Source organism: Melanostigma gelatinosum, assembly GCF_949748355.1.
Source record: "Melanostigma gelatinosum genome assembly, chromosome: 7".
Taxonomy (NCBI): domain Eukaryota; kingdom Metazoa; phylum Chordata; class Actinopteri; order Perciformes; family Zoarcidae; genus Melanostigma; species Melanostigma gelatinosum.
In genome coordinates this window covers 17,793,614-17,865,702 of record NC_136640.1, presented here as the reverse complement: position 1 = coordinate 17,865,702, position 72,089 = coordinate 17,793,614, and the positions used below count along the sequence as shown (strand labels likewise).

The window sequence follows — 72,089 nt, the reverse complement described above, 5'->3', positions numbered from 1 at the left end:
TGTCTTCCCACAAGCCATAAAAACTGCAGTTATTAAACCACTCCTAAAGAAGGTTAGTTTAGACTCTGCAACGATGAAAAATTATAGGCCAATATCAAACCTCCCATTTTTGAGTAAAATAATTGAAAAAGCGGTTTTCCAACAGCTGACCAACTTCTTGACCGTAAATAACTGCTTTGATGTTTTCCAGTCAGGCTTTCAACAGCACCACATCACTGAAACTGCTCTTGTTAAGGTTTTCAACGACATCCACTTAAACATAGACAATGGCAGAAGTTCAGTCTTAGTCTTACTAGATCTCAGTGCTGCATTCGACACGGTCGACCATGCCATACTCCTAGAAAGACTAAAAATATGGGTGGGACTCTCTGGCACAGCACTTAACTGGTTTGAATCCTACTTGAAGGGCCGAGAATACTTTGTGTCTGTGGCTCATTACACATCGGAGCTGACTAAAATGACATGTGGTGTTCCCCAAGGTTCAATACTGGGGCCTCTTCTGTTCAACATTACATGCTTCCACTAGCTCAGATTATGGAAAACAACAAAGTGTGTTATCATAATTATGCAGACGACACACAAATCTACATATCTATGTCACCAGGGGACTATAATCCCATACAAGGGCTGGGTAACTGCATTGAACAAATCAACAACTGGATGTGCCAGAATTTTCTTCAATTAAACAAAGACAAAACAGAAGTAATTGTTTTCGGTACCAAGGACGAACAATTGAAAATCACCGCTCAGCTTCAGTCACTGATGTTAAAACCCACAAACCAAGCCAGAAATCTAGGTGTAGTTATGGATTCAGATCTCAACCTGAACAGCCATATCAAGACAATTACAAAATCAGCCTACTATCACCTGAAGAATATATCAAGGATTAGAGGACTTATGTCTCAACAGGATTTGGAAAAACTTGTCCACGCATTTATCTTCAGCAGACTGGACTACTGTAACGGTGTGTTTACAGGTCTCTGTAAAAAGTCCGTCAGAAAGCTGCAGCTGATTCAGAACGCTGCAGCTCGAGTCCTCACTAAGACCAGGAGGGTGGATCACATCACTCCAGTTCTGAGGTCTTTGCACTGGCTTCCTGTCCAACAAAGAATTGACTTTAAAATCCTGCTGTTGGTTTACAAAGCACTGAATGGTTTAGGGCCAAAATACATCTCTGATCTGCTGCTACCTTATGAACCATCCCGACCCCTCAGGTCGTCTGGGACCGGTCTACTATCTGTTCCCAGAGTCAGAACTAAACATGGAGAAGCAGCGTTCAGTTTTTCTGCTCCACATATCTGGAACAAAGTCCCAGAAAGCTGCAGGTCTGCTGAGACCCTCAGCTCATTTAAATCAAGATTGAAGACTTTTCTGTTTGCTGCTGCCTTTAATTGAACCACATTCAATTCATATATTAATCAATTTCCTGCATTTCTGCATTTTACTACTGGATTTTATTGCTTGCACTGTTTTTTAATGTTTTAATGAATGTTCTTAATTGTTTTTAAATCTCCTTTTCTTTTGCCTTATGTTGTGATGCTTTTAATGGTTTTATGTGAAGTACTTTGAATTACCTTGTTGTTGAAATGTGCGATACAAATAAACTTGCCTTGCCTTGCCTTGCCTTCAGTACCACAGTTATTTAACAAATGTGCGTACTTTTGTCCTTATATGTATTCTGTGGGTTGTTGCTTGTGGTTTTGTGGCTGAACTGCTTGTAGCCTTGATTCATCTCCCTCACTGCTCCTCAAAGCTGCAGTACACTTACTGTGACTATGCTGCCATAGTACGAACTACTTGTGTTGACCTCACTCACTATTTCAATATGGTTTCCATCGTGTACTTTTTAAATTTTTTTTCCCACTTTAATTTTGATTTGCCTGTCGTACTTATATATCTTAGTTTTTGTGAAATTGTCCTCAAATAATGACAAACAAAAAATGGGCAGCACTTGTTTGAGTCACTTAATGGTGGTAACAGGTTATTACCTTCCATCATTTATCCGCGTTGTCTTGACCAGGTTAGGCGTCGTATTAACTCTTGAAGCTAGCCATGGTATAATGATTGGGACCATCCTCGGTCCAAGTTTTTTAAATCCTGTGGTGTACTGTTTAAGGACGAAAGAAATTAAATGTAAGATTTTTAACATATTCAAAAAAGTTGAGATTTCTTCGTAGATTCTCATGAACTGTGATTTTACAATAAAAGTTGTATCCTTTTATGGACAAAGTGCTAAAATGCTAAAATATATTCATACATTTTCTAAACTGTTTGCCTGTTAACTGTTTTATGTCAGTAAACTGTATGCCATTGTAGGTGTTCACAAAACGTGAACTGATGTTTGAAATGTATTTAAACTAACATTAGCATAACATGTCACTCACACTATATTTGAGCACAGCCATTCACAAGTCAATCCTTACAGCTGCTGATGAAAAGAAAAGAAAACAACTAAAGAATATTTAGTTGCCTGTCTAGTTAGAAGTGGCGGTTAATATCATAGCTAGGATAAAAATGATCATCCCAGTCTGGACCTGAAGTTGTACGATGTTGATAAATGATTTATCATGGCATGTTTAAGCGATGTATATCATGATGTTTTTAATTTTGAAATACTGAATAAATATTTAAGTCTATAATAATATATGATACGTTTTGGCAAATGCAGTCTATTATGTATCAGTAACATTTGTGTAAAAAATGCAATCAATTTGATATTGCCATAAAACATTGAAATGACCCACAATTACCCTACAATTAAAACAACCAGTTACATTAAAGGGACAATATGAATATATATTTAATATGAAGTTTAGTTTTTATGCTTTGAATTCATTTTAATACTACAAACTCCTTTCAGTAAAACTTTACTGAAGTGAATTTATGACTGCATCTTTTACCAAACTACTTTTGGAAAGACCTACATTCATAATGTTATGGCCCAATCAAGATATTCTAGTTAATTAAGTATCTCTTTTCGCTTGTAGGTCAAACTTTGAGAAAGTGGTGTTCATTACTCAAGTTTACTGAATTGAAGAGCTGTATGTGGATTCCGGAGCTATTACCAAATCGAACTATTTTCTGCAAGTGGCATCGACTTGAGTGAGATATTTTAGTTCCATTTCCACGGCTAATAAAGTTTAGTTTTTTTAATCTTTATTTATAAAGTAGAACTTTGAGGCAAACCAGTATTTGACTTTCACAAACTCACTTGTCTGTCACGTTGGACATTTTGCAGAACAAATCAGTAGCTGTTTACTGCGTTGTGTAACCAAATCCTTCGAGGTTCACTACCAGAGCTAAGTACGGAGGGTACATCACTCCAGAGGGCTGAGAGTGACACATCTTTCCTATCAACACTTCGTCAACATAGAAGTCATTAACCTAATGAGCAAAGTTAAAGAAAGAAACAGTAACCAAGCATCGGTAGCCATGACGCAATGTTAGTAACAAAGTTCAGTGGGAGAAGAAATCCTCTGATGGGTGACGACATGCTCACAGCCAAGTAATCAGATGCTGGTTAGGAGTTAATTTGTATAGTTTTCCCAAAGTTTCTGAGTCACAAAACAAATAAACCGCCTTTTAGCATTAGATTTATTAAAAACTGGCTTGCATTAGCCACACATCTTTCTATAAAATAATATGCAATATATGATAGTTAAAAAGCAGACATAAACATACATACGAACAACATATGAAATGAGTCATACAAGGACTTTTTTAAATGTAACTATAGTTGGCAGAGTATTTAAAATACTTTGAATAAACGTTCTTATTCAACATGTGAAGTTTGACACCATATCAGCTTTGTGCTACACCCAGTATTTTGCACATGTATCTATAGTTCGAGGATTAACTTTAATTTATCTATTTGATGAATTCATTTTGTTATCATTGATATTTTGTGATGTAATATAAAAACATATTTGTCACCACACAAGTACAAATACAGTGGATTTCTATGAGAGTAAGGGTGCATTGTACAGTAGTCATTTGGTGAACCTTAAGGGAAATTAGCACAAAATGAGTAAAATTGTTTGTGTAGCAGTATTGTATCAACATCAATCATACTTTAAATCATTTTATGTGGTTTAATTAGATAGAACTGCAGCCTTGATTGGCTGTTCGTGTAGATGGGGTCAAGGACCCATTCTTATTTTTAACTAATTTCTTAAACTAAGTTATTGTCGTACTTCTCTCTTGATTGTATTGGCCAGTAGTTAACTGTGATTATGCAAAACCTTTTAAAAGCATGTTATACACGGTTGCGGTACATTGTACAGAAATATACAGTAAAACTTTGGGAATTCATTATTATTGCAGTTTTGCAATAAAACAAAGGAGAATTAATTGATAAAATGATCAATCAATGATTACTTGAGGATTCATTCACTGCAAATCAGTGTACAGTCACTGCAAAGTATTTTAGCTTGTTCAAATCAGGCACATTCATTGATATTTAGCAAGATTACATTATCTGCTTCTTCTGCATTAATAAATATGACAATGTCCCAATAAAACGTTCATGGAGACAATGGAATATCATAAGTTAGAAATTAACTGTGTAGAATATTTGTAAGGTATCTACATGGTCATGAAATTAAGGTGTGCTATATTGAATTTGACCACAGTGTGGAGACAAAGTATAGTTCAGCATGGCTCTGTAAGAATGATTATCAAAAGACTGATTCGATTCTTTTTTACTTTTGAGGATTTATTTTAATCCGCAGCACTCTTAAAGATTGTATTCATCATAGTTGTCTCCATTGGCATGAAGTAGGCAGGTGTGCTACTCTCTTAGGCCATTGAAAGACTCAAATATTGTTAATACGCAACATCAACAAATTCAGCTTCATTTCAGTTAACTTCAACTTGCTGAGGTGGCTCCAGCTGATTGTTTTTGCCTTTACTATAGTATTGACAAAAATAGACAGGATATTGGGGAGAGAAAGTGGCCGACAAGCAGCAAAGGGCCGGGGGTTGGACCCCAACCCCCGCTGCTTTGTCAAGGCAATGCAAGGCAAGTTTATTTGTACAGCACATTTCAACAACAAGGTAATTCAAAGTGCTTCACATAAAACCATTAAAAGCATCAAACAAAAGGCAAACGAAAAGGAGATTTTATTTATTAAGAACATTCATTGAAACAATAAAAACAGTCATTAAAACATAAAAAAACAGTGTCAGAAATAAAATACAGTAGTAAAATGCAGAAATGCAGGAAATTGATTAATATATTCATTAAATCTGGTTCAATTAAAGGCAGCAGCAAACAGAAAAGTCTTCAATCTTGATTTAATTAAAGGAGCTGAGGGTCTCAGTAGACCTGCAGCTTTCTGGGACTTTGTTCCAGATATGTGGAGCAGAAAAACTGAACGACTCATTTAATAATTTTAATAACTCTACAATTTAAAGCAGTCTGCAGGCATTACTTTAATGGGCATGATCAGAATCACATTTATTGGCCTATTACGTCTAAACATTTGACTCCGGTTTCCAGTTTCTCTACACACAGTGTCAAAAAGAAATGTGCAGGAAGATACATATACACATCCATTGCCAAAACAAGGACAGTCAGGCTAAACAAAGACAGGCTAACATAAACACATCACTGTTGTGTACAGTTATTATGCACTTATAATTATAATGTAATAGGGTTCTTTAGATGATATAATTAGTAGCTGATCTAAACCTATTTCTATCAAAATGATTCTTTCTCTTCATTGAGATCAAGTGCTACAATGTAAAACAGCAAAGATTCTGTTGTGTTTGTTTTCAGGTTTATCTGGAGCCACATATCATATACTTTCTTTGAGTTTACTAAAACCAGATTTTTGTTTTGCTGGTGTTAGTTCACTCCAGCTTTGGTGTGCTTTATAGACATACCTGGCTCCTTACTAGCTTTATGTGGTTCAGGGCTGGCCTCCCCTCTGCACTGACCTCAAAAGACATAAGAGGACAGCATATCACACAAAATGTAACGGATCCATACAGTGTTGAATCAACGGAGAGCAGATTCAAAAAGATTCAGTGTGTACCGATGGCGCCCTCTGCTGTTTTTGTATTGCGAATGCATACAATACTACAGTTACGTGTTCAGTGCAACTTTGGCAAGGCTTGAATGGAAGGATATGACATTCCTCTATGTTTTAATTACAAACGGATAACTCTGGGACTTCAATTTGACTGCTTAACTAGCACAATGTAAGTCTGTGTGTGAGTCATCATGGCATAACGTGGTCCTGGAGACACAGAAGCAGTTTTAAGGTACTTTTGCCAGGTGTTTGCATTTGTCGACAGATGTTTTTTCACGGTAATAATGTCCCAACCGTCCAAGATGGTCTCTATTTTTCTTTTTCTGTTCTACAAACAGCACTCTTCTCCTACTTAGGTCATGTACTGTATTTGAATCACAGTTTTAAATTCCTAATCCAATAAGTTTCACCTGCTCAAATCAAACAAGTCTCATGTAACTCAAAATTCAGGTGGTCTTGTTTATTTCATATGCCTCAGTGTCTCACAAACTTTGGTTAGGCAACCTTTTGAGAGGAGAAAACACAACGTGTAGTAACAAAATATCACCACATGGCCACAGCAAACTTTGATGAGACGCTAGAATCATGGCTTTACCTTTTAACATATTAGATTAAGTTAAACTATTTGGCATTTGCAAAAGAATGCAATTAAATCATAACTGTATATCAGCTGTTAGCTGCTATTGGTATATATTTGGACTGTTTCATATAATATATACATTACATTACTGACAAACACTGGTGAATTATTTATAAAAGTGTTTGTATACTGCTGGAGGACAAAAAATAACAAGGTCATAGAGGTGACTTGAAATTGCTTTTCATGCATAGTAGTAGAATAATAATAATAATGCAATGATGAGTTATGCACTAATAATGTGGCAGTAATTATTTAGCATTACTTTGTACAATCATCAGTCAAAAGTGAATGACTGTTAAACACAACTGTACTGTAGTTTTCATATGCGTTACAACTCTTCACAAACTTGAACTTTACATGAAAATAAAGCCAAATTTACAGGGTTTTTGATGGGAAGATTCAATTTAGTAACAACAAATTTATTTATAAGGTAGCAAGACAAATAAAACAGTCACTGTCAGAACTGAAATACATTTTAGCTTTCTGCATTCTTAAAATGGAAGGATTTTATTCCTAAAAAAGTGCACTACTTTTTCTTTAATTTCTTTTGTTTTCAGTCCATAGATGATTGGATTCAGTGTCGGTGGGAAAATTAAAGCCGATACCCCCATGAACCTCCTTAAATGTGGTGATATGTTCTTTATTCTGTACGAAATGATGGTGAAAAGACCCAGACACTCCAAGAGGAGAAAAACTGTCAGATGTGTCGCACACGTCTGCAGAGCTTTGGCTTTTGTGTCGGATCTTTTGGATCTGAAGCATGCAACAAGGATCTGTAGATATGTGTACAAAATCATCCCGTTACAAAACACTTGTGAAATAGCGAGCATAAGAAGCCCATAAATGTTATTGATGGTTGTGTTGGCACAGACCAGAGTCAGCAAAGATGGATTATCACAGTAAGGGTGTGTCAATTCAGATCGACAGCGGGGTAAACGCAAAAGCAGAAAAAAGAGCACAACTACCAGAACTAAACAACTCATCCACACAACTGTGATTATTCTCATAATGTGAGCATAAGTCATAACAGTGTTATATTTCAAAGGGCAACATATGGCAATGTATCTATCATATGCCATAGCACTCAGAATGATCACTGTACCTGTTGCATAGATGTGGATAAAGAATGCTTGGGCAACACAAAATGAGTATTGCATTGTCTTTCTGTCTGTCAGGATTCCATTGATCATATGTAGGAAGAATGCTGAGGAGCCTATAAGGTCGTTGATGGGAAGGTTCAGCAGAATTAGGTACATTGGCGTATGCAGAGATTTGCTCAGTACAATAGTGAGGATTAGAATGAGGTTGCAGAAAAGTATGATCATGTAGCTGAGAGTTGCAAAAAGAAATGCAGGAAAGACATTTTCAGAGGAGATGTTAAAGTGATGTAGCACCACAACAGATGATGTGTTGTACAGGTTTTCCATCTTGATGCTCTTCCGTCCTAGAACATTGAAAATATGCTAAATATTTCCTCATTAGGTAGCCTAGCTATTCATACACAATATCAATTTAGCAAGATTATGAGAGACTTAATAAGACAAGAAATGTGTACAGAGATAAGTTGTAAAAATATTGTTGTCGTATGACTAAGGACAGAATTTACCAAATTAAATCCTGAATACGTCCACGCCACGTCACTTTCAGTCCACATTCATCATATGTTATATATGCTACTGTACATAAATAACAATTGATAGTTTTAGGGTTTCACTGCTTTGCACATAAAAATCCAGGAACAAAATACACAGAGAGGGTATACAGAAAACTACATGAACATGTAGTGGATCATCCCTACCTAGTACTGGCAACAATGACCAACTGGTAAGATGTTCAGAGGAAGAAGCCGCTTTATATGAGTGATTCCTTCTGAACACAAGGCAGCTCTCTGGAGTCTTCTGGTTTACCATGACGTTTATCTTTAGAGTGTTATGGCAATGACTTAAGCAGTGGCTCACAAGGGTCTTTGGAAGAACATCATATTTATTAGTTACCCTACTATCACCCACACATTAATATAAAGGAAAAAAATACATTTTAATATTAACAAAGCTAATTTAAGTGACTTGAATAATTTGTGTTTTTTGATTTCTTATATAGATCATGTTTTTGATCCCCTAGTTTTCCATAGGATGGCAGCGAAACGATCCGTACAGTTCTGGTAAACAACAAAGCTGACCTTGGTTTCCACCCAGCGTGGCCCTTTATGGGGAACCGGGTTTTAAAATATAAAGTGACATTTCTAAACTACTCTTTATTTATTGTAAGAAATGGCTGCACATAAGACAAGACAGTGCTTTCTCTGACAATGAAAAACACAAGACACAAGTTTCAAACTTACAGCATTCAGATGGAATGACTTTTTTAATTTATTACAAGCTTTCACATTATAAGAACAGTGAGCAAAAGACAAATAAGAAACAAAAAGAAAACAAATATGAGGTCGTGAGAATATCAGTGTTGGGAACTAAAGGAGCGGGTTTGGGTTATCAGCATTTAAGAAACTGAATTCTTGACATCAATAGAATTATTGATGTATGTAACAATTATTAATGATTATTAATATAAACGGGGCACCACCCTGCGAACAGGGACCAATAACCAAACGATAAAACTAAGTCTCATAATTAGTAGTCACTCATAATGTCAATAGTCTGCGTATGACTATACATTCAGTGACAGTGAAGGTTTTTAAGTTCGAGCACCGGCTACTACATACAGTCTTATCAAATACATATGCACAAGTAATCACAGACGACTGCTCCTGAAAGTATAACAGAGTTTATTGAATCAAAATAATAAATGATCAAATCAATTAATATTGCAACCAACAAACATTATCATACAATTTTATATGCCTAAACTAAAGAATGAATAAAATGGATGAGGGTGTATGTCTGTGTGTGTATGTGTATGTGTGTGTGTGTGGGTCTGTGGGTGAACAGGAAGGAGTCTTACAGCTACGCTAAAGACTACAAAGATGGCGGCGTCGAGTGACGCTGGCCAAAGGGGAGGGGCCTTAAGAACTACAGCTAGAAACTACAAAGATGGCGGAGTCGAGGGACCCGGACAAAATGGCAGAATGGGGCTGCTGTGCGTAATTCACGTTTGCCTGGGCAGCACGTGATGTGAGGCGCTCGTTTGAACGAGGTTCCCCAGGGGTAGAATTCGGAGCTGTGTGTGTGTGTGTTTCGTGAAAGGAGGAAAGAGAAAAAAGGTGGGGGCTCATGAATCAGACTTCTGCGCGCGGTGCGCGTTGTAGTGAGCCTGAGTTGGCTGGCTCTATCACGCATAAATATACCGCTGTCGTCTTGAGAACTGCCGGTCACTTATGCCGTGATAAACCACGCACCTCAGCTCACTCACCGAGTCGAGTTAATGAAAAGAGAACTTCCACACGGAGTGGAAGACAATGAATGAAATTAATCCCAAAGAAACAGTCATAGTTGATACACAAATACAGCGGCGCTTCTCTGCGCCGTAATGATTGCGTAATACCTCAATATCACGCGACAGTCTTAAACACACAAAAACACGGGAATATCAACATATAAATGAATGGCCTGAATTAAACTTAAGTTAATTTAAGCTAAGCTATGCCCAAATGCCAAGAATCTTACTTGTAGATGCTTCGTTGCAACGTGGAAGTGTTTGTGGCAAAGCTGTCCGTTTTCCTCGTCGGGAAGGGGGACAGGGGGGAGCTTGCGGGTCGGCGCGGCTTTGCAGCGGGCGCTGTGTGTCGCGCGGCGGTGAGCTGGCGCGGCTTCGGTCCGTTAGCGTGGCTCTGGAGCAAACGCAGGTCCGGTCTGTACTCGCTGCAGGGAGAACAGTTAACTTCGGATGAGACGACGTGTCTGCGCGTCTTGCCGGGAATCCTCGGTCACGAGAGGAGCGAGGCTTCGTCGGGCTCCTCTGTGCCGGTTTGTGTGCACCAAAAGAAAAAGAAACAAAAAGCGCTGAACTGATCGCTGAAGCAGATTCGTTATCGCGGGCTGTTTCATCCAGCGAAACGGCTTGTCAGGGTTTGAGTAGGGTTGAAGGGCCGTTGCTTCCTCGTGGCCTCGTGCGCGCTGGAGGGGGGAGGAGAGGCCGATGTGTCTTCATGCGTCCAGGACGAAGGTCCGGGCGAAGAGAGCGGTTGTGTGCCTCCTAACTCAACCGAGGTCGAAGGGGGAAAGCTGGTTCTTCTGTGGCCTGGACGGGGGTGTCCGGGCGAAGAGCCTTGTGTGCCTCCTGTTACCCCGGAGGGAGAGTTGGAAAAGCTGGATTCTCTGTGGCCTGGACAGGGGGGGGGTCCGGGCGAAGAGAGCGGTTGTGTGCCTCCTAACTCAACCGAGGTCGAAGGGGGAAAAGCTGGATTCTCTGTGGCCTGGACGGGGGGGGGGGTCCGGGCGAAGAGAGCGGTTGTGTGCCTCCTAACTCAACCGAGGTCGAAGGGGGAAAAGCTGGATTCTCTGTGGCCTGGACGGGGGGGGGGGTCCGGGCGAAGAGAGCGGTTGTGTGCCTCCTAACTCAACCGAGGTCGAAGGGGGAAAGCCTAGAAGTGTGAACTAAAAACAGTTTTATAGAACATCGGCTGAACCACAGGGGTCCTGGGGTCTCTTGGCTCTCGGCCAATGAGATTGCCGCGGTTACCATGGTTATTTGGGGGGGGGGGAATTCACACCTGAGTGTGAAATCCCTTTGCTCTCCTCAAACTACAAGTCAGGATGAGACCTTTGCTTGAAAAAGCGAAGGCCCGATTGTCTTTGTCCACAGCACATGTTTAAGCCACATGGTCAGAGCCCAACATCCCCCCTTTGTTCTGAAGAGCGAGGTGTTGGCTTCGGTCTTTAGAGCAAACCAAGGGCTGGCATGTGCATCCATGTGGTGGGGAAACCTGAAGAGGTGAGACAGTCCAAGTGTTCCTGAGACCAAAAGCAGTGGTTAAAACAGGCAGTGTTCATTGTTCATAGAGTTCAAGGTTCATAGTGGTCAAGTTCATGGTGTTCAAGTTCAGAGTTCATTGGCATCTGGGCAGATGACTAAGGTGGCATCTGGGCAGATGACTTTAACTACTTCTACCTACATCTACTATCATACACAATTCAAATCATTGGTGAGCAAAACATTATTCCCAAATAATTCAATCGCTATTATGATGTTGTGATAATCTAGCATTGCGGCACAGTGTCAAAGAAAGTAACAACCCAAATAGAACCAAAACACAAAAGAGAGAGAAGGAAAGAATAGAAAGACAAGAAGCGGGTGAGGGGCAAACAGTGGTTACTGGTTCAACTCCTAGACAGGACTGGAGTCCGTCGGCGGAGCAGTCGTAGGTTGGCTACGTGGTGTTACGAATAGGAGGGAATCCAGTTAGTCTGTCGCTTCTGGATCTATTGGTACATGATATGTGCGTCTATCTCTCTCTGATCGGTAGATTTAGAGCGAGTCCTGTGTCTAAGTTTTAGAATCTATCGATATTGGAGTTGCGTTGCCAAGACTATAGGCCAGAGGTACCTGTGAGGGTTGCATAACAGTAGTGGTAGCAGATTTACAGATTTCGTTAGCATGGCTAGTGTGACTAGCTAGGCTGGTCTCTCGCTGCTCCAGCTGTTGACAGCTGAGCCTTCTCGGATGAGGTCCTGGGTTAAATCTGACTGCTACGGCAGAGGTTATGTCTTCTTTGGTTACTTCTGGTAGAGTCTATAAAGCATGCAAAGGGTTCTCTATGAGAGTGGAGCATCAGTTTACAGTCACAATGGTTTGTCAGGTCATGCAACTGTTCTGGTTGAAGTGGGATGTGTTAGCGGTTAGTGCACGTCTACAGGGTGAGTTGGAGCATGCAGTTAAACGTTAGTAGTCAATAGTAAGCTACCATTCTGCCGGTTGGTTTCGGCACTGGCGAGATTAGAGTGTACTTCCTGTGAAGTACATCTCTCTAAGTTTCTGTTGTCAGAGAGCCCACCCCCCTCGCGCTGTTCAAGTGGCGAGGGCAGATATCCCACGTTACCGTCAGCACTCAGGGAAACGTCGCGAGCAGTTTCACTCTGGAGTGTGTCATGGCGGGCTGGTGATATCTCCCTCCCCCCACCCTCCTAATTAGAGATGGAGACAGGTCCGGCGCACAGGTCAAGTTCAGTTACCTACGGCACTGGCGACTTGACAGGCCCGGCCGATGACTCGGCTGAAAGAAGGCGGTGGCTTCGTGGAACAAGCTGGAGGTGGCTCATGCTGACAGAGCAGGAGAACAAGGCTTAGTTGACGAAAGATCTTACGAGCTAGGGTGCTCGAAGGGCCTCTAAGGTTGTGGCACCCTAGAGGTGTATGCGAAAAGGTGGGGGAACACATGAGGCTCGTTTCTGACCCGGAGTCGGGTAGAGCAAGAGTGTTATGACCCCCCAGTAGGACTGAAGAATATGTATAGATATATACATAACGGGCATTGCCTTTGCAAACAAGGTCGCCCAAGAAGGTTGAAGAACGAGGTGCGAAATGGGAGTGGTCGTTTCCGGAAGTGTGCTGAGTTATCTTCCCCCCCCCTACCACGTCGACTTGGCAGCAGGGGGAAAGGTCACCTGGCTTAGTCAGGTGGGCTGCGAGTCAGCGTTACCTGATGGGTTGCCCTTGAGGGCGTCTTTCACCCCCCTGGTTCCGTTGGTCTTTCGACCGCCAGGGTCGTTTGTTCCTCGGGGGTGACCAGGGCTCGCTAGGCCAAGTCCTCTCGTCGTCTTCCGACGCTAGGTCGGAGTCGCTCGACTGTTGGATGCCTAAGACTATGGCGGTGTCTTCGTACCGATTTGTCGGCCGTCCGCGTGTCTCCCATGCAAGTTGCGCGTATTTCCTAATCTCTGGCATGGTGAGGTTACTCGTTCTGCAGTGCATAGTAACATCGGATCTCACGTTGTCGTGGAGATTGTGCAGGAATAGCGACTTGAAGGCATGGTCTTCTTCTAGACCTGGGGCGTTACGTCCTTGGAAGTACGCAGATCTCAAACGCCTGAAGTAGTCTCTCGGAGACTCTAGCCTTTCCTGGGAAATGGCAAAGGTGCCGAGGGTGGCAGAAGCTGGGTCGGTGTACAGGGAGTACTCCTCCCTAAGGGCGTGACAAAGGGATGAAGAGCAGTCGCGGATGCTCGGCTGGAGCGTTTCCACGAAAGCGTGGACACTTCGCGCTGTGGTTTTCCACACTAGCTTTAGCTTTTCGCGCGATGAGGGGCGCGATAGGTCGAGGAGGCAGCGATCGATCTCCCTTAGGTAGTCATCGATGCTCGAGTCGTGATTATCGGGATCGAAGCGCTCTACGTCTTTTACCAGAGACTCAATCTGTCGAGTACGCAGGCCTCCAAGGTTGATGGGGCCTGAGCCGTCCGAGTCGTCTGAGTCTCCATACTCGCGATGGTGGTAACGACTATCATCCTCCCTCCCTGAGGGGGATGGGGTCAGTTCTTGCCGCACGCGTGAACTGCGTGGAGGATTGCGTTCGCCTGAGGTGGTTTTGAAGCCACCTGGGCCGACTAGGACCTGGTGTTGGTCCTCTCTCCTCCTGGTTGGGGATGTCGCTTTCAAGAAATGCAAGGTGGTTCGGGTCTCGGGGAATGAGGGAGCCGAGACCAAGAAATGACTGGGCTGAAAGGCTCGATAGGGGGTAGCAGTACCTACCGGGGTTGCTGGAACACTTTGAAGCGCTTTCAGTTTGTCATCACTCTCTAATGCTTTAGAGAGTTCTAGGTTGACCTCTCTGAGGTCACTGCGCAGGCTACTATTTTCTGACTGTAGGGCTCTACAGTCACGTGACAACTCCTGAACCTCTGTTCGGAGTGTCCAGATCTCGCGTTGCTGCTCGTCGCTCTGTGCCCGGGTTCGGGCAGCTTGCAGCTGCATTTTCTGATGGTAGATGAGCAGTATTTCGCCGATTACGTCCTGAATCAGGCGCTCTCTGTTACCTGCTGGGTTATTTACATAAGCCACCAGCTGCTCTAATTGCTCGTCGCATAGGACAGCAGTGTATTTTGCAAAGTACTCTCTTTCCTTTGCTGTGAGTCCAAGGACATCAGCCACTGCATCTCGTAATGCGGAGTCTTCTGAAGCTACAGCTCCAGGAATGGGGGATTTCTCGTCGCTCATTCTCTCTAATGAGCACGACTCCCAGTAGTTGTTAATTCCCTAGTGTTAGAACGGAAACTGTTAGTGTTTACGGTTCTCAGTGAAATGTCTAGTTCTGTAACTTAGGATTTCTACTGTTAGGTGTTAATTACTGTTAGTGTTACGGTTCATGCAGGCGCACAGTGAAATGTCTAGCTCTGTGACTTACGTTTCTACTGTTGCTGCTCTGAGGTATCACTACTGCTTTGCAGCCAGAGGTGCGAAAATGCTAATGTGGTTTAGCACTTTGGGCCTGTGACAGCTGTGTGTAACTTATTTGGAGGGATTTAAGAAAACAAGCAAGGTATTACAAATAAAACGATCAAATCTACTACACAGCTGGCTGTTAGTTTAAGAAATGAAACGAATAATTAAACCTGGAAACGAAATAAAATTTCGAGAAGGGAATTAAAGATTAAGATTAAAAATCTGGATTTAAAATCAAAAATTTAATTACAATAAGACAAGATTTTGAAGATCAAAGCCTACCTATTTTGGGAAATAAGTTTCAGGAATTTGGATCATTCAAAAGAAGAAAAAAAATAATTTTTCGGAAAAAATATTTTTTTGGAAAATTAATTATTCAAAAATAATTATGGATTACTGTGCATATATACTGTAACAAAACTGGAATAACGTACCCTCACACGGGGCACCATTATGTTGGGAACTAAAGGAGCGGGTTTGGGTTATCAGCATTTAAGAAACTGAATTCTTGACATCAATAGAATTATTGATGTATGTAACAATTATTAATGATTATTAATATAAACGGGGCACCACCCTGCGAACAGGGACCAATAACCAAACGATAAAACTAAGTCTCATAATTAGTAGTCACTCATAATGTCAATAGTCTGCGTATGACTATACATTCAGTGACAGTGAAGGTTTTTAAGTTCGAGCACCGGCTACTACATACAGTCTTATCAAATACATATGCACAAGTAATCACAGACGACTGCTCCTGAAAGTATAACAGAGTTTATTGAATCAAAATAATAAATGATCAAATCAATTAATATTGCAACCAACAAACATTATCATACAATTTTATATGCCTAAACTAAAGAATGAATAAAATGGATGAGGGTGTATGTCTGTGTGTGTATGTGTATGTGTGTGTGTGTGGGTCTGTGGGTGAACAGGAAGGAGTCTTACAGCTACGCTAAAGACTACAAAGATGGCGGCGTCGAGTGACGCTGGCCAAAGGGGAGGGGCCTTAAGAACTACAGCTAGAAACTACAAAGATGGCGGAGTCGAGGGACCCGGACAAAATGGCAGAATGGGGCTGCTGTGCGTAATTCACGTTTGCCTGGGCAGCACGTGATGTGAGGCGCTCGTTTGAACGAGGTTCCCCAGGGGTAGAATTCGGAGCTGTGTGTGTGTGTGTTTCGTGAAAGGAGGAAAGAGAAAAAAGGTGGGGGCTCATGAATCAGACTTCTGCGCGCGGTGCGCGTTGTAGTGAGCCTGAGTTGGCTGGCTCTATCACGCATAAATATACCGCTGTCGTCTTGAGAACTGCCGGTCACTTATGCCGTGATAAACCACGCACCTCAGCTCACTCACCGAGTCGAGTTAATGAAAAGAGAACTTCCACACGGAGTGGAAGACAATGAATGAAATTAATCCCAAAGAAACAGTCATAGTTGATACACAAATACAGCGGCGCTTCTCTGCGCCGTAATGATTGCGTAATACCTCAATATCACGCGACAGTCTTAAACACACAAAAACACGGGAATATCAACATATAAATGAATGGCCTGAATTAAACTTAAGTTAATTTAAGCTAAGCTATGCCCAAATGCCAAGAATCTTACTTGTAGATGCTTCGTTGCAACGTGGAAGTGTTTGTGGCAAAGCTGTCCGTTTTCCTCGTCGGGAAGGGGGACAGGGGGGAGCTTGCGGGTCGGCGCGGCTTTGCAGCGGGCGCTGTGTGTCGCGCGGCGGTGAGCTGGCGCGGCTTCGGTCCGTTAGCGTGGCTCTGGAGCAAACGCAGGTCCGGTCTGTACTCGCTGCAGGGAGAACAGTTAACTTCGGATGAGACGACGTGTCTGCGCGTCTTGCCGGGAATCCTCGGTCACGAGAGGAGCGAGGCTTCGTCGGGCTCCTCTGTGCCGGTTTGTGTGCACCAAAAGAAAAAGAAACAAAAAGCGCTGAACTGATCGCTGAAGCAGATTCGTTATCGCGGGCTGTTTCATCCAGCGAAACGGCTTGTCAGGGTTTGAGTAGGGTTGAAGGGCCGTTGCTTCCTCGTGGCCTCGTGCGCGCTGGAGGGGGGAGGAGAGGCCGATGTGTCTTCATGCGTCCAGGACGAAGGTCCGGGCGAAGAGAGCGGTTGTGTGCCTCCTAACTCAACCGAGGTCGAAGGGGGAAAGCTGGTTCTTCTGTGGCCTGGACGGGGGTGTCCGGGCGAAGAGCCTTGTGTGCCTCCTGTTACCCCGGAGGGAGAGTTGGAAAAGCTGGATTCTCTGTGGCCTGGACAGGGGGGGGGTCCGGGCGAAGAGAGCGGTTGTGTGCCTCCTAACTCAACCGAGGTCGAAGGGGGAAAAGCTGGATTCTCTGTGGCCTGGACGGGGGGGGGGGTCCGGGCGAAGAGAGCGGTTGTGTGCCTCCTAACTCAACCGAGGTCGAAGGGGGAAAAGCTGGATTCTCTGTGGCCTGGACGGGGGGGGGGGTCCGGGCGAAGAGAGCGGTTGTGTGCCTCCTAACTCAACCGAGGTCGAAGGGGGAAAGCCTAGAAGTGTGAACTAAAAACAGTTTTATAGAACATCGGCTGAACCACAGGGGTCCTGGGGTCTCTTGGCTCTCGGCCAATGAGATTGCCGCGGTTACCATGGTTATTTGGGGGGGGGGGAATTCACACCTGAGTGTGAAATCCCTTTGCTCTCCTCAAACTACAAGTCAGGATGAGACCTTTGCTTGAAAAAGCGAAGGCCCGATTGTCTTTGTCCACAGCACATGTTTAAGCCACATGGTCAGAGCCCAACATCAGTATAGATTTAAATTAGTGCTGGGCAAGTTAACGTGTTAATTTCGCGTTAACGCATTCATTAAATAAGTTTTTTTGTTTTGTTGTTTTTAACTGAAAGACAAGAGACAATACATATACATAACAACAAGAGGATGACAAGAACAGTGGGATAAAAGCCAGCAAACATCCTACAGTCAGACTGTCTCATGTTTGTCGTTTTGAATTAGAGATATGATGTCCCTTCAGGGTTGCCGTAGAGAAAAGGCGACTTCCGCTGCTCTTCCTGGAGACTACTGTACATCGCTGCGGTAAAGTCAGCAGACACTCCGATCTCCGTGGTCAACTCAGCAGACACTTACATGTTCGTGCACCTATGCTGAAATCCACGGTCGTGTCGTTGTTCTTGTAACAATCAGTGGTAGGCAAGTGTAAAAAATAATGATTATCCAAAAACAATGTGTCTTTGTATGTGATGTTAAACACAATCTCACTTCAGGGTTTAACTCAATTACACAAGATAAATGTATCATCAGAGAAGACACAGTTGTGAAGAGTGTGATGAACGCAGATGACCCCCACCCCCATTGACGTAACCAGGGTTATCTCTGCTTGGGCTGTTTAACATTAAGCCTGCACTACAAACGGGAGGTGGGGTTTAAAGGAAGAGGGGCTTCGGAGGCAGAGAAATCTCATGAAAGACACTGTTCTATTGCATGATGGGAAGTGGAGGATGCAGTGTTTTTAGAGCATGTCCCTTACGAAGTAATTAAAGTCTGACTTGTCTTTTTTTTCTTCTTTTTTTTAAACTGTCTCTTGTGAGTCTTTGAACTTTATAGAAGCAAAATAAAATAGATATATATCCTTTTAAAATACATCAGATGAACAGCATCCTGATACGCCTATATGTCTTCCTGCCCAGTGTGTCACAGCACTACAGAGATCCAGCAAATTTACAATCTATAATTGTTTCCACATCTTATTTCATACATTGACATTACTACAGCACAATAATGATTTTATGTCAAATGAGAAATGTGTTCCAGAATGAAACTCTCAACCTGCGATTGTGGCCCTTTTATTTCCTCCGTGTTGAGGAAAAACACATTTAATTTCTTTGAGAAACACTGCAGATTTTCTATATTCCTTTTTATCAATTCTATCATTTGGAGACTATGAGGAGATTCACTGCAGAGACAAAAAATAGAACTGCAGAAAAGAATTAAAGGATGATTTCAGGAAAGAGTAAGTGAAGGAGTTAAACAGTGTTTGTTTCTTGACAATTGATGGTGATTAATTGTATTTGTTCATGCAAACAGCTGTGGAATTAAATACAATTTTGTCAACACAGTGCAAGTTGTTAATATATACTTTTATTGCAATGTCAAGGAAAACATGACCACAATCAGAATCATATTGTTTTAATTTCCACATCAGTAGTCCACCTTACAGTCTACATACATACAATGTACTCAGTGTTGAGACATGCACACAGTTTACACACTTGCTACTGAATTATTTGAAATGGAGCAGAATATTTATTTTTGCATTTCAATACATTTTCACTGCATGTATTTGGTCAGTGCAAGTGCATTCGTACCTGCAGTGAGATACGTTTGCTTTTAGTTTTTGCAACATTGTAACTTTCAGTCAAACATATTACATTATGTACATCTGTCAGCAGTTTTTAAATTATCTGTGATTCACTCGATTGTGCTCAGCGGATGTCATTTTCCTTACCCTTTATTAAAACAGTTTACAGTCTACAGTTTCAACCTTCAGATGAGCAATGATCCAGGCTGTTAATCTGTAACCTGTGAAGTGCTGATGAACACTTACGAACATTCACATGGACAATAAATAGAGAAACGCACAACATATGCATAAGACAAATAATCAACAGGCACGGAGATGTGTAACTTCTCCGTAGTGCTGTAATACACGGCATGTTGTTGCTAGTGGAGCCTTCATTTAAAGGGTATTCTGAAATCATTGTTTGTTTAGGCGACATAATATATAACGCAAGTTTACATTGTGGACGACTCCTCTAATTACAATAGAAAACTGGTTACAACTTAGACAAACAAATATTTATTTTTAGGAACATCACTAGGCTCCGCTTCAGTTCCGTTGTTTTCAGTCCATAAATAATCGGGTCCAAGAAAGGGGGAAACAATAAGACTGATATACCAAGAACCCTTCTAATGTACGGCGATGCACTCTGAATGCGATGAGTAATGAGTGTAAAGGAAGTATTAATTTGTAAGATTAGGAAAACAACTAAATGTGTACCACATGTCTGAAAGGCTTTTTTCCGGGCATCGGGGTGATTAGTCATAACACATGTACGCAAAATCTGTGCATATGTGTAGGCTATTATTGACAGTGGTCCGCCCTGGAGTAAGACGATCGTAAACAACCCATAGTAGTTGTTTATTCTGGTGTCCTCACAGATCAGTTTAGACAATGATGGATTGTTACAGTACAAATCCACTATATTTGTCCTGCAAATTTTGAACCGTGTAAGCAACAAAATCAGAGTGACCATCATTGAGAAATTTATAAACCATATTAAAAAAATAATTATGATGACTTTTTTTGGACTCATGATAGCATTATACCTCAAAGGACAACATATAGCGATGTACCTGTCGTATGCCATGGCACTCAAGATCAGCAAGTTTCCTGTGCCATAGAAATGCATCAGAAAAGCCTGAGTGATGCATGCAGAATGGGAAATCACTCTGTTCTGTGTCACAATGCTGTAAAGAAGATGAGGGAAAAAAGCTGTGGCTCCCAACATGTCACTAATGGGCAAGTTGAACAGGAGCATAAACATGGGCTTGTGTAGATTTTTACTGACAGCAATAGTTGACAGTACACACAAGTTGCAAAAGACAATAATAAGATAGGTGAGTGTGGCCAATAAAAACACTGGATAAATATGAGTAGCACTTATGCCCAATGGTACCAGTGTGAGTAAGTCCATATAAGATGCATTTTTAGACATCGTTATACCGGCTTTATGATGCTGTTGCCTTCAAAATTGAAAAAAGCGTACTCTCACCTGAAAGAAATGTTTTTCTTAACAAGCAATTTTGAAATAAGGGCTATGCATTGATTCAAATGTGCTGCTGGTTGTATACTTGTTGCAGTACATTCTATGATCCTCACCTGTACTGCGCTATAAGGCACAATATAAAAGACTCTGTTATTTATTGCCACTACTTCAAAAACAAAGATGACTCATGGGGTTAGAACAGAATACGTCAGGTGATGCAATTGTTGAAAACAAACTGACATCATGACAGAAGGAAAAGTTCAAACAACGTAGTTGTCTGTGCAACATAATTAATCCTAACACTTTTTTAATCAGCTGTCCCCTGCCTTATGTAAGATATGCCTACATGTTCTATATATTTGGAATTTATATTTCTTGTCCTGTGTTTTTTGATTCTGACCATCTGGATTCGTCCAGTGACTGCTGTGAAAGGACAGCTGACAACATGGGAAAGACCGAGTGACAGCTTGGAGAGACAGCTGACTGGAGGGAACAGACCCCAATGGGGCTGTCATGGGCTAGCTACCCATGGCAGCAGTCCCCAACGCTGATTCAGTTAGTTGGAGACACCCGCTAAATGCTACGACAAGTAAACAAAGGAACATACCCCTAGAGCCTGCGAGAGCGGCGGCGCAAGATGGCTCACATACTGACAACAAGGTAACAGACCTAGGAACGGAAACGACTACGCACAAAGAGAGCACGACACATGCAACAACCACAACAGCAGCAGGACACAAGCTTCAGGTGTGCATTTGTGGTTGGGAGAAAGTAACATCAGCATTAGGCCTGAAGATCCACCAAGGGAGGAAAAAAGTGTTTGAGAGAGCAGAGACATGGGCCTCGCATTGACCAGTACTTCTTACGAAGCAACCAGTCAAATCAGTCGAATGAAGCACAGCGACGGGACACAAACCAAAGTTCGCAGAGCATCAGCACCCCTGTCACTGAGGAGGCAAATACAAGCACAGAAATGTCGGTGGAATGGCCCACCCAACCACAGAGACCTCCAATGGAGAAAAAGATCAAAGGGCACAAACCTGGTGTGAAGTGGCCCAAAGCTGTTGAAAAAAAAGAGTGAGAAACCATCAACAATGATCTATCCAAAATTTTGGAGCAGCAAGTGGGCACTACAACTAGAAAGCTAGAAAAGATGGGCGACATTATTTTTAACTAATTTCTTAAACTAAGTTCTTGTCGTACTTCTCTCTTGATTGTATTGGCCAGTAGTTAACTGTGATTATGCAAAACCTTTTAAAAGCATGTTATACACGGTTGCGGTACATTGTACATAAATATACAGTAAAACTTTGGGAATTCATTATTATTGCAGTTTTGCAATAAAACAAAGGAGAATTAATTGATAAAATGATCAATCAATGATTACTTGAGGATTCATTTAATGCAAATCAGTGTACAGTCACTGCAAAGTATTTTAGCTTGTTCAAATCAGGCACATTCATTGATATTTAGCAAGATTACATTATCTGCTTCTTCTGCATTAATAAATATGACAATGTCCCAATAAAACGTTCATGGAGACAATGGAATATCATAAGTTAGAAATTAACTGTGTAGAATATTTGTAAGGTATCTACATGGTCATGAAATTAAGGTGTGCTATATTGCATTTGACCACAGTGTGGAGACAAAGTATAGTTCAGCATGGCTCTGTAAGAATGATTATCAAAAGACTGATTCGATTCTTTTTTACTTTTGAGGATTTATTTTAATCCGCAGCACTCTTAAAGATTGTATTCATCATAGTTGTCTCCATTGGCATGAAGTAGGCAGGTGTGCTACTCTCTTAGGACATTGAAAGACTCAAATATTGTGAATACGCAACATCAACAAATTCAGCTTCATTTCAGTTAACTTCAACTTGCTGAGGTGGCTCCAGCTGATTGTTTTTGCCTTTACTATAGTATTGACAAAAATAGACAGGATATTGGGGAGAGAAAGTGGCCGACAAGCAGCAAAGGGCCGGGGGTTGGACCCCAACCCACGCTGCTTTGTCAAGGCAATGCAAGGCAAGTTTATTTGTACAGCACATTTCAACAACAAGGTAATTCAAAGTGCTTCACATAAAACCATTAAAAGCATCAAACAAAAGGCAAACGAAAAGGAGATTTTATTTATTAAGAACATTCATTGAAACAATAAAAACAGTCATTAAAACATACAAAAACAGTGTCAGAAATAAAATACAGTAGTAAAATGCAGAAATGCAGGAAATTGATTAATATATTCATTAAATCTGGTTCAATTAAAGGCAGCAGCAAACAGAAAAGTCTTCAATCTTGATTTAATTAAAGGAGCTGAGGGTCTCAGTAGACCTGCAGCTTTCTGGGACTTTGTTCCAGATATGTGGAGCAGAAAAACTGAACGACTCATTTAATAATTTTAATAACTCTACAATTTAAAGCAGTCTGCAGGCATTACTTTAATGGGCATGATCAGAATCACATTTATTGGCCTATTACGTCTAAACATTTGACTCCGGTTTCCAGTTTCTCTACACACAGTGTCAAAAAGAAATGTGCAGGAAGATACATATACACATCCATTGCCAAAACAAGGACAGTCAGGCTAAACAAAGACAGGCTAACATAAACACATCACTGTTGTGTACAGTTATTATGCACTTATAATTATAATGTAATAGGGTTCTTTAGATGATATAATTAGCAGCTGATCTAAACCTATTTCTATCAAAATGATTCTTTCTCTTCATTGAGATCAAGTGCTACAATGTAAAACAGCAAAGATTCTGTTGTGTTTGTTTTCAGGTTTATCTGGAGCCACATATCATATACTTTCTTTGAGTTTACTAAAACCAGATTTTTGTTTTGCTGGTGTTAGTTCACTCCAGCTTTGGTGTGCTTTATAGACATACCTGGCTCCTTACTAGCTTTATGTGGTTCAGGGCTGGCCTCCCCTCTGCACTGACCTCAAAAGACATACGAGGACAGCATATCACACAAAATGTAACGGATCCATACAGTGTTGAATCAACGGAGAGCAGATTCAAAAAGATTCAGTGTGTACCGATGGTGCCCTCTGCTGTTTTTGTATTGCGAATGCATACAATACTACAGTTACGTGTTCAGTGCAACTTTGGCAAGGCTTGAATGGAAGGATATGACATTCCTCTATGTTTTAATTACAAACGGATAACCCTGGGACTTCAATTTGACTGCTTAACTAGCACAATGTAAGTCTGTGTGTGAGTCATCATGGCATAACGTGGTCCTGGAGACACAGAAGCAGTTTTAAGGTACTTTTGCCAGGTGTTTGCATTTGTCGACAGATGTTTTTTCACGGTAATAATGTCCCAACCGTCCAAGATGGTCTCTATTTTTCTTTTTCTGTTCTACAAACAGCACTCTTCTCCTACTTAGGTCATGTACTGTATTTGAATCACAGTTTTAAATTCCTAATCCAATAAGTTTCACCTGCTCAAATCAAACAAGTCTCATGTAACTCAAAATTCAGGTGGTCTTGTTTATTTCATATGCCTCAGTGTCTCACAAACTTTGGTTAGGCAACCTTTTGAGAGGAGAAAACACAACGTGTAGTAACAAAATATCACCACATGGTCACAGCAAACTTTGATGAGACGCTAGAATCATGGCTTTACCTTTTAACATATTAGATTAAGTTAAACTATTTGGCATTTGCAAAAGAATGCAATTAAATCATAACTGTATATCAGCTGTTAGCTGCTATTGGTATATATTTGGACTGTTTCATATAATATATACATTACATTACTGACAAACACTGGTGAATTATTTATAAAAGTGTTTGTATACTGCTGGAGGACAAAAAATAACAAGGTCATAGAGGTGACTTGAAATTGCTTTTCATGCATAGTAGTAGAATAATAATAATAATGCAATGATGAGTTATGCACTAATAATGTGGCAGTAATTATTTAGCATTACTTTGTACAATCATCAGTCAAAAGTGAATGACTGTTAAACACAACTGTACTGTAGTTTTCATATGCGTTACAATTCTTCACAAACTTGAACTTTACATGAAAATAAAGCCAAATTTACAGGGTTTTGATGGGAAGATTCAATTTAGTAACAACAAATTTATTTATAAGGTAGCAAGACAAATAAAACAGTCGCTGTCAGAACTGAAATACATTTTAGCTTTCTGCATTCTTAAAATGGAAGGATTTTATTCCTAAAAAAGTGCACTACTTTTTCTTTAATTTCTTTTGTTTTCAGTCCATAGATGATTGGATTCAGTGTCGGTGGGAAAATTAAAGCCGATACCCCCATGAACCTCCTTAAATGTGGTGATATGTTCTTTATTCTGTACGAAATGATGGTGAAAAGACCCAGACACTCCAAGAGGAGAAAAACTGTCAGATGTGTCGCACACGTCTGCAGAGCTTTGGCTTTTGTGTCGGATCTTTTGGATCTGAAGCATGCAACAAGGATCTGTAGATATGTGTACAAAATCATCCCGTTACAAAACACTTGTGTAATAGCGACCATAAGAAGCCCATAAATGTTATTGATGGTTGTGTTGGCACAGACCAGAGTCAGCAAAGATGGATTATCACAGTAAGGGTGTGTCAATTCAGATCGACAGCGGGGTAAACGCAAAAGCAGAAAAAAGAGCACAATTACCAGAACTAAACAACTCATCCACACAACTGTGATTATTCTCATAATGTGACCATAAGTCATAACAGTGTTATATTTCAAAGGGCAACATATGGCAATGTATCTATCATATGCCATAGCACTCAGAATGATCACTGTACCTGTTGCATAGATGTGGATAAAGAATGCTTGGGCAACACAAAATGAGTATTGCATTGTCTTTCTGTCTGTCAGGATTCCATTGATCATGTGTAGGAAGAATGCTGAGGAGCCTATAAGGTCGTTGATGGGAAGGTTCAGCAGAATTAGGTACATTGGCTTATGCAGAGATTTGCTCAGTACAATAGTGAGGATTAGAATGAGGTTGCAGAAAAGTATGATCATGTAGCTGAGAGTTGCAAAAAGAAATGCAGGAAAGACATTTTCAGAGGAGATGTTAAAGCGATGTAGCACCACAACAGATGATGTGTTGTACAGGTTTTCCATCTTGATGCTCTTCCGTCCTAGAACATTGAAAAGATGCTAAATATTTCCTCATTAGGTAGCCTAGCTATTCATACACAATATCAATTTAGCAAGATTATGAGAGACTTAATAAGACAAGAAATGTGTACAGAGATAATGTTGTAAAAAGATTGTTGTCGTATGACTAAGGACAGAATTTACCAAATTAAATCCTGAATACGTCCACGCCACGTCACTTTCAGTCCACATTCATCATATGTTATATATGCTACTGTACATAAATAACAATTTATAGTTTTAGGGTTTCACTGCTTTGCACATACAAATCCAGGAACAAAATACACAGAGAGGGTATACAGAAAACTACATGAACATGTAGTGGATCATCCCTACCTAGTACTGGCAACAATGACCAACTGGTAAGATGTTCAGAGGAAGAAGCCGCTTTATATGAGTGATTCCTTCTGAACACAAGGCAGCTCTCTGGAGTCTTCTGGTTTACCATGACGTTTATCTTTAGAGTGTTATGGCAATGACTTAAGCAGTGGCTCACAAGGGTCTTTGGAAGAACATCATATTTATTAGTTACCCTACTATCACCCACACATTAATATAAAGGAAAAAAATACATTTTAATATTAACAAAGCTAATTTAAGTGACTTGAATAATTTGTGTTTTTTGATTTCTGATATAGATCATGTTTTTGATCCCCTAGTTTTCCATAGGATGGCAGAGAAACGATCCGTACAGTTCTGGTAAACAACAAAGCTGACCTTGGTTTCCACCCAGCGTGGCCCTTTATGGGGAACCGGGTTTTAAAATATAAAGTGACATTTCTAAACTACTCTTTATTTATTGTAAGAAATGGCTGCACATAAGACAAGACAGTGCTTTCTCTGACAATGAAAAACACAAGACACAAGTTTCAAACTTACAGCATTCAGATGGAATGACTTTTTTTATTTATTACAAGCTTTCACATTATAAGAACAGTGAGCAAAAGACAAATAAGAAACAAAAAGCAAACAAATATGAGGTCGTGAGAATATCAGTATAGATTTAAATTAGTGCTGGGCAAGTTAACGTGTTAATTTCGCGTTAACGCATTCATTAAATAAGTTTTTTTGTTTTGTTGTTTTTAACTGAAAGACAAGAGACAATACATATACATAACAACAAGAGGATGACAAGAACAGTGGGATAAAAGCCAGCAAACATCCTACAGTCAGACTGTCTCATGTTTGTCGTTTTGAATTAGAGATATGATGTCCCTTCAGGGTTGCCGTAGAGAAAAGGCGACTTCCGCTGCTCTTCCTGGAGACTACTGTACATCGCTGCGGTAAAGTCAGCAGACACTCCGATCTCCGTGGTCAACTCAGCAGACACTTACATGTTCGTGCACCTATGCTGAAATCCACGGTCGTGTCGTTGTTCTTGTAACAATCAGTGGTAGGCAAGTGTAAAAAATAATGATTATCCAAAAACAATGTGTCTTTGTATGTGATGTTAAACACAATCTCACTTCAGGGTTTAACTCAATTACACAAGATAAATGTATCATCAGAGAAGACACAGTTGTGAAGAGTGTGATGAACGCAGATGACCCCCACCCCCATTGACGTAACCAGGGTTATCTCTGCTTGGGCTGTTTAACATTAAGCCTGCACTACAAACGGGAGGTGGGGTTTAAAGGAAGAGGGGCTTCGGAGGCAGAGAAATCTCATGAAAGACACTGTTCTATTGCATGATGGGAAGTGGAGGATGCAGTGTTTTTAGAGCATGTCCCTTACGAAGTAATTAAAGTCTGACTAGTCTTTTTTTTCTTCTTTTTTTTAAACTGTCTCTTGTGAGTCTTTGAACTTTATAGAAGCAAAATAAAATAGATATATATCCTTTTAAAATACATCAGATGAACAGCATCCTGATACGCCTATATGTCTTCCTGCCCAGTGTGTCACAGCACTACAGAGATCCAGCAAATTTACAATCTATAATTGTTTCCACATCTTATTTCATACATTGACATTACTACAGCACAATAATGATTTTATGTCAAATGAGAAATGTGTTCCAGAATGAAACTCTCAACCTGCGATTGTGGCCCTTTTATTTCCTCCGTGTTGAGGAAAAACACATTTAATTTCTTTGAGAAACTGCAGATTTTCTATATTCCTTTTTATCAATTCTATCATTTGGAGACTATGAGGAGATTCACTGCAGAGACAAAAAATAGAACTGCAGAAAAGAATTAAAGGATGATTTCAGGAAAGAGTAAGTGAAGGAGTTAAACAGTGTTTGTTTCTTGACAATTGATGGTGATTAATTGTATTTGTTCATGCAAACAGCTGTGGAATTAAATACAATTTTGTCAACACGGTGCAAGTTGTTAATATATACTTTTATTGCAATGTCAAGGAAAACATGACCACAATCAGAATCATATTGTTTTAATTTCCTCATCAGTAGTCCACCTTACAGTCTACATACATACAATGTACTCAGTGTTGAGACATGCACACAGTTTACACACTTGCTACTGAATTATTTGAAATGGAGCAGAATATTTATTTTTGCATTTCAATACATTTTCACTGCATGTATTTGGTCAGTGCAAGTGCATTCGTACCTGCAGTGAGATACGTTTGCTTTTAGTTTTTGCAACTTTGTAACTTTCAGTCAAACATATTACATTATGTACATCTGTCAGCAGTTTTTAAATTATCTGTGATTCACTCGATTGTGCTCAGCGGATGTCATTTTCCTTACCCTTTATTAAAACAGTTTACAGTCTACAGTTTCAACCTTCAGATGAGCAATGATCCAGGCTGTTAATCTGTAACCTGTGAAGTGCTGATGAACACTTACGAACATTCACATGGACAATAAATAGAGAAACGCACAACATATGCATAAGACAAATAATCAACAGGCACGGAGATGTGTAACTTCTCCGTAGTGCTGTAATACACGGCATGTTGTTGCTGGTGGAGCCTTCATTTAAAGGGTATTCTGAAATCATTGTTTGTTTCGGCAACATAATATATAATGCAAGTTTACATTGTGGACGACTCCTCTAATTACAATAGAAAACTGGTTACAACTTAGACAAACAAATATTTCTTTTTAGGGACATCACTAGGCTCCGCTTAAGTTCCGTTGTTTTCAGTCCATAAATAATCGGGTCCAAGAAAGGGGGAAACAATAAGACTGATATACCAAGAACCCTTCTAATGTACGGCGATGCACTCTGAATGCGATGAGTAATGAGTGTGAAGGTAGTATTAATTTGTAAGATTAGGAAAACAACTAAATGTGTACCACATGTCTGAAAGGCTTTTTTCCGGGCATCGGGGTGATTAGTCATGACACATGTACGCAAAATCTGTGCATATGTGTAGGCTATTATTGACAGTGGTCCGCCCTGGATTAAGACGATAGTAAACAACCCATAGTAGTTGTTTATTCTGGTGTCCTCACAGATCAGTTTAGTCAATGATGGATTGTTACAGTACAAATCCACTATATTTGTCCTGCAAATTTTGAACCGTGTAAGCAACAAAATCAGAGTGACCATCATTGAGAAATTTATAAACCATATTAAAAAAATAATTATGATGACTTTTTTTGGACTCATGATAGCATTATACCTCAAAGGACAACATATAGCGATGTACCTGTCGTATGCCATGGCACTCAAGATCAGCAAGTTTCCTGTGCCATAAAAATGAATCAGAAAAGCCTGAGTGATGCATGCAGAATGGGAAATCACTCTGTTCTGTATCACAATGCTGTAAAGAAGATGAGGGAAAAAAGCTGTGGCTCCCAACATGTCACTAATGGGCAAGTTGAACAGGAGCATAAACATGGGCTTGTGTAGATTTTTACTTACAGCAATAGTTGACAGTACACACAAGTTGCAAAAGACAATAATAAGATAGGTGAGTGTGGCCAATAAAAACACTGGATAAATATGAGTAGCACTTATGCCCAATGGTACCAGTGTGAGTAAGTCCATATAAGATGCATTTTTAGACATCGTTATACCGGCTTTATGATGCTGTTGCCTTCAAAATTGAAAAAAAGCATACTCTCACCTGAAAGAAATGTTTTTCTTAACAAGCTATTTTGAAATAAGGGCTATGCATTGATTCAAATGTGCTGCTGGTTGTATACTTGTTGCAGTACATTCTATGATCCTCACCTGTACTGCGCTATAAGGCACAATATAAAAGACTCTGTTATTTATTGCCACTACTTCAAAAACAAAGATGACTCATGGGGTTGGAACAGAATACGTCAGGTGATGCATTTGTTGAAAACAAACTGACATCATGACAGAACGAAAAGTTCAAACAACGTAGTTGTCTGTGCAACATAATTAATCTTAACACTTTTTTTAATCAGCTGTCCCCTGCCTTATGTAAGATATGCCTACATGTTCTATATATTTGGAATTTATATTTGTTGTCCTGTGTTTTTTGATTCTGACCATCTGGATTCGTCCAGTGACTGCTGTGAAAGGACAGCTGACAACATGGGAAAGACCGAGTGACAGCTTGGAGAGACAGCTGACTGGAGGGAACAGACCCCAATGGGGCTGTCATGGGCTAGCTACCCATGGCAGCAGTCCCCAACGCTGATTCAGTTAGTTGGAGACACCTACTAAATGCTACGACAAGTAAACAAAGGAACATACCCCTAGAGTCTGCGAGAGCGGGGGCGCAAGATGGCTCACATACTGACAACACGGTAACAGACCTAGGAACGGAAACGACTACGCACAAAGAGAGCACGACACATGCAACAACCACAACAGCAGCAGGACACAAGCTTCAGGTGTGCATTTGTGGTTGGGAGAAAGTAACATCAGCATTAGGCCTGAAGATCCACCAAGGGAGGAAAAAAGTGTTTGAGAGAGCAGAGACATGGGCCTCGCATTGACCAGTACTTCTTACGACGCAACCAGTCAAATCAGTCGAATGAAGCACAGCGACGGGACACAAACCAAAGTTCGCAGAGCATCAGCACCCCTGTCACTGAGGAGGCAAATACAAGCACAGAAATGTCGGTGGAATGGCCCACCCAACCACAGAGACCTCCAATGGAGAAAAATATCAAAGGGCACAAACCTGGTGTGAAGTGGCCCAAAGCTGTTGAAAAAAAACCAGTTTGAAACCATCAACAATGATCTATCCAAAATTTTGGAGCAGCAAGTGGGCACTACAACTAGAAAGCTAGAAAAGATGGGCGACATTATCTGTAACTATGGAGAGGAGCGCTTTGGGGTTAACAAAGTGAGAAGCAGGAAAACAGTACCAGCACCAGCCAAGTCCAGGAGACAACAAGAAATGGACAAGCTAGTCAGAGAAAGGAGACAGATGAAAAAGCTGTGGAAGAAAGCCTCTGACACAGAGAGAGAAGGCCTTGAACAACTCCAAGCGGACATCAAGAGACGACTGGCAACTTTGCAAAGATCAGAGAACTTGAGGAAACTCCGAAGAAAGAGGGAAAAAACAAGAACACTGTTCTACAAAGATCCTTTCAAGTTCGTCAAAGACCTCTTCGCAAAGGAAAAAAGCGGAACTTTGAAAACATCTAAGCAGGAACTAGAAGAACATCTAGAAAAGGTCCACCATGACAGGAGAAAGCATGAGCAGATGATCATCCCATTTGACATCCCACCAATTAAACCTCCAGCTGTCAACCTGGACACTAGCCCTCCAAAATGGAGCGAAGTAGAGAACGCAGTCCGGCGGGCAAGAGCAGCATCTGCTCCTGGGCCTAATGGAGTACCATACAAGCTCTACAAGAATGCACCGGACGTCCTACGCTTTCTTTGGAGGCTCATGAGGATAGTGTGGCAGAAACAAATAATACCCAAGGCATGGAGAAGGGCTGGAGGTGTGCTAATACCAAAAGAGAAAGATGCATCAGACATTGGTCAATTTCGGCCAATCAGCCTTCTGAACGTGGAGGGGAAAATCTTTTTCAGCATAATATCACAGAGGCTGTCCACTTACCAAGAAAGGAACAAGTACATTGATACATCTGTACAGAAAGTAGGGATTTCAGGAGTCTCTGGTTGCTTGGAGCACACAAGCATGATCTGGCATCAGATCCAAGCAGATAAGAAGGACAAAAGAGACCTCCATGTTGTATTCCTTGATCTGGCAAATGCGTTTGGTTCAGTTCCCCATGAACTTCTCTGGGAATCTTTCAAGTTTTTACATGTACCAGAGCTCATCACCACACTGGTTAAAACCTATTTCCAAGAGGCCTCAAAATGGGTGGTGGGTGGTGAACGAACAACGGCAGGGCTCCGTCTACCACCCATTCGCGCATATATGGACGATATGACAACACTGACCAATACTACACCGTGCACCAAGCGGCTACTTGGAAAGCTTCAGGAGAACATCAAGTGGGCCCGCATGAAAATCAATCCAACCAAGTCTCGAAATATCTCTGTTGTCAAGGGAATGCTTAAAGACACGAGGTTCTGTATTGGCGATGACCCACTACCAACAGTATCTGAGCAGCCTCTCAAAAGCCTGGGCAGATGGTACAATGCAAGCCTCAAGGACAAAGAGCAGGTGCAACAACTAAGGCAAGAAATTATCAACAACCTGGAGAACATCAATAAGGCCGCATTGCCTGGAAAACTGAAGCTCTGGTGCCTACAATTTGGACTCCTCCCTCGGACAATGTGGCCACTCACTGTCTATGAGGTCCCGATAACAACTGTGGAGAAGATGGAGCGAACCATCACCTCGTACGTGAAAAAGTGGCTCGGTGTCCCACGATGTCTAACTAACATCAGCCTCTATGACAAAGGGGTCCTGGAACTACCTCTCACTAGTTTGACAGAAGAATACAAGTGTTCGAAAGTCAGACTGCAGATGACGCTGAGGGATTCCAGAGACAAGATTATCAGTAATGCTGCACTGCCCCTAGCAACTGGGCGGAAGTGGAAACCATCCAATGCTGTGCAGCAAGCAACATCAACCCTGAGGCACAAAGACATCGTGGGGCAAGTTCAGCAGGGAAGAGGACGCCTCGGCCTGACGGCAAGTGAACCAACTTGGCGAAAGGCCACAACATCAGAACGGAGGAAATTGGTGGTCGAAGAGGTAGCTTTATCATCAGAGCTACTTATGATGTGCGTCCATCACCCAAGAATCTCCATGTTATGATGTGGGGTGTTTCACGGACCCAAATGCAGACTCAGACAGCAAAGTTCAATTTCAAAACCAAGGTTCGTTTATTTCTCTCAGTCAAGGGAAAAAACAGGAAATGGACAAAGTCAATAGGAGGCGTCTCCACGCCTCCACCCGGTTCCAAGCCGGAGAGGGACTAATCCTGTGGAGCGGCAGACAAAACCGACAGGCAAACTGTCAAACGTCACTACGGAGGCGCGTCCTCACGTTCCGCTCGAATCCTTCGCCGGGAAGAGCCCGTTCCGCGTCCGCGGCTGGCAGGCAGGCTGGATCATCTGTGTGACACCCGAGGCTCCGCACAGGAACGCCAAGACTAAACAGTTGATCTCCGAGGAACGAACTGGAAGGTTTCTACGTACAGGTGAAAACCCGAGGCTCGACACTGTACGGCAGGCAGGTTGAAGAAACGAGAGACAACGTTAGTAACAGGTCTTCAGAGAGTGAACAGCGGGACTACTCACGGGTCGGAATACCAGGTAGGTAAACAGACGGACTGACAACTGGGATGAGAGTGACAGGAGTATTTATTTCAGCTGGAAGCGATCACCGGAGATGAGGCACAGCTGTGCCTACGGAGAGAGGCGCGGCAGTGGGCGGGACTCCTAGGAGGACACTACTAAGGGAAATACAGCAGAGTTAGACTCAAATCCTCACACTCCATCAGTGGTATGGCGAAGACCCAACCTGTGCCCTCTGCCCAACTCCAGCGACTCTCAAACACATCATGGTAAGCTGCAAGACCAGCCTCACGCAAGGCAGATATACCTGGTGGCACAACCAGGTCCTCAAAAGCCTGGCATCAGCGATTGACATCAAGCGGTGTGCGACCAACTCCTTACCCCCGAGAGTAGCCAATTCCCTGAAGGCAACAGCATTTGTCCGAGAAGGACAAAAAGCCCCCAAACATCCTTCCACCAAGCGAGAAACGGGACAATTAATCATGGCCCGTGACTGGAAGATGCCGGTCGACATCGGCCAGCAATTGATCTTTCCTCCAGAGATTGCTGCCACTAACCTCAGGCCAGACCTGGTACTCTGGTCCCCTTCACTGAAGACTGTGTACATCATAGAGCTCACAGTCCCATGGGTGAACGCGTTTGAAGAGGCCGATGTACGTAAGAAGCTACGCTATGCAGAGCTTGCAGCAGAAGCAAAGCAGCGTGGCTGGAACACAAAAAACTGTCCAGTGGAAGTGGGATGCAGAGGATTTGTGGCTTCTTCGACCATCAGACTGCTGAAAGAGCTGGGAAGCCACGGTCAGGCTCTGCGGCAGACCATCAAGGCAGTCTCAGAGGCGGCTGAAAGAAGCAGCCAGTGGCTTTGGATCAAGCGGAATGACCCGTGCCGGGCTCCAAATATGTCAGCATAACCCACTTGAGAATCCCCACCTGTTGACCATTCAGGCGTCTACCATTCTCAATGTTGTCAAGTTTGAGACAGTTGGGCACGGCTCACAAGCTGAGGGCTGATCATCCTGCAGCTGGCCGCCCTTGGGGAGGGTGTATAGTGTTAAATGGCCGAAACACTCAATGACACAAGGGAACATTACTGATGATGTGTTCTGGGCCCAACTGTCCCAAAATTCTACAACATAAACCAAACAAAGATACACCCCACACAAGCTGGAAACCCCCACTTGTAGATCGTCAACCACTCAAAACAAGGTTAATTTCCTGGAAGTGCTCACCACCTTGGCACAAAGGACAGACAAACATCATGTCCTGTGTTTTTTGATTCTGTTGATTTTGAAACATAATGAATAAAGTAAATCCTTAGGCTATTTACTCATGATGTATTGTACATCGGCTCTTTTTTAGGTTTGCCATATGCCAAACTGAATAAACATATGACCATTCTAAGAAGTATTTTTCTTTTTCCAAAAATCCTTTTTCCATACCTTCAATCTTGGAACTTGATATAACAAAACATAGTGTTTTGAGCTTTGACCGCAAATATGCAGACTTCCACAACGTGGCATTCAAGATCAGCAGGAGCCTAAATAAGGACAGCACCAACTTCACTCTATCAAAGAATGGAGGAAACACTTAAATCTATGTATCTCTGGATTTCAGGACTTATGTAACTCTACACATCACCAGACTGTGATTTGGGTAAAATGAATAAATAATGCATGGAAAATGATCAGAGAGGATGGGGATACCAGGAAATGTTTACATTTCAATATACTTTGCAGGATAGCTAACTGACACACTATGTTTCAGTCTAATCTTCAGTATGTACGCTTGCATGTTTGGTGTGAAACTGACGTTCTCTGTATGCATGAGTCTAAGGACAGACTAAGCTCCGGGCTAACAGCAGAGTTCATTGTTTGCTTTGTTTGTTTTTTTGCAATGGTTACAGACTACAGTACTGTTCTCTGAGTAAATGATCAGAGAACTCAGGTAATACCGCTGCATCTTCTTCCTGTGAGGCATTCCATTAGGTGTGAAAGATGCTGATGGAGGAGCAGGTAAAAAGGGGACAAAAAAGTATGTCTGGTGGAGTTAGAAGACTGTTGTGCTCCTGTTAAAAAGTGTCGGGGTCACACTGCTCAGGGCTGCTGGACACATGTTCCTTGCTCGAAAGTAACACGGAAGACAATCATTCTTTCTTCCATAGTGAAACTTGAGACTGTCACCGGTGAGGCGTCTCCCATCGCAGGGAGTCGCTGAGATTTTCATGGCCCTCTGACTTTACCAACAGAAATAAAGGTTGTCTTAGCCTTAAATACCAATGATACAGTTTTATATACAGAACGAAAACGACACTTATTACAACTACCACTTATTTTCACAGTCTTACATTTAAAACTACATTTGGAGCTTCAAATATAACAGTCGGGGCTTAAGCCCCAGAAAAATTACCTGGCAACGCCACTGGATGAGTATACAGTATATTTAGGCCTACTGTTATTTAGAAAGAAATGTTCCTCATTAAATACCGTTTCCATCATCACTTCATTTACAGTATTTTCTGTTTACAAAATGGTTCAGTCTGCCAAAGGAATTAGAGAAGGATTGCAAATAAAGAAAATATTGTACAGTAAGGATCTGCATTCTTTTCATTTTTTTTCTCCTCCCTCAGATTCTTTGTTTATAAAATTATAGTTGACTGTATGTATTTGGTTTTCATCTAACTATGAAATAGGACATCATGAAAGTTAAATTGTTTTTGTGTTGTTGGTTTTGCTGTTTTTTAAATTATTTGTTTTCAATAAATGAAAACCATGAAATACGTATGTTTTAGAATATTTGATTTTCATTCATGGACCACACAGCAAACATCTGTACACCTTGTATATATTTTGAAGTGCATAATAAGTACATACAAATGTGAACACTTCTCTAGAGCAAACATATGCTCTAAAGACATATTTCAGTGCTGAAAGGATCCGTCATTGTTGTGATTCATTTCCACAGTCTTTCTTTCAAAATGAGCTCCTGTCATCGTTTTCCTCATCATCTATTTCCATGACATACAGTAGAACTCGCCAGAAGAGAAATGCTCTTAAACATACAGTATGGTAAGGCTCATAAACATATCTTAACATGGATATTAGAACCTTAACCATTCACAAAGCATGTAATCCTCAAATGGATAAAAGGATATGTAAAGAATGTTTGACATAATTCTCTATAAAGACTCTTTTGGGCTAAAGATTAAGTTATACTGGATTTGAAAGTCAATATTTGTTCAGGATGAATGTAAAATATTTCATATGAAACCCCAAAGCTTTGTTGGAAGGTTTAAATGAATTATGGAAAACCATGAAATATGTGTTAGAATGATTTTATTTGATTAATGGACCACACATCAAACATCTGTACAACTTGTATATATTTTGGACTCTGCAATAATTACAGTGTGATTATTGGATGTAAAATAATTTGCAGACATATGGAGTGCATGATAGGTAAGAAAACATGTGGACACATCTAGCAAACAATATTGAGACATACAATCAAATAAGAACAAGTAAAGACTAAATGCATGAGACCGTTTCACAAAAGGCTTCAAATGAAAATGTGGTGAATGGTGAATTAAGTATTTCCTGCTAAACTATGTGCGGTATGATACTAATATCTCCATTGTACTTAAACAACACAAAGTGCTGTACACCCCAATAGAGACAATCAAGATAATATCGCAATAAAATCTTTTTTTTCAAACTTGTAACAACAAGAAAAAGTCAAGTAGCATATTTGTGTAATTGCAGAAAGATGCACATATTTTCATTAGTCTTAGCATCATCACATGCAATGCCAATGTGCTCCTATCCCAACACTCTTTAAGCCTGACTCTGTTCACAAAAATATATCATCAAAAATATCCAGAGTAAAGCTTCCTGTCCTACGGTATAAAACGGCATTTTTTATATGGCAGCAGTGTTTCCACATGAAAAAAAAACAGTCAAAAGTGCCTTCAGGTTGTGTTCAAGTTCATGGACTTGTGCTCTTTCATGCATATTGATATTGTTTACATTATCAGAGAGACTACCGGGGTTAACAGTGTTATGAATTTCCTTGCTGCTCAATAAGGCAAAATGTCAGCGCTGTTAACCCACTTTTGTAAAGATGTTGACTGACACTCTGTTTTTTAAGAGTGTCAGAAGAGTGTTTCGTATTTCACTTGTATACAGACTGTACACAATTGGATTCAGAAGCGGAGGCACAAGAAATATCAGCATGCCCATAATCTTTTGCAAGTCCGCTGAGACATTTTTGAACCTGTGAGATAAAATTGTGAACATTCCCACGATCTCAAATATGATCAATATGAGTGTTCTGCAGAGCTTGACTAGAGATATACCGACTCAACACATTTAAACCTGGGAGAACAAACAATCTGCAGCCACTGGGTCAAGTTCTGAGAAAACACGTATTTTATTCTGCGCAGGTGCATCAGCTTAAATAGACAGTCACATGACACACTCACACCTGAAATGCATTGGCAATAATTGGGAGCACAATCAGTTGCTTCAATTAACACCCCCACTTGATCACACATTATTGACAACCATAAATCATACAAGGGGAAAAACATGGAAACCAACTGCACTTAACTGCACTTAACTGGCTATGCCCCAAACAAGAACATGGAAAAAGTAAGTAGCTTTGCTTTAGTAGCTGGTTTTGTCATCAGGTCAGCTACCATCCGGTCTGTTGGGCAATACTCCAAACATACTTTACAGTCATTAACAGTTGATCTCACAAAATGGTATTTTATATCAATGTGCTTACATCGCTGTCTGCTCACTGGATTCTTGGCTAATGCAATTGTACCTTGGTTATCTTCAAAAATCTTAGGTACATCATACAGACAGTCATCAAGATGTTCAAGCAGTTGAGATAAGTAAAGACACTCTTGTGTGGTTGCGGCCAACGCCATATACTCTGCCTCACAAGTTGACAGTGCTACCGTTGGCTGCTTTTTGGTCTTCCAGGAAATCAGAGGACCATTCTCACTTAGACTAACACAATAACCAGTTGTACTGCGTCTGTCAGTTGCATCACCTGCCCAATCTGCATCACTGTAAGCAAACAACCTCAGCTCATCACATTTTCTGTAACACAACATTTTGTCATTTGTGCCCTTCAAATATTTCAGTACATGCTTAACAGTTGTCCACTGCTCTTCTGTCGGCTCACTGAAATGCTGTGACAGTCTGCTTACAACAAAGCTCAGATCAGGTCTGGTGCATGAGGTTAGGTAGATTAGGCTACCCACTGCCTCTCTGTATTTTCTGGGGTCACCTAGCTTCTCATCAGTGTAATGCAGCTTTGGTTCACAAGGTGTTGACCTGGGCTTACAATCCTGCATATTAAACCTGTCAAGCAGCTTGTCAACATAGCTCTGCTGTGACATGGTCACACATCCATTACACTGGTCAAAAGTGATACCAAGAAAATTCTTCAGTCTGCCCAAATCTTTCATCTGGAACTTCACAGCAAGCATCTTTTTTTACTGCTTTTAAAGCACTCTCATCACTGGCTGCAATAACCAGGTCATCAACCCAGATCAGTAGGATCACCTTGTCATGTTCCGTTTCTCTCTCATAAACACAGTGATCGGCTGGATTCTGTACAAACATATTTTCACATAGATAGTCATGCAACATTATGTTCCAGTTTCTACCTGATTGTTTAAGCCCATATAGTGACTTCTTTAGTCTACACACCATCTTCCCATTTGTCTGAGATTTTACATCATAACCCTCTGGCTGTTCCATGTAAATCTCACAATCAATTGGTGCATGTAAGTAGGCGGTTTTAACATCCATCTGATGCAGGATCAGATCCTCCTGGGCAGCTTTCTGCATCAACACTCTCACACTAGTCAGGTCGGCAGTAGGAGAAAACGTTTCTCCATAATCTACACCCATCCGTTGACTGTATCCCTTGGCTACATAGCGGGCCTTGTACTTGTCAGATCCATCAACATTGGTTTTGAGAGTATACACCCATCTACCCCCCACTGCTTTCTTGCCCTCAGGTAAGGTGGTCAGAGTAAATGTGTTGTTATCCCTCAGTGCCTTCATCTCCTCATCCATTGCATCTATCCACTTACTTGAGTTGGATGAAGACACAGCATCTCTGAACGTCTGTGGTACATTACAAACCATCCTGTAGCAATAATCAATGTTGATCTGAGCCTGATCACTCTCTATCCCATAGAAGTCTGGCCTCCTCCTCTCTCTAGCAGGGTATCTCCGTGGAGACTGGGATTCGGGCTTGACTCCACCTGTCTGTAGGCCTATCTGGCTTGGACCTGGCCTAGCTTCTGGGATGTCGTTCTGCTCGGGTTGGTCAGGGTCAGGTCTGGTTGCGTTAGACTGCACACCAGTGTCATCGTCGGACATGTCATCAGTCTGCTGTCCCTCAACACAGGACATGAACCTCACCAGTCGGTGCTTCATCACCTTCCTGCTGTCAGGGTAGTAGACCATATAGGCTGGACTGTTCTTGTCATAACCAACGAAGATGCCCTTGTCAGACCTTGACTCTAGCTTCTTCCTGTCCTGCCTGTAGGCGTAACATACAGTACCAAACTTCTGCATCCTGGAGACATTAGGTCTCCTTCCTGTCAGCATAAAGTAAGGTGTCTCTCTAGTGCGGTTGTTGAAACATCTATTCCTCACCACTGCTGCTGTCTGGACCGCATACGGCCATAGCTCCTTGGCTAACTGGCTCTCCAAGAGCATACATCTCGCCATGTCAAAAAGGGTTCTCCAGTTACGCTCAGCAGTGCCATTCTGGTGTGGTGAGTATGGTGCTGATCTTTCATGTCTGATTCTATTCCTACGCAGTAGAGCTTGGTAACCCTGCCCTGTGAACTCTGTACCATTGTCAGACCTGATACACTTCACTTTCCCATATGGGGCTGTGTCGGCTAGAAACCTCTCTGTGGCTTCTACAGTGTCCCTCTTGTACTTTAGATAGTACACAAACACTGCACTTGAATAGTCGTCAGTAAAGGAAAGTGCATACCTATACCCTTCCTTGGACTCTGGGTCAATGGGGCCTGACAAGTCAGTGTGAACCAGCTCTAAGGCTGATTTGGCCCTCACATCAGGCTTCCTGTTTCTGCTCTGAGTGAACTTGCCCTGAGTACACACTTCACATATCATGGGTTTGGACGCTTTACCCCTGATTGACATTCCATCCACAACATTCTCTAACTTCATGACATCATCAAAATTACAGTGCCCCAAAATCTCGTGCCACGTCTGAATATCATGACAGCTCATACATTGATCATCACAGTCATTGTTTACTGACACAGTAGGCAAATAGAACAGTCTGTTATGCTCATAAATGAGGAAGCGCGTACCGTCTCTATACTGCAAGACGTTTTCTCCTTCCTTGAAGATCACCGTTGCCCCACGATAAGTTGCAGCTCTCACGGAGAAGATGTCTTGGGGATACGAGGGGATGTACAGCGCCTGCTTCAGTGTGGTACTGAGGTGCCGCCCCCTGCTGTCGATCAGACACACCTCGGCGTCTCCTCTGCGCTCCGCGACCCCCGTGCAGCTTGTGCCATCGGCCAGCTCCACGCAGTGCGTCTCGGACTGGAATCGGTCATCGAAGTTCTTGAACTTCGCCAGGTCAGTGATGATATGCGCCGTCGCACCGGTGTCCACCATCAAGCCCTTTCTGGTGACACCGCTTCCTGGCTCGCTGGTCACCAGCTTGAACACGAAGGTGTTGTCATCCATCTCCTCGGACACTCCACGCGCGTTGTCCCGCTGCCACTGTCGCCATCCTCCTCGCCGTCCGGTACTCTCGCCCTGGCCATACCACTGTTGACCACGCTGACAGTCTCTTACCTTGTGACCTCTCTGGCCACAACGGAAACACACAATGTCCCCGCTCTCGGTGCTGCGTGCACCTGCGCCTGCTGGGGCAGCCCTCCTTGGATGCGCCTGGGCCCTCATGACATTGTCGTCGGCCGCAGCTGTGCGCATACCTTCAGTGCTCTCATAACTGCGCAACTTAGTCTTGAACTCCGCAAAAGAGAGAGTCTCATAACTTTGAGTGATAAAAATGGAAAAAGGCTTAAATGAGTCTGGCAGCCCCTTCAAAATCATTGCAACCAATAGTCCATCGCTTAAAACCTCTCCAGCATTACGCAGCGCTGTGATCGAAATCTCAGCACGTATGACATAGTCAGTCACACTCTCACTACTCATCTTTTGCAAAGAAGTCAGTTCTGTATACAGGCATACAATGCGGGGCTTACCCTTGCCTGCATAATAGTCACGCAAAATCCTGAGCGCTCCACGCCCGTCATCCGCTGCCTCTCGCATGACCAGAGACAAACTTTTGTCATCAAGGAATTGGATCAGTTCCACGTACGCTTCCGCGTTCTTCGCCGCATCCTCAGCCAGTGCGTTTTCTTCTGCGCCATCGGCGGGCTGATTCAAAATGGTGTCCTTCAGTTTCTGCAACCGTAGATGTCCCAAAAACTTTGTCTCCCACAGTTCATAGTTCTTTTCGTCCCCATTAAAAACAAGACGAGACCAACGTGAACTCGTATGTCCGCTCATGGTGCTGGCACTCCAATCCGTGAGATACGCACACAAGCAAATGTCTCTCAGTGGCTACTCACGCCGGATATCTCTTTGCACAAACGTCTAACGCATCTGGGCCCATAACCTGTTCTGCAGAGCTTGACTAGAGATATACCGACTCAACACATTTAAACCTGGGAGAACAAACAATCTGCAGCCACTGGGTCAAGTTCTGAGAAAACACGTATTTTATTCTGCGCAGGTGCATCAGCTTAAATAGACAGTCACATGACACACTCACACCTGAAATGCATTGGCAATAATTGGGAGCACAATCAGTTGCTTCAATTAACAATGAGCAACTGTGCAACACACGTGTTGACAGCTTTTGTTTTTACTTCAGACCTCCTTGTAACCACACATGCGATCAGAATCTTCACGTAGGAAAATGCCTGAATGGACACACTGACAGCTTGCATGACAGCCGTGTTAAATAATCCTATGATATTGTTGACCGTCGTGTTTCCGCACGTGAGCTTCAGAAGAGATGGGTTGTCGCAGAACACATTCATGATCACAGACTTACACCTGGGAAGCCTTGTCTGTAAAGAGAACAATGACACAATCAAGGCAAAGTCAAGACCCCAAACTAGAGAGATAATACAAAGGACAACTCTGGGGGTCATGACAGAGCTGTAGCGCAACGGCATGCAGATGGCAGCATAACGATCAAAAGACATTGCTGCAAGAATAAACAAAACTGCGCCACCGTACATGTGGAGCAGGAACGCTTGTAAAACACAGAGAGGATAGTACACCTTGTTTGTCTCTGTAACGATGTCTGAAAGCACTTTAGGTAACATTGCAGTTATGCCTATCAAGTCATTGAGGGGAAGACTAAGCAGGATGAAATACATGGGCTTGTGAAGGTTCCTCTTCAGAATGATCAAACTCAACAAGGTCAGGTTGCAAAAAATGCTAAAGAAATAAATCGCAATACCAAATAAAAATATGGGATACTTTCCTCCAGGTGGAATAACAAATGTGTTGAGGGTTAACTCAGAGCTGAACCAAAAAGATTTGTTCTCCATTATTTTTCTCCGCTTACTGTAGATTAATAAGAAATAAATGGAGGAAATGTCGTTCGTAGAAATTGCATCTAAAGCAGTCAGAATGAACTGTTGAGAACTGCCCTGCCCATCCTACTTTATTTAATGTTTCCAGAGCCATAACTTGTTTACGTCACTTGTGCCTCTGGGATTGTCATTGGCTTTCCAATAATGAACACAGTACTTCTGTAGAAATATTGACCAGAGATGTGTCTAAAGAGGTGGCCTGTAGGCCTACGTGTATATCCCTCTCGGCCTGTAGATGGTGGCAAAAAACACACTGGCACAAAAATGAAAACCTTTATAAAGAAAAACTATTGAAACACAGAATCTTCATTAAATCCTCTTAGTTTGTTCCCCAGAAATAATGAGTAGTGAGATTGCTTTTCTAATATATTAGTTTTATGCCCAAATTATATATAAATATGTGTGTCCTCAAATGACTTGGAGTTATGGTACTACAGCAGAAAGAAATAAAGTTATGTATTGTTGTAGCTCATAGTGTTTTAGTGTGTTGATGTTGTCTTTTTATAGTCTGTTTTTGTGAACCGTGGCTGCAGAACACAAACTGAGTATGGCATTGTCTTTCTGTCTGTCAGGATTTCATTGATCATATGTAGGAAGAATGCTGAGGAGCCTATAAGGTCGTTGATGGGAAGGTTCAGCAGAATTAGGTACATTGGCTTATGCAGAGATTTGCTCAGTACAATAGTGAGGATTAGTCTTTTTTTTTTTAACCGTCTCTTGTGAGTCTTTGAACTTTATAGAAGAAAAATAAAATACATCACATATATCCTTTTAACATACATCAGATGAACAGCATCCTGATCCAGCTATATGTCTTCCTGCCCAGTGTGTCACAGCACTACAGAGATCCAGCAAATTTACAATTCTTTCTTCATATAATGAAGTATTAGATACAGTGTTTACATCTTTCAATATATATTTGTAGTCACACATATTCTGATCTGTCCACTTTGCCACACATATCGACATTATTTTGATCTCCCCATAACATCTCTAGAATTGTTTGCACATCTTATTCCATATATTGACATTACTAATGATTTCATGTCAAATGAGAAATGTGTTCCAGAATGAAACCCTCAACTTGCGATTGTGGCCCTTTTATTTCCTCCTTGTTGAGGAAAAACACATTTAATTCCTTTGAGAAACACTGCCGATTTTCTATCTTCCTTTTTATTTGAGGAAATTACTCAATTCTATCATTTGGAGATTATGAGGAGAAAACAACAAAGAGTAAGTAAAGGAGTTAAACAGTGTTTGTTTCTTGACAATTGATGGTGATTAATTGTATTTGTTCATGCAAACAGCTGTGGAATTAAATACAATTTTGTCAACACAATGCAAGTTGTTAATACATACCTTTATTGCAATGTCAAGGAAAACATGACCACAATCAGAATCATATTGTTTTAATTTCCACATCAGTAGTCCACCTTACAGTCTACATACATACAATGTACTCAGTGTTGAGACATGCACACAGTTTACACACTTGCTACTGAATTATTTGAAATGGAGCAGAATATTTATTTTTGCATTTCAATACATTTTCACTGCATGTATTTGGTCAGTGCAAGTGCATTCGTACCTGCAGTGAGATACGTTTGCTTTTAGTTTTTGCAACGTTGTAACTTTCAGTCAAGCATATTACATTATGTACATCTGTCAGCAGTTTTTAAATGATCTGTGATTCACTCGATTGTGCTCAGCGGATGTCATTTTCCTTACCCTTTATTAAAACAGTTTACAGTCTACAGTTTCAACCTTCAGATGAGCAATGATCCAGGCTGTTAATCTGTAACCTGTGAAGTGCTGATAAACACATACGAACATTCACATGGACAATAAATAGAGAAACGCACAACATATGCATAAGACAAATAATCAACAGGCACGGAGATGTGTAACTTCTCCGTAGTGCTGTAATACACGGCATGTTGTTGCTAGTGGAGCCTTCATTTAAAGGGGATTCTGAAATCATTGTTTGTTTAGGCGACATAATATATGACGCAAGTGCATGACTCCTCTAATCATGTCGAATTACAATAGAAAACTGGTTACAACTTAGACGAACAAATATTTCTTTTCAGGAACATCACTAGGCTCCGCTTCAGTTCTGTTGTTTTCAGTCCATAAATAATCGGGTCCAAGAAAGGGGGAAACAATAAGATTGATATACCAAGAACCCTTCTAATGTACGGCGATGCACTCTGAATGCGATGAGTAATGAGTGTAAAGGCAGCACTAATTTCAAAGGTTAGGTAAACAACTAAATGTGTACCACATGTCTGAAAGGCTTTTTTCCGGGCATCGGGGTGATTAGTCATGACACATGTACGCAAAATCTGTGCATATGTGTAGGCTATTATTGACAGTGGTCCGCCCTGGAGGAAGACGATAGTAAACAACCCATAGTAGTTGTTTATTCTGGTGTCCTCACAGATCAGTTTGGTCAATGATGGATTGTTACAGAACAAATCCACTATATTTGTCCTGCAAATTTTGAACCGTGTAAGCAACAAAATCAGAGTGACGATCGTTGAGAAATTTATAAACCATATTAAAAAAATAATTATGATGACTTTTTTTGGACTCATGATAGCATTATACCTCAAAGGACAACATATAGCGATGTACCTGTCGTATGCCATGGCACTCAAGATCAGCAAGTTTCCTGTGCCATAGAAATGCATCAGAAAAGCCTGAGTGATGCATGCAGAATGGGAAATCACTCTGTTCTGTGTCACAATGCTGTAAAGAAGATGAGGGAAAAAAGCTGTGGCTCCCAACATGTCACTAATGGGCAAGTTGAACAGGAGCATAAACATGGGCTTGTGTAGATTTTTACTTACAGCAATAGTTGACAGTACACACAAGTTGCAAAAGACAATAATAAGATAGGTGAGTGTGGCCAATAAAAACACTGGATAAATATGAGTAGCACTTATGCCCAATGGTACCAGTGTGAGTAAGTCCATATAAGATGCATTTTTAGACATCGTTATACCGGCTTTATGATGCTGTTGCCTTCAAAATTGAAAAAAGCGTACTCTCACCTGAAAGAAATGTTTTTCTTAACAAGCAATTTTGAAATAAGGGCTATGCATTGATTCAAATGTGCTGCTGGTTGTATACTTGTTGCAGTACATTCTATGATCCTCACCTGTACTGCGCTATAAGGCACAATATAAAAGACTCTGTTATTTATTGCCACTACTTCAAAAACAAAGATGACTCATGGGGTTAGAACAGAATACGTCAGGTGATGCAATTGTTGAAAACAAACTGACATCATGACAGAAGGAAAAGTTCAAACAACGTAGTTGTCTGTGCAACATAATTAATCTTAACACTTTTTTAATCAGCTGTCCCCTGCCTTATGTAAGATATGCCTACATGTTCTATATATTTGGAATTTATATTTCTTGTCCTGTGTTTTTTGATTCTGACCATCTGGATTCGTCCAGTGACTGCTGTGAAAGGACAGCTGACAACATGGGAAAGACCGAGTGACAGCTTGGAGAGACAGCTGACTGGAGGGAACAGACCCCAATGGGGCTGTCATGGGCTAGCTACCCATGGCAGCAGTCCCCAACGCTGGTTCAGTTAGTTGGAGACACCCGCTAAATGCTACGACAAGTAAACAAAGGAACATACCCCTAGAGCCTGTGAGAGCAGGGGCGCAAGATGGCTCACATACTGACAACACGGTAACAGACCTAGGAACGGAAACGACTACGCACAAAGAGAGCACGACACATGCAACAACCACAACAGCAGCAGGACACAAGCTTCAGGTGTGCATTTGTGGTTGGGAGAAAGTAACATCAGCATTAGGCCTGAAGATCCACCAAGGGAGGAAAAAAGTGTTTGAGAGAGCAGAGACATGGGCCTCGCATTGACCAGTACTTCTTACGAAGCAACCAGTCAAATCAGTCGAATGAAGCACAGCGACGGGACACAAACCAAAGTTCGCAGAGCATCAGCACCCCTGTCACTGAGGAGGGAAATACAAGCACAGAAATGTCGGTGGAATGGCCCACCCAACCACAGAGACCTCCAATGGAGAAAAAGATCAAAGGGCACAAACCTGGTGTGAAGTGGCCCAAAGCTGTTAAAAAAAAAGAGTGGGAAACCATCAACAATGATCTATCCAAAATTTTGGAGCAGCAAGTGGGCACTACAACTAGAAAGCTAGAAAAGATGGGCGACATTATCTGTAACTATGGAGAGGAGCGCTTTGGGGTTAACAAAGTGAGAAGCAGGAAAACAGTACCAGCACCAGCCAAGTCCAGGAGACAACAAGAAATGGACAAGCTAGTCAGAGAAAGGAGACAGATGAAAAAGCTGTGGAAGAAAGCCTCTGACACAGAGAGAGAAGGCCTTGAACAACTCCAAGCGGACATCAAGAGACGACTGGCAACTTTGCGAAGAGCAGAGAACTTGGGGAAACTCCGAAGAAAGAGGGAAAAACAAGAACACTGTTCTACAAAGATCCTTTCAAGTTCGTCAAAGACCTCTTCGCAAAGGAAAAAAGCGGAACTTTGAAAACATCTAAGCAGGAACTAGAAGAACATCTAGAAAAGGTACACCATGACAGGAGAAAGCATGAGCAGATGATCATCCCATATGACATCCCACCAATTAAACCTCCAGCTGTCAACCTGGACACTAGCCCTCCAAAATGGAGCGAAGTAGAGAACACAGTCCGGCGGGCAAGAGCAGCATCTGCTCCTGGGCCTAATGGAGTACCATACAAGCTCTACAAGAATGCACCGGACGTCCTACGCTTTCTTTGGAGGCTCATGAGGATAGTGTGGCAGAAACAAATAATACCCAAGGCATGGAGAAGGGCTGGAGGTGTGCTAATACCAAAAGAGAAAGATGCATCAGACATTTGTTGTGGAATATTTCTATGAATAGTCGGGAGGAGTGTAAAATGTTTCTTATCAATGTCAAATGAAACAGAGTCTGGATGAACGATCAAAGTTGTAATAGTCAATTTATTTGCTTGCAAACAAAGAGAACACAGTCTCACAGATACATCACCGTCCTCTGTAAGAGGTGCTCTGACGACACATTTAAATGCACGGACATTTATACTAAGCTAGCATGCTGTTACCTTGGTTTGCAAAGAAGAATAAACAAAAGAAGACAGAAGATAATAAAAGATGTCAAGGCAGATGTTTTTCTTTGAAGCATAGTGTCCTGTCTTTCCGATAACCTGAAGGTGCTTTTAAAGCCTGTTTACAAATCCCTTTGTTATCAGTTTGCCCCACAATAAACCATGGATACACCAAGCCAGGTGTGTCCTTTGATGTCACTGTGACCTGGTTAAAGAGTTAAGTCACAGTATTGCAGAGACGGAATAAGCCTGTGAATCATCACCCATCATATATGCCTAAAGAGGGTCATGCCCTTCAGCTGATGCCCATCAAGGGAAATCCCGCAATCATGACCCCTGTGTGTGTCCCCGTCTTTAAAGACAGAAACAATGCACAAGATAACAATTCACAAGATAACAGATAACAAGACACCTGGATCCGAAATTTACTAGAATCATTTAGAAGACACAAGGTTTAGTGCCTGTTCTCCTAAAACTTACATTATTTAACCCTAAAGCAGTAGACCGACATATTTTCCCATAACACATTGGTCAATTGCGGCCAATCAGCCTTCTGAACGTGGAGGGGAAATCTTTTTCAGCATAATATCACAGAGGCTGTCCACTTACCAAGAAAGGAACAAGTACATTGATACATCTGTACGGAAAGCAGGGATTTCAGGATTCTCTGGTTGCTTGGAGCACACAAGCATGATCTGGCATCAGATCTAAGCAGCTAAGAAGGACAAAAGAGACCACCATGTTGTATTCCTTGATCTGGCAAATGCGTTTGGTTCAGTTCCCCATGAACTTCTCTGGGAATATTTCAACTTTTTACATGTACCAGAGCTCATCACCACACTGGTTAAAACCTATTTCCAAGAGGCCTCAAAATGGGTGATTACCAACAGTATCTGAGCAGCCTCTCAAAAGCCTGGGCAGATGGTACAATGCAAGCCTCAAGGACAAAGAGCAGGTGCAACAACTAAGGCAAGAAATTATCAACAACCTGGAGAACATCAATAAGGCCGCATTGCCTGGAAAACTGAAGCTCTGGTGCCTACAATTTGGACTCCTCCCTCGGACAATGTGGCCACTCACTGTCTATGAGGTCCCGATAACAACTGTGGAGAAGATGGAGCGAACCATCACCTCGTACGTGAAAAAGTGGCTCGGTGTCCCACGATGTCTAACTAACATCAGCCTCTATGGCAAAGGGGTCCTGGAACTACCTCTCACTAGTTTGACAGAAGAATACAAGTGTTCTAAAGTCAGACTGCAGATGACGCTGAGGGATTCCAGAGACAAGATTATCAGTAATGCTGCACTGCCCCTAGCAACTGGGCGGAAGTGGAAACCATCCAATGCTGTGCAGCAAGCAACATCAACCCTGAGGCACAAAGACATCGTGGGGCAAGTTCAGCAGGGAAGAGGAGGCCTCGGCCTGACGGCAAGTGAACCAACTTGGCGAAAGGCCACAACATCAGAACGGAGGAAATTGGTGGTCGAGGAGGTAGCTTTATCATCAGAGCTACTTATGATGTGCGTCCATCACCAAAGAATCTCCATGTTATGATGTAGGGCAGCGGTTCCCAAACTTTTTAGGCCGCGCACCCCCAGGTCCCGATAACAACTGTGGAGAAGATGGAGCGAACCATCACCTCGTATGTGAAAAAGTGGCTCGGTGTCCCACGATGTCTAACTAACATCAGCCTCTATGGCAAAGGGGTCCTGGAACTACCTCTCACTAGTTTGACAGAAGAATACAAGTGTTCTAAAGTCAGACTTGTTGAGGGAGAAATCTCCTCACAATGAAATGGAGCAGGCCAGCACACGTGGACTGATAGCTTTTCAGACACACGGCGCTAAAAACGTTACCGAAACTGATTTACAATTATAAGGAATTTAATTCCACTGATGCAAGTACGATTACAGTTAAACATTGGAGTACATACTCCTATGAAATATTAAAACAATAAAACCCCATTTGCAAAAACCTCTCTCAGCTCCTCAGGTGAAAAACACGTCCGTCGTCCGAGGGCCATCACACGAGAGAGGAAAAAAGTCTTGAAATTAAACCTCCCACCTCTGTTCGAAACACCTCCTCTTCCATTTATCCCGATTCCTATTGGCTAACTTCCAGGAGTGTATTCGCCTGTCTGCCCCTGAGTCTACTAACACATTCAATGACTGTCAGTTACGTTTTAACCCCTTCTATAATAATCCTTCAGTATGAAAGTTAAACTTCTGCAACTTGGCAGAAGCTTCAGGTCTTTTAGCTACTATTCCTACATCACTTTATGTTTATCTTAATTATGCATTCCCAAAACCCTTATGATTATGACTAATTATGAATTATTAATTATGAATTATTAAACACTTTTATTATATCTACTAACTACAGTTTTTTGCTCAAATTTCTTACAATTCCCCCCTAACTCACAGTTCACTGTGAGTTAGCTACTCAAATGTAGTTAGTTATTCAAATGTAGTTAGTTACTCAAATGTAGTTAGTTAATCAAATGTAGTTAGTTACTCAATGTCCCTGGAGACCTCCCCCCTACTCAATCCAGGGAGAGGCTCCCTATCTATTTAAACAGAGGCAAACAATTCATGCATACAGATATCATTTCAAGTATTCCTGTTCAGTTCGTTTCAAAATCGAGTGCGTTGAAAATCACTGCCTTCCATGACTTGGGGCTGGCAGGATCATGATACAGCCGGATGTTTTAGAAGTCCATCTGGGCCTTATCAGGTCCTTCAGGATCTCCGAGAGGATGGTCAGGAACCGCTTGTGAAGTTCTGCTATGGCACCGCTGGTGGCCTCATCTAGACTGTGGCCATCAGAAGCTCCAATTCGTCCTCATCCTCGTCACATAACTGGTTGCCTGGACTGGTGTCTGGCTCATCGGTGAAGCAATAAACCCCTGTAGAAGTCCACGGATGCAAGGGAACCCCCATCCACAGACAACTAGGAGGCCTACGACGACAGCACACAGAGTAATTACGATTGACAAAAATGTATGTTTCCACTGGCCAAACATACTTCCCAACCAGTCGGTGAACGGATTCGTGACACCAGAGTTCTCCGCTAGCTCTTGGCTGAGTGCTGTCAGTCCCTCCAGAGCCCTGGTCACCGATCCATCAGGAGCTGTGTTATTTGGAATGAAAGTACAGCACGCAGACCCAAACATCTGCCAAACGCCACCTTTCTCTGCTAAATCATATCTAATGCCATTCTGTTCTGCAGGGTCATTAAACTAGTCTTCGCCAGCTGTGCATGCAGTCCTGATATGGCGTCCCTGGTGAAGGTTACAAAACGCTGTTGGTTATAGTAAATGTAGTTGATCCAATCGACATTTTTATTAATCATCACCCTCTGAGAGAAAACAGATTCTAAATCTGCTGCTATTTGATTTCTGGCTTGAAAGTCATTAGACACCCCCCTTGGCACTCTTATGACATCTTATGTACACTTGGTCATCAAAGGCTCCCTTCGGGCCACCGGCATCTCTTTTGGATCTTCTGTTAGCATGTGGGCGTGGAGAGATGAGTTCTCTATAAGTTGCATCAGTGACAGGCAAGATATAGAATGACAATATAAGTTGCACCAACGCACATCTACCTGTCCAATCTTTAGGCAGGATTGGATATATGGTTCTTCCTCCACACCACCACCATAAATCAGCTCTAGGTGCTGTCTGTCTTAACACACTGTTATATAGATAGTCGCTAGCATTGTGACTGTTGCTACAATTTTGCAATAATTTGCAATAATACTACCTACATTGGGCCCCTTAGCTGTATCTGAGACTATACAATCGAATGGACCCTCTGTAACCTTGAACAGAGGTGGGGTATTATATTCTACAGGTGGGTAATCCCAGTGTAGCACCTGACAAGTGTGATGGAGGGGCAAAGTGTCATCAGTAAACAGAGTTAAAATACAACTAAATTCAGGACTTAGGAGTCTGAATCTTGAAGGAACTGGTGTTGCTAGGGGTCTAGATCCTAAACACACAATACAATCTGTACTTCTGACTTGAAGCCGTATATTGTACCCACCATAAATTCCCATCTGCCATTCCAGTTTCCACCCCTTACCTCATTCTCTGCGTCAGTCGTATGTCGAACCTGGTCTTTTTGACAGGCTTAACAATAATCCTAATGAGCCCTTGTGGGGCAGGACTATCAGTAGTTGCCTTTCCCTGTACTACGTAAAGTCCTCAGTCAGTCAATTTTGGGTCTGTTAAGGTAAGTCTTAAAGGATTACATCTACCCACCCCCTTTGTACACATCACAGGCATAATATGATAACAGCTTCCCATACTTATTTGTGGCGGGCCCACACTGGTCAGTTATGATGCACAAGGTTTTGGACATCCACCCGTAGGTGTGTTCATACCTGGGACAGGAAACTACTTCACAGAAGTCGAACTGGACCGTTGATGTTGTGCCTTCTTTGAACGTAAGAGTGAGGGTTACATTTTCATAGGTGAGTGTCGTCAGAGAAGCCTCTCTACGTGGTCTGAGATCGGTTTGATTAGTTACTGAGGCTAAATTTCGAATCCTGATGTAGTCATGCATGTGTTCTGGTTCCTGTCTGTGGTTATAACATTCCCCATACTAAGAGGGAAACTACTGAAATCAGGACGAAAGTAATTACAGACTTCCATAACCTACTGAAGCTAGAGTCTCCCAATGGAAGGCCTCGCTTAAACTGTGGGGGAAACGTCATTGTCAGTACTGTCTAAACCCTCTTTTGAGGTGTCTTTAACTTCAAATTTTGCCTGTCTGATGTTCAATCCTGTCTCTACGAGTGTCTCACTCGTTACCTTCGCTGCTGCACAGTGAGTGAGGTGGTGCCAAGTCGCTCCCATTTTACCTTTTCTGCATGTGAGGTTGCCAATACTACCTCCCATGGACTTGTCCACCTTGGTTCACTCCACCTGCGCTTGTGGACTCTTATCCACACCAGACTGCCTGGTGACACGTCAGCCTGCTTCCTTTCGTCAGCTGCTGCTTCTGCGTTTGTCACCTGAGAAAACAAAACTCGGCTCATGTTAGTTAGAGCTCCCGTATATTTCTCAATTTCTAGAGTTAGCAAGTCTAGGCTAAGACCTATCACTGAGTTAGAGGACTTGGATTGTGCTGTATTTAAATTCAAAGTTGTGGTTTATCATGACGTTATTAAATCTCAAAAATTGTGAGTAGCACCTTTACTGAAAACTATTCTAAATGTGGATCTACAAAAAAGTTTGACACCTTACCATAAATGTTTGACACCTTACCATATCCCCCCTTCACCTCGATATCTCTGCTGTAAGGGATCACATGGCAACCATCTATGTATCTTGGCTATACACTGAACCTCCCCATGGTCCTGGTGACAGCATGGGCATCTGTTGATGTCTCATGGGAGGAGGTCCAGATGGACCTGGTCGTAGGTACTGCTGATGTTGTGGTGGGAACGGAGCATGTTGTGGTGCTGCACTGAGCTGTCTTCCTCTTCTTTTATGTGGGCAATCTCTCACCCAATGACCTTCTCTCCCACATACGTAGCACACTCCTTTACTTACACGACCCCCATGCCCCCCTTTATCGTTACCTCTCCCTCTGTTGGATGCACCACTTCTGCATCGTGGTGGAGGCTGATGGTACACCACCGTGGGGGCTGGTACTACTGGATTTTTTTGCTGCTGGGCTTCTGCTGCTATCATGTTTCTTGGCCTGAACTTTTCTATTTAATTCTCTGTCGACCTCTGCTACATTGCAGTTTCAGCAGTCGCCGCTGCATTCTCTCTATGTCTCCATGGCACAAACTCAGCTTGTCCGTTGGATTTTACCAGCTCTCCTACTTCCCTTTTCTGCCTCGTTAATGTAAACATTATGCAGCCTAGGAGTGTTCAAATGTGTGTATTGAATGTGCACACTTGTCATCACATGAATCAAAGTCAACTCACCCTCTGTGCTGTATTGTGTGCGATCGTTGACTCCAAAACTGGGATCCACTGCTTCACTTCCCAGATCTGGATCCACTCAACCACGCACCTTGACTAAAACAAACACAAAACTGCCAAATGTTCAGCAGTAAATGTTAGCATACGTCTGTAGTGTAAGAGAGGTCAACGATCTCTCAAATATGTTTGCGCCGTCCGTGTCAAAATTGATTCTTAGGAACGATGTAAAATAGTAAATGTACCAAAATTAGTCAATACTGGATATGTGAAGGAATCTCGAATCCAAAATTGAAGTTAGAATTCCGAAATCAAACTCAACATCTAAATCAGAATCAAAATCACAATCCAGTTCCAAATCAGAATTCGAAAGGTTTAAAATTGGAAGTAAAATGAAATTAAAAAACAATGAATAATTAATCAATTAAATATTAAATTCAACTTTAAAAAATCAATAACTGTGTTCAAAGATATTCAATCAGAAATACCAATGCAAGTCAAACTGTTGAACTGCACTTACACTCTGGTCTGCAAAATAATGAATCACAATTAAGTTCAAGAATTGAAGGAGCACAACTGAAACCATTAATCTTTGTTAAAACGCTGAATTAAAACCAAAGTCAACAACTAAAGTTATAATGCTTAATTAAAACTAAGGTCAGGATATAAGCTCACAGCTCTTAGACAATGAATCTCTGAAAAATTCACAGATTCTAAACTTATTTACGATTATCTAGCAGTTACTCCTCCTAGCAGCTAGTTGGTTTTCTGGCGTTGTATCCTTCTTCTTCTCTCTTCTCGCAGACCGGAAGTTATCCTGAAACTGGCTGTTTTGGTAACGGATATGCTAACCGCTATGCTAATGCAAAAACGGAGCTTCTAATAAAGCATACGCACACACAAGTTTCACCAAAATCCCACACTTTAATTCCACTGGTACGCCCTCTGTCTCCTCTCACACTCTACTGGTTATTTTATTTTATAAGCACGTTTATTTTACATACAGAGTACCGCAAAACCGGAGCTACACGTAGCTAGCGTTAGCTCCTCACAGCGCGGCTACAGATTATGCAATGTTATTCATCATTTTAAACGTATTTCCACGCTGCTAAAACACAGACTGGTCACACGTATTATTGGACTTATTGTCCGGTTTTATTAAACCTTAAATCCTCCGGTTAACAGGCTATTAGCTCCTCCAGACCTGAGTTCATTGTTACGTTTGATCACGAGTTATAAACTTCCAGCGTCACACCACTCTCCTCAGTCAGTCTAGTTTCCCCAAAAGCCCATTATTCTACGTCTTCTGAATCATCCACACGATCCTCTATTTTTGCACGGCCAAAGCAAGCAAGAGTGACTTCCAGGAGCCGCAGCCTCAGAAGCTAACTCCCGCTAGCCTAGCTTCTCTAAACAGCGTATGCTCAAGGCCCAAAACTCGTGGTCTAAACCCGCAAAGGATTGCACCCCTAAGCCGGAATGCCACGATATTTCAGTTCGCCAAGCTACATACCTGCTTTTGAACTAGTTGTCAACACAAACCCAAAAATGCACCGGCCGAGCCAGAGTGTCTCAGTATGTGCAAAATTAGTCCGCTTTAGCCAACAGCTGTTTGATACCAATGTGATGATTTAATTACAGCGCTGTCTGCCTTTAATTGCTTTATTCTTAGGATCCTTATACACTGGACTAGTCCCTTAGTTCACCATACTTCAGACAGTAAATCGTAACTTACCTCAGTGGAACGAGGCCTCCTCGTGGAACGTCCTCACCGGCAACGCAGAGCTAGCCGTTAGCAACACTTAGCCAAGCAGAAATTCCCCTAAATGTCCTAAAAGCTACCTCACAGATTTCATGAAACGGCTCTGCCTACCGATATTATGGGCCCAGGATGTCTGCTTGACCAACGCTGCCTTCAGCACACGCAGCGATGCCGGTAAGAATGTCCCTTCGTGGGTTTGCCAAATTTGTTGAGGGAGAAATCTCCTCACAATGAAATGGAGCAGGCCAGCACACGTGGACTGATAGCTTTTCAGACACACGGCGCTAAAAACGTTACCGAAACTGATTTACAATTATAAGGAATTTAATTCCACTGATGCAAGTACGATTACAGTTAAACATTGGAGTACATACTCCTATGAAATATTAAAACAATAAAACCCCATTTGCAAAAACCTCTCTCAGCTCCTCAGGTGAAAAACACGTCCGTCGTCCGAGGGCCATCACACGAGAGAGGAAAAAAGTCTTGAAATTAAACCTCCCACCTCTGTTCGAAACACCTCCTCTTCCATTTATCCCGATTCCTATTGGCTAACTTCCAGGAGTGTATTCGCCTGTCTGCCCCTGAGTCTACTAACACATTCAATGACTGTCAGTTACGTTTTAACCCCTTCTATAATAATCCTTCAGTATGAAAGTTAAACTTCTGCAACTTGGCAGAAGCTTCAGGTCTTTTAGCTACTATTCCTACATCACTTTATGTGTATCTTAATTATGCATTCCCAAAACCCTTATGATTATGACTAATTATGAATAATTAATTATGAATTATTAAACACTTTTATTATATCTACTAACGACAGTTTTTTGCTCAAATTTCTTACAGACTGCAGATGACGCTGAGGGATTCCAGAGACAAGATTATCAGTAATGCTGCACTGCCCCTAGCAACTGGGCGGAAGTGGAAACCATCCAATGCTGTGCAGCAAGCAACATCAACCCTGAGGCACAAAGACATCGTGGGGCAAGTTCAGCAGGGAAGAGGACGCCTCGGCCTGACGGCAAGTGAACCAACTTGGCGAAAGGCCACAACATCAGAACGGAGGAAATTGGTGGTCGAGGAGGTAGCTTTATCATCAGAGCTACTTATGATGTGCGTCCATCACCAAAGAATCTCCATGTTATGATGTGGGGTGTTTCACGGACCCAAATGCAGACTCAGACAGCAAAGTTCAATTTCAAAACCAAGGTTCGTTTATTTCTCTCAGTCAAGGGAAAAAACAGGAAATGGACAAAGTCAATAGGAGGCGTCTCCACGCCTCCGCCCGGTTCCAAGCCGGAGAGGGACTAATCCTGTGGAGCGGCAGACGAAGCCAACAGGCAAACTGTCAAACGTCACTACGGAGGCGCGTCCTCACGTTCCGCTCGAATCCTTAGCCGGGAAGAGCCCGGTCCGCGTCCGCGGCTGGCAGGCAGGCTGGATCGTCTGTGTGACACCCGAGGCTCGGCACAGGAACGCCAAGACTAAACAGTTGATCTCCGAGGAACGAACTGGAAGGTTTCTACGTACAGGTGAAAACCCGAGGCTCGACACTGTACGGCAGGCAGGTTGAAGAAACGAGAGACAACGTTAGTAACAGGTCTTCAGAGAGTGAACAGCGGGACTACTCACGGGTCGGAATACCAGGTAGGTAAACGGACGGACTGACAACTGGGATGAGAGTGACAGGAGTATTTATTTCAGCTGGAAGCGATCACCGGAGATGAGGCACAACTGTGCCTACTGAGAGAGGCGTGGCAGTGGGCGGGACTCCTAGGAGGACACTACTGAGGGAAATACAGCAGAGTTAGACACAAATCCTCACACTCCATCAGTGGTATGGCGAAGACCCAACCTGTGCCCTCTGCCCAACTCCAGCGACTCTCAAACACATCATGGTAAGCTGCAAGACCAGCCTCACGCAAGGCAGATATACCTGGTGGCACAACCAGGTCCTCAAAAGCCTGGCATCAGCGATTGACATCAAGCGGTGTGCGACCAACTCCTTACCCCCGAGAGTAGCCAATTCCCTGAAGGCAACAGCATTTGTCCGAGAAGGACAAAAAGCCCGCAAACATCCTTCCACCAAGCGAGAAACGGGACAATTAATCATGGCCCGTGACTGGAAGATGCTGGTCGACATCGGCCAGCAATTGATCTTTCCTCCAGAGATTGCTGCCACCAACCTCAGGCCAGACCTGGTACTCTGGTCCCCTTCACTGAAGACTGTGTACATCATAGAGCTCACAGTCCCATGGGTGAACGCGTTTGAAGAGGCCGCTGTACGTAAGAAGCTACGCTATGCAGAGCTTGCAGCAGAAGCAAAGCAGCGTGGCTGGAACACAAACAACTGTCCAGTGGAAGTGGGATGCAGAGGATTTGTGGCTTCTTCGACCATCAGACTGCTGAAAGAGCTGGGAAGCCACGGTCAGGCTCTGCGGCAGACCATCAAGGCAGTCTCAGAGGCGGCTGAAAGAAGCAGCCAGTGGATTTGGATCAAGCGGAATGACCCGTGCCGGGCTCCAAATATGTCAGCATAACCCACTTGAGAATCCCCACCTGTTGACCATTCAGGCGTCTACCATTCTCAATGTTGTCAAGTTTGAGACAGTTGGGCACGGCACACAAGCTGAGGGCTGATCATCCTGCAGCTGGCCGCCCTTGGGGAGGGTGTATAGTGTTAAATGGCCGAAACACTCAATGACACAAGGGAACATTACTGATGATGTGTTCTGGGCCCAACTGTCCCAAAATTCTACAACATAAACCAAACCAAGATACACCCCACACAAGCTGGAAACCCCCACTTGTAGATCGTCAACCACTCAAAACAAGGTTAATTTCCTGGAAGTGCTCACCACCTTGGCACAAAGGACAGACAAACATCATGTCCTGTGGTTTTTGATTCTGTTGATTTTGAAACATAATGAATAAAGTAAATCCTTAGGCTATTTACTCATGATGTATTGTACATCGGCTCTTTTTTAGGTTTGCCATATGCCAAACTGAATAAACATATGACCATTCTAAGAAGTATTTTTCTTTTTCCAAAAATCCTTTTTCCATACCTTCAATCTTGGAACTTGATATAACAAAACATAGTGTTTTGAGCTTTGACCGCAAATATGCAGACTTCCACAACGTGGCATTCAAGATCAGCAGGAGCCTAAATAAGGACAGCACCAACTTCACTGTATCAAAGAATGGAGGAAACACTTAAATATATGTATCTCTGGATTCTAGGACTTATGTAACTCTACACATCACCAGACTGTGATTTGGGTCAAATGAATAAATAATGCATGGAAAATGATCAGAGAGGATGGGGATACCAGGAAATGTTTACATTTCAATCTACTTTGCAGGATAGGTAACTGACATACTATGTTTCAGTCTAATCTTCAGTATGTACGCTTGCATGTTTGGTGTGAAACTGACGTTCTCTGTATGCATGAGTCTAAGGACAGACTAAGCTTTGGGCTAACAGCAGAGTTCATTGTTTGCTTTGTTTGTTTGTTTTTTTGCAATGGTTACAGACTACAGTACTGTTCTCTGAGTAAATGATCAGAGAACTCAGGTAATACCGCTGCATCTTCTTCCTGTGAGGCATTGCATTAGGTGTGAAAAATGCTGATGGAGGAGCAGGTAAAAAGGGGACAAAAAAGTATGTCTGGTGGAGTTAGAAGACTGTTGTGCTCCTGTTAAAAAGTGTCGGGGTCACACTGCTCAGGGCTGCTGGACACATGTTCCTTGCTCGAAAGTAACACGGAAGACAATCATTCTTTCTTCCATAGTGAAACTTGAGACTGTCACCGGTGAGGCGTCTCCCATCGCAGGGAGTCGCTGAGATTTTCATGGCCCTCAGACTTTACCAACAGAAATAAAGGTTGTCTTAGCCTTAAATACCAATGATACAGTTTTATATACAGAAAGAAAACGACACTTATTACCACTTATTTTCACAGTCTTACATTTAAAACTACATTTGGAGCTTCAAATATAACAGTCGGGGCTTAAGCCCCAGAAAAATGACCTGGCAACGCCACTGGATGAGTATACAGTATATTTAGACCTACTGTTATTTAGAAAGAAATGTTCCTCATTGAATACCGTTTCCATCATCACTTCATTTACAGTATTTTCTGTTTACAAAATGGTTCAGTCTGCCAAAGGAATTAGAGCAGGATTGCAAATAAAGAAAATATTGTACAGTAAGGATCTGCATTCTTTTCATTTTTTTTCTCCTCCCTCAGATTCTTTGTTTATAAAATTATAGTTGACTGTATGTATTTGGTTTTCATCTAACTATGAAATAGGACATCATGAAAGTTAAATTGTTTTTGTGTTGTTGGTTTTGCTGTTTTTTAAATTATTTGTTTTCAATAAATGAAAACCATGAAATACGTATGTTTTAGAATATTTGATTTTCATTAATGGACCACACAGCAAACATCTGTACACATTGTATATATTTTGAAGTGCATAATAAGTACATACAAATGTGAACACTTCTCTAGAGCAAACATATGCTCTAAAGACATATTTCAGTGCTGAAAGGATGCGTCATTGTTGTGATTCATTTCCACAGTCTTTCTTTCAAAATGAGCTCCTGTCATCGTATTCCTCATCGTCTATTTCCATGACATACAGTAGAACTCGCCAGAAGAGAAATGCTCTTAAACATACAGTATGGTAAGGCTCATAAACATATCTTAACATGGATATTAGAACCTTAACCATTCACAAAGCATGTAATCCTCAAATGGATAAAAGGATATGTAAAGAATATTTGACATAATTCTCTATAAAGACTCTTTTGGGCTAAAGATTAAGTTATACTGGATTTGAAAGTCAATATTTGTTCAGGATGAATGTAAAATATTTCATATGAAACCCCAAAGCTTTGTTGAAAGGTTTAAATGAATTATGGAAAACCATGAAATATGTGTTAGAATGATTTTATTTGATTAATGGACCACACATCAAACATCTGTACAACTTGTATATATTTTGGACTCTGCAATAATTACAGTGTGATTATTGGATGTAAAATAATTTGCAGACATATGGAGTGCATGATAGGTAAGAAAACATGTGGACACATCTAGCAAACAATATTGAGACATACAATCAAATAAGAACAAGTAAAGACTAAATGCATGAGACCGTTTCACAAAAGGCTTCAAATGAAAATGTGGTGAATGGTGAATTAAGTATTTCCTGCTAAACTATGTGCGGTATGATACTAACATCTCCATTGTACTTAAACAACACAAAGTGCTGTACACCCCAATAGAGACAATCAAGATAATATCGCAATAAAATCTTTTTTTTCAAACTTGTAACAACAAGAAAAAGTCAAGTAGCATATTTGTGTAATTGCAGAAAGATGCACATATTTTCATTAGTCTTAGCATCATCACATGCAATGCCAATGTGCTCCTATCCCAACACTCTTTAAGCCTGACTCTGTTCACAAAAATATATCATCAAAAATATCCAGAGTAAAGCTTCCTGTCCTACGGTATAAAACGGCATTTTTTATATGGCAGCAGTGTTTCCACATGAAAAAAAACAGTCAAAAGTGCCTTCAGGTTGTGTTCAAGTTCATGGACTTGTGCTCTTTCATGCATATTGATATTGTTTACATTATCAGAGAGACTACCGGGGTTAACAGTGTTATGAATTTCCTTGCTGCTCAATAAGGCAAAATGTCAGCGCTGTTAACCCACTTTTGTAAAGATGTTGACTGACACTCTGTTTTTTAAGAGTGTCAGAAGAGTGTTTCGTATTTCACTTGTATACAGACCGTACACAATTGGATTCAGAAGCGGAGGCACAAGAAATATCAGCATGCCCATAATCTTTTGCAAGTCCGCTGAGACATTTTTGAACCTGTGAGATAAAATTGTGAACATTCCCACGATCTCAAATATGATCAATATGAGCAACTGTGCAACACACGTGTTGACAGCTTTTGTTTTTACTTCAGACCTCCTTGTAACCACACATGCGATCAGAATCTTCACGTAAGAAAATGCCTGAATGGACACACTGACAGCTTGCATGACAGCCGTGTTAAATAATCCTATGATATTGTTGACCGTCGTGTTTCCGCACGTGAGCTTCAGAAGAGATGGGTTGTCGCAGAACACATTCATGATCACAGACTTACACCTGGGAAGCCTTGTCTGTAAAGAGAACAATGACACAATCAAGGCAAAGTCAAGACCCCAAACTAGAGAGATAATACAAAGGACAACTCTGGGGGTCATGACAGAGCTGTAGCGCAACGGCATGCAGATGGCAGCATAACGATCAAAAGACATTGCTGCAAGAATAAACAAAACTGCGCCACCGTACATGTGGAGCAGGAACGCTTGTAAAACACAGAGAGGATAGTACACCTTGTTTGTCTCTGTAACGATGTCTGAAAGCACTTTAGGTAACATTGCAGTTATGCCTATCAAGTCATTGAGGGGAAGACTAAGCAGGATGAAATACATGGGCTTGTGAAGGTTCCTCTTCAGAATGATCAAACTCAACAAGGTCAGGTTGCAAAAAATGCTAAAGAAATAAATCGCAATACCAAATAAAAATATGGGATACTTTCCTCCAGGTGGAATAACAAATGTGTTGAGGGTTAACTCAGAGCTGAACCAAAAAGATTTGTTCTCCATTATTTTTCTCCGCTTACTGTAGATTAATAAGAAATAAATGGAGGAAATGTCGTTCGTAGAAATTGCATCTAAAGCAGTCAGAATGAACTGTTGAGAACTGCCCTGCCCATCCTACTTTATTTAATGTTTCCAGAGCCATAACTTGTTTACGTCACTTGTGCCTCTGGGATTGTCATTGGCTTTCCAATAATGAACACAGTACTTCTGTAGAAATGTTGACCAGAGATGTGTCTAAAGAGGTGGCCTGTAGGCCTACGTGTATATCCCTCTCGGCCTGTAGATGGTGGCAAAAAACACACTGGCACGAAAATGAAAACCTTTATAAAGACAAACTATTGAAACACAGAATCTTCATTAAATCCTCTTAGTTTGTTCCCCAGAAATAATGAGTAGTGAGATTGCTTTTCTAATATATTAGTTTTATGCCCAAATTATATATAAATATGTGTGTCCTCAAATGACTTGGAGTTATGGTACTACAGCAGAAAGAAATAAAGTTATGTATTGTTGTAGCTCATAGTGTTTTAGTGTGTTGATGTTGTCTTTTTATAGTCTGATTTTGTGAACCGTGGCTGCAGAACACAAACTGAGTATTGCATTGTCTTTCTGTCTGTCAGGATGTCATTGATCATATGTAGGAAGAATGCTGAGGAGCCTATAAGGTCGTTGATGGGAAGGTTCAGCAGAATTAGGTACATTGGCTTATGCAGAGATTTGCTCAGTACAATAGTGAGGATTAGTCTTTTTTTTTTTTAACCGTCTCTTGTGAGTCTTTGAACTTTATAGAAGAAAAATAAAATACATCACATATATCCTTTTAACATACATCAGATGAACAGCATCCTGATCCAGCTATATGTCTTCCTGCCCAGTGTGTCACAGCACTACAGAGATCCAGCAAATTTACAATTCTTTCTTCATATAATGAAGTATTAGATACAGTGTTTACATCTTTCAATATATATTTGTAGTCACACATATTCTGATCTGTCCACTTTGCCACACATATCGACATTATTTTGATCTCCCCATAACATCTCTATAATTGTTTGCACATCTTATTCCATATATTGACATTACTAATGATTTCATGTCAAATGAGAAATGTGTTCCAGAATGAAACCCTCAACTTGCGATTGTGGCCCTTTTATTTCCTCCTTGTTGAGGAAAAACACATTTAATTCCTTTGAGAAACACTGCCGATTATCTATCTTCCTTTTTATTTGAGGAAATTACTCAATTCTATCATTTGGAGATTATGAGGAGAAAACAACAAAGAGTAAGTAAAGGAGTTAAACAGTGTTTGTTTCTTGACAATTGATGGTGATTAATTGTATTTGTTCATGCAAACAGCTGTGGAATTAAATACAATTTGGTCAACACAGTGCAAGTTGTTAATATATACTTTTATTGCAATGTCAAGGAAAACATGACCACAATCAGAATCATATTGTTTTAATTTCCTCATCAGTAGTCCACCTTACAGTCTACATACATACAATGTACTCAGTGTTGAGACATGCACACAGTTTACACACTTGCTACTGAATTATTTGAAATGGAGCAGAATATTTATTTTTGCATTTCAATACATTTTCACTGCATGTATTTGGTCAGTGCAAGTGCATTCGTACCTGCAGTGAGATACGTTTGCTTTTAGTTTTTGCAACGTTGTAACTTTCAGTCAAACATATTACATTATGTATATCTGTCAGCAGTTTTTAAATGACCTGTGATTCACTCGATTGTGCTCAGCGGATGTCATTTTCCTTACCCTTTATTAAAACAGTTTACAGTCTACAGTTTCAACCTTCAGATGAGCAATGATCCAGGCTGTTAATCTGTAACCTGTGAAGTGCTGATAAACACATACGAACATTCACATGGACAATAAATAGAGAAACGCACAACATATGCATAAGACAAATAATCAACAGGCACGGAGATGTGTAACTTCTCAGTAGTGCTGTAATACACGGCATGTTGTTGCTAGTGGAGCCTTCATTTAAAGGGGATTCTGAAATCATTGTTTGTTTAGGCGACATAATATATGACGCAAGTGCATGACTCCTCTAATCATGTCGAATTACAATAGAAAACTGGTTACAACTTAGACAAACAAATATTTCTTTTTAGGAACATCACTAGGCTCCGCTTCAGTTCTGTTGTTTTCAGTCCATAAATAATCGGGTCCAAGAAAGGGGGAAACAATAAGATTGATATACCAAGAACCCTTCTAATGTACGGCGATGCACTCTGAATGCGATGAGTAATGAGTGTAAAGGCAATATTAATTTGAAAGGTTAGGAAAACAACTAAATGTGTACCACATGTCTGAAAGGCTTTTTTCCGGGCATCGGGGTGATTAGTCATGACACATGTACGCAAAATCTGTGCATATGTGTAGGCTATTATTGACAGTGGTCCGCCCTGGAGTAAGACGAGAGTAAACAACCCATAGTAGTTGTTTATTCTGGTGTCCTCACAGATCAGTTTGGTCAATGATGGATTGTTACAGAACAAATCCACTATATTTGTCCTGCAAATTTTGAACCGTGTAAGCAACAAAATCAGAGTGACCATCATTGAGAAATTTATAAACCATATTAAAAAAATAATTATGATGACTTTTTTTGGACTCATGATAGCATTATACCTCAAAGGACAACATATAGCGATGTACCTGTCGTATGCCATGGCACTCAAGATCAGCAAGTTTCCTGTGCCATAAAAATGAATCAGAAAAGCCTGAGTGATGCATGCAGAATGGGAAATCACTCTGTTCTGTATCACAATGCTGTAAAGAAGATGAGGGAAAAAAGCTGTGGCTCCCAACATGTCACTAATGGGCAAGTTGAACAGGAGCATAAACATGGGCTTGTGTAGATTTTTACTTACAGCAATAGTTGACAGTACACACAAGTTGCAAAAGACAATAATAAGATAGGTGAGTGTGGCCAATAAAAACACTGGATAAATATGAGTAGCACTTATGCCCAATGGTACCAGTGTGAGTAAGTCCATATAAGATGCATTTTTAGACATCGTTATACCGGCTTTATGATGCTGTTGCCTTCAAAATTGAAAAAAAGCGTACTCTCACCTGAAAGAAATGTTTTTCTTAACAAGCTATTTTGAAATAAGGGCTATGCATTGATTCAAATGTGCTGCTGGTTGTATACTTGTTGCAGTACATTCTATGATCCTCACCTGTACTGCGCTATAAGGCACAATATAAAAGACTCTGTTATTTATTGCCACTACTTCAAATACAAAGATGACTCATGGGGTTAGAACAGAATACGTCAGGTGATGCAATTGTTGAAAACAAACTGACATCATGACAGAAGGAAAAGTTCAAACAACGTAGTTGTCTGTGCAACATAATTAATCTTAACACTTTTTTAATCAGCTGTCCCCTGCCTTATGTAAGATATGCCTACATGTTCTATATATTTGGAATTTATATTTCTTGTCCTGTGTTTTTTGATTCTGACCATCTGGATTCGTCCAGTGACTGCTGTGAAAGGACAGCTGACAACATGGGAAAGACCGAGTGACAGCTTGGAGAGACAGCTGACTGGAGGGAACAGACCCCAATGGGGCTGTCATGGGCTAGCTACCCATGGCAGCAGTCCCCAACGCTGGTTCAGTTAGTTGGAGACACCTGCTAAATGCTACGACAAGTAAACAAAGGAACATACCCCTAGAGCCTGTGAGAGCGGGGGCGCAAGATGGCTCACATACTGACAACACGGTAACAGACCTAGGAACGGAAACGACTACGCACAAAGAGAGCACGACACATGCAACAACCACAACAGCAGCAGGACACAAGCTTCAGGTGTGCATTTGTGGTTGGGAGAAAGTAACATCAGCATTAGGCCTGAAGATCCACCAAGGGAGGAAAAAAGTGTTTGAGAGAGCAGAGATATGGGCCTCGCATTGACCAGTACTTCTTACGAAGCAACCAGTCAAATCAGTCGAATGAAGCACAGCGACGGGACACAAACCAAAGTTCGCAGAGCATCAGCACCCCTGTCACTGAGGAGGGAAATACAAGCACAGAAATGTCGGTGGAATGGCCCACCCAACCACAGAGACCTCCAATGGAGAAAAAGATCAAAGGGCACAAACCTGGTGTGAAGTGGCCCAAAGCTGTTGAAAAAAAAGAGTGGGAAACCATCAACAATGATCTATCCAAAATTTTGGAGCAGCAAGTGGGCACTACAACTAGAAAGCTAGAAAAGATGGGCGACATTATCTGTAACTATGGAGAGGAGCGCTTTGGGGTTAACAAAGTGAGAAGCAGGAAAACAGTACCAGCACCAGCCAAGTCCAGGAGACAACAAGAAATGGACAAGCTAGTCAGAGAAAGGAGACAGATGAAAAAGCTGTGGAAGAAAGCCTCTGACACAGAGAGAGAAGGCCTTGAACAACTCCAAGCGGACATCAAGAGACGACTGGCAACTTTGCGAAGAGCAGAGAACTTGGGGAAACTCCGAAGAAAGAGGGAAAAACAAGAACACTGTTCTACAAAGATCCTTTCAAGTTCGTCAAAGACCTCTTCGCAAAGGAAAAAAGCAGAACTTTGAAAACATCTAAGCAGGAACTAGAAGAACATCTAGAAAAGGTACACCATGACAGGAGAAAGCATGAGCAGATGATCATCCCATATGACATCCCACCAATTAAACCTCCAGCTGTCAACCTGGACACTAGCCCTCCAAAATGGAGCGAAGTAGAGAACACAGTCCGGCGGGCAAGAGCAGCATCTGCTCCTGGGCCTAATGGAGTACCATACAAGCTCTACAAGAATGCACCGGACGTCCTACGCTTTCTTTGGAGGCTCATGAGGATAGTGTGGCAGAAACAAATAATACCCAAGGCATGGAGAAGGGCTGGAGGTGTGCTAATACCAAAAGAGAAAGATGCATCAGACATTTGTTGTGGAATATTTCTATGAATAGTCGGGAGAAGAGTGTAAAATGTTTCTTATCAATGTCAAATGAGTCTGGATGAACGATCAAAGTTGTAATAGTCAATTTATTTGCTTGCAAGCAAAGAGAACACAGTCTCACAGATACATCACCGTCCTCTGTAAGAGGTGCTCTGACGACACATTTAAATGCACGGACATTTATACTAAGCTAGCATGCTGTTACCTTGGTTTGCAAAGAAGAATAAACAAAAGAAGATAGAAGATAATAAAAGATGTCAAGGCAGATGTTTTTCTTTGAAGCATAGTGTCCTGTCTTTCCGATAACCTGAAGGTGCTTTTAAAGCCTGTTTACAAATCCCTTTGTTATCAGTTTGCCCCACAATAAACCATGGATACACCAAGCTAGGTGCGTCCTTTGATGTCACTGTGACCTGGTTAAAGAGTTAAGTCACAGTATTGCAGAGACGGAATAAGCCTGTGAATCATCACCCATCATATATGCCTAAAGAGGGTCATGCCCTTCAGCTGATGCCCATCAAGGGAAATCCCGCAATCATGACCCCTGTGTGTGTCCCCGTCTTTAAAGACAGAAACAATGCACAAGATAAGAATTCACAAGATAACAGATAACAAGACACCTGGATCCGAAATTTACTAGAATCATTTAGAAGACACAAGGTTTAGTGCCTGTTCTCCTAAAACTTACATTATTTAACCCTAAAGCAGTATACCGACATATTTTCCCATAACACATTGGTCAATTGCGGCCAATCAGCCTTCTGAACGTGGAGGGGAAATCTTTTTCAGCATAATATCACAGAGGCTGTCCACTTACCAAGAAAGGAACAAGTACATTGATACATCTGTACAGAAAGCAGGGATTTCAGGATTCTCTGGTTGCTTGGAGCACACAAGCATGATCTGGCATCAGATCTAAGCAGCTAAGAAGGACAAAAGAGACCACCATGTTGTATTCCTAGATCTGGCAAATGCGTTTGGTTCAGTTCCCCATGAACTTCTCTGGGAATATTTCAACTTTTTACATGTACCAGAGCTCATCACCACACTGGTTAAAACCTATTTCCAAGAGGCCTCAAAATGGGTGGTGGGTGGTGAACGAACAACGGCAGGGCTCCGTCTACCACCCATTCGCGCATATATGGACGATATGACAACACTGACCAATACTACAGCGTGCACCAAGCGGCTTCTTGGAAAGCTACAGGAGAACATCAAGTGGGCCCGCATGAAAATCAATCCAACCAAGTCTCGAAGTATCTCTGTTGTCAAGGGAATGCTTAAAGACACAAGGTTCTGTATTGGCGATGACCCACTACCAACAGTATCTGAGCAGCCTCTCAAAAGCCTGGGCAGATGGTACAATGCAAGCCTCAAGGACAAAGAGCAGGTGCAACAACTAAGGCAAGAAATTATCAACAACCTGGAGAACATCAATAAGGCCGCATTGCCTGGAAAACTGAAGCTCTGGTGCCTACAATTTGGACTCCTCCCTCGGACAATGTGGCCACTCACTGTCTATGAGGTCCCGATAACAACTGTGGAGAAGATGGAGCGAACCATCACCTCGTACGTGAAAAAGTGGCTCGGTGTCCCACGATGTCTAACTAACATCAGCCTCTATGGCAAAGGGGTCCTGGAACTACCTCTCACTAGTTTGACAGAAGAATACAAGTGTTCTAAAGTCAGACTGCAGATGACGCTGAGGGATTCCAGAGACAAGATTATCAGTAATGCTGCACTGCCCCTAGCAACTGGGCGGAAGTGGAAACCATCCAATGCTGTGCAGCAAGCAACATCAACCCTGAGGCACAAAGACATCGTGGGGCAAGTTCAGCAGGGAAGAGGACGCCTCGGCCTGACGGCAAGTGAACCAACTTGGCGAAAGGCCACAACATCAGAACGGAGGAAATTGGTGGTCGAGGAGGTAGCTTTATCATCAGAGCTACTTATGATGTGCGTCCATCACCAAAGAATCTCCATGTTATGATGTGGGGTGTTTCACGGACCCAAATGCAGACTCAGACAGCAAAGTTCAATTTCAAAACCAAGGTTCGTTTATTTCTCTCAGTCAAGGGAAAAAACAGGAAATGGACAAAGTCAATAGGAGGCGTCTCCACGCCTCCGCCCGGTTCCAAGCCGGAGAGGGACTAATCCTGTGGAGCGGCAGACGAAGCCGACAGGCAAACTGTCAAATGTCACTACGGAGGCGCGTCCTCACGTTCCGCTCGAATCCTTAGCCGGGAAGAGCCCGGTCCGCGTCCGCGGCTGGCAGGCAGGCTGGATCGTCTGTGTGACACCCGAGGCTCGGCACAGGAACGCCAAGACTAAACAGTTGATCTCCGAGGAACGAACTGGAAGGTTTCTACGTACAGGTGAAAACCCGAGGCTCGACACTGTACGGCAGGCAGGTTGAAGAAACGAGAGACAACGTTAGTAACAGGTCTTCAGAGAGTGAACAGCGGGACTACTCACGGGTCGGAATACCAGGTAGGTAAACGGACGGACTGACAACTGGGATGAGAGTGACAGGAGTATTTATTTCAGCTGGAAGCGATCACCGGAGATGAGGCACAACTGTGCCTACTGAGAGAGGCGTGGCAGTGGGCGGGACTCCTAGGAGGACACTACTGAGGGAAATACAGCAGAGTTAGACACAAATCCTCACACTCCATCAGTGGTATGGCGAAGACCCAACCTGTGCCCTCTGCCCAACTCCAGCGACTCTCAAACACATCATGGTAAGCTGCAAGACCAGCCTCACGCAAGGCAGATATACCTGGTGGCACAACCAGGTCCTCAAAAGCCTGGCATCAGCGATTGACATCAAGCGGTGTGCGACCAACTCCTTACCCCCGAGAGTAGCCAATTCCCTGAAGGCAACAGCATTTGTCCGAGAAGGACAAAAAGCCCGCAAACATCCTTCCACCAAGCGAGAAACGGGACAATTAATCATGGCCCGTGACTGGAAGATGCTGGTCGACATCGGCCAGCAATTGATCTTTCCTCCAGAGATTGCTGCCACCAACCTCAGGCCAGACCTGGTACTCTGGTCCCCTTCACTGAAGACTGTGTACATCATAGAGCTCACAGTCCCATGGGTGAACGCGTTTGAAGAGGCCTATGTACGTAAGAAGCTACGCTATGCAGAGCTTGCAGCAGAAGCAAAGCAGCGTGGCTGGAACACAAACAACTGTCCAGTGGAAGTGGGATGCAGAGGATTTGTGGCTTCTTCGACCATCAGACTGCTGAAAGAGCTGGGAAGCCACGGTCAGGCTCTGCGGCAGACCATCAAGGCAGTCTCAGAGGCGGCTGAAAGAAGCAGCCAGTGGATTTGGATCAAGCGGAATGACCCGTGCCGGGCTCCAAATATGTCAGCATAACCCACTTGAGAATCCCCACCTGTTGACCATTCAGGCGTCTACCATTCTCAATGTTGTCAAGTTTGAGACAGTTGGGCACGGCACACAAGCTGAGGGCTGATCATCCTGCAGCTGGCCGCCCTTGGGGAGGGTGTATAGTGTTAAATGGCCGAAACACTCAATTACACAAGGGAACATTACTGATGATGTGTTCTGGGCCCAACTGTCCCAAAATTCTACAACATAAACCAAACCAAGATACACCCCACACAAGCTGGAAACCCCCACTTGTAGATCGTCAACCACTCAAAACAAGGTTAATTTCCTGGAAGTGCTCACCACCTTGGCACAAAGGACAGACAAACATCATGTCCTGTGGTTTTTGATTCTGTTGATTTTGAAACATAATGAATAAAGTAAATCCTTAGGCTATTTACTCATGATGTATTGTACATCGGCTCTTTTTTAGGTTTGCCATATGCCAAACTGAATAAACATATGACCATTCTAAGAAGTATTTTTCTTTTTCCAAAAATCCTTTTTCCATACCTTCAATCTTGGAACTTGATATAACAAAACATAGTGTTTTGAGCTTTGACCGCAAATATGCAGACTTCCACAACGTGGCATTCAAGATCAGCAGGAGCCTAAATAAGGACAGCACCAACTTCACTGTATCAAAGAATGGAGGAAACACTTAAATCTATGTATCTCTGGATTTCAGGACTTATGTAACTCTACACATCACCAGACTGTGATTTGGGTAAAATGAATAAATAATGCATGGAAAATGATCAGAGAGGATGGGGATACCAGGAAATGTTTACATTTCAATATACTTTGCAGGATAGGTAACTGACAAACTATGTTTCAGTCTAATCTTCAGTATGTACGCTTGCATGTTTGGTGTGAAACTGACGTTCTCTGTATGCATGAGTCTAAGGACAGACTAAGCTTCGGGCTAACAGCAGAGTTC

The 72,089-nt window shown here is 42.0% G+C and overlaps 8 protein-coding genes and 1 pseudogene across 9 annotated transcripts in view; 1 reads left to right on the top strand and 8 right to left on the bottom strand.

Moving 5' to 3' along the window:
• The window catches only part of LOC306779683 (olfactory receptor 2AT4-like), a 3,257-nt pseudogene extending 1,080 nt beyond the window's left edge, over positions 1 to 2,177 (top strand). Inside the window, exon 2 of the transcript in view lies at positions 1,631 to 2,177. The product of the transcript in view is annotated as an olfactory receptor 2AT4-like (transcript). The remainder of the gene's footprint in view (positions 1 to 1,630) is intronic.
• A 4,989-nt stretch (positions 2,178 to 7,166) lies between these two features.
• Positions 7,167 to 8,102, bottom strand: LOC306779682 (olfactory receptor 52B2-like; the record flags this gene model as incomplete). Its single annotated transcript, XM_079271659.1, has 1 exon — positions 7,167 to 8,102. One exon carries the CDS (start codon positions 8,100 to 8,102, stop codon positions 7,167 to 7,169), a length of 936 nt encoding a protein of 311 aa, XP_079127785.1.
• Positions 8,103 to 19,841: 11,739 nt separating this feature from the next.
• LOC306779681 (olfactory receptor 52B2-like) lies at positions 19,842 to 20,783 on the bottom strand (the record flags this gene model as incomplete). Its single annotated transcript, XM_079271658.1, has 1 exon — positions 19,842 to 20,783. The coding sequence occupies one exon, from the start codon at positions 20,781 to 20,783 to the stop codon at positions 19,842 to 19,844; it is 942 nt and encodes a 313-aa protein (XP_079127784.1).
• Positions 20,784 to 25,009: 4,226 nt separating this feature from the next.
• LOC306779680 (olfactory receptor 52B2-like) lies at positions 25,010 to 25,945 on the bottom strand (the record flags this gene model as incomplete). Its single annotated transcript, XM_079271657.1, has 1 exon — positions 25,010 to 25,945. One exon carries the CDS (start codon positions 25,943 to 25,945, stop codon positions 25,010 to 25,012), a length of 936 nt encoding a protein of 311 aa, XP_079127783.1.
• Positions 25,946 to 29,019: 3,074 nt separating this feature from the next.
• Positions 29,020 to 29,961, bottom strand: LOC306779679 (olfactory receptor 52B2-like; the record flags this gene model as incomplete). The annotated part of the gene is made up of 1 exon (XM_079271656.1): positions 29,020 to 29,961. One exon carries the CDS (start codon positions 29,959 to 29,961, stop codon positions 29,020 to 29,022), a length of 942 nt encoding a protein of 313 aa, XP_079127782.1.
• Positions 29,962 to 37,697: 7,736 nt separating this feature from the next.
• On the bottom strand, positions 37,698 to 43,243 carry LOC306779678 (olfactory receptor 8G17-like; the record flags this gene model as incomplete). The annotated part of the gene is made up of 2 exons (XM_079271655.1): positions 37,698 to 37,926; positions 42,516 to 43,243. The coding sequence occupies 2 exons, from the start codon at positions 43,241 to 43,243 to the stop codon at positions 37,698 to 37,700; spliced, it is 957 nt and encodes a 318-aa protein (XP_079127781.1).
• A 2,102-nt stretch (positions 43,244 to 45,345) lies between these two features.
• On the bottom strand, positions 45,346 to 46,287 carry LOC306779677 (olfactory receptor 52B2-like; the record flags this gene model as incomplete). The annotated part of the gene is made up of 1 exon (XM_079271654.1): positions 45,346 to 46,287. The coding sequence occupies one exon, from the start codon at positions 46,285 to 46,287 to the stop codon at positions 45,346 to 45,348; it is 942 nt and encodes a 313-aa protein (XP_079127780.1).
• Positions 46,288 to 61,834: 15,547 nt separating this feature from the next.
• LOC306779676 (olfactory receptor 52B2-like) lies at positions 61,835 to 62,791 on the bottom strand (the record flags this gene model as incomplete). The annotated part of the gene is made up of 1 exon (XM_079271653.1): positions 61,835 to 62,791. The coding sequence occupies one exon, from the start codon at positions 62,789 to 62,791 to the stop codon at positions 61,835 to 61,837; it is 957 nt and encodes a 318-aa protein (XP_079127779.1).
• A 2,103-nt stretch (positions 62,792 to 64,894) lies between these two features.
• On the bottom strand, positions 64,895 to 65,836 carry LOC306779675 (olfactory receptor 52B2-like; the record flags this gene model as incomplete). Its single annotated transcript, XM_079271652.1, has 1 exon — positions 64,895 to 65,836. The coding sequence occupies one exon, from the start codon at positions 65,834 to 65,836 to the stop codon at positions 64,895 to 64,897; it is 942 nt and encodes a 313-aa protein (XP_079127778.1).
• Between the last annotated feature and the right edge of the window lie 6,253 nt (positions 65,837 to 72,089).